Source organism: Lactuca sativa, chromosome 1, assembly GCF_002870075.4.
Source record: "Lactuca sativa cultivar Salinas chromosome 1, Lsat_Salinas_v11, whole genome shotgun sequence".
NCBI classification, from domain to species: Eukaryota; Viridiplantae; Streptophyta; class Magnoliopsida; order Asterales; family Asteraceae; genus Lactuca; species Lactuca sativa.
This window is the reverse complement of record NC_056623.2, coordinates 4572711-4644799: the sequence shown is the minus strand read 5'-3', so window position 1 is coordinate 4644799 and position 72089 is coordinate 4572711. Positions and strand designations below refer to the sequence as shown.

Sequence of the window (72089 nt, the reverse complement as noted above, 5' to 3'; positions counted from 1 at the left end):
ATATCTCGCCTTATTTCCTGTTCTTGTTTGATTGTGGGCTTAGGGTAGTAGTTATCCGTCCGACTGTCGTTGATTTCTTAGTTATATAATCTGTATATCAGTGTGGGATACGAATGTTACTGCTTTCACTTAATACTAAAGTCACTAACATGCCAAGAACCGTCCTCACTAAGATAACTATAATAGGTATAGTTACGGTTGCTACAACTACCTACCCGCTAAAGTCATTTCTATCTACCCTATAATACTCACTATTACTAGACGATATACTAGTAAGAGAATACGCTATGATCAATACTAAAAGATTACTACACTATAAAAGTAGAGAAAACACTAAACAAACAATAATACACTAACCCACTACGAGATACTCTATTCGCTATCCACTACGCCCGGAGTTTTCCAGCATGGAGACGACTCTACATGTATAGATCTATACGGGGCAGACGCTATTACATCCTGACTGTTAACTCAGTCTGCGCCGTGTAGGCCCAGGGATGCCACTACTTCACTATACTGTGCATGACCGGGAAGGTCATGGGATCCTCTGTTATCCTCACTATTAGTAATATACAAGGAATACACTCCAACTACTCTAAAATACTACACTAAATGCTAAACTGCATCCCGAAGTAAGTAAGTATCTATCACTAAAGGAAGCTTGCACCTCTATCATTGATCACAGGCTTAACTTATTCCATCGCTATTGTAATTTGGAGATTTGCCAATATATTTTTACAATAAACTGTTTCAAAGAAATAAAGAATGCATACTTTTCACAGATTGTCACTTACAATGTATTTTCTGGAAAATATGGGATTTTCTAAGTTTCTACTACTTATGAACATAAATGATACATTTTTAACACTAATGCTTTGTATACAAAAACTCTCACTAAACTCTTATGAACTCACCAGCTTTATGCTGATATTCGTTTTCAAAATAACTTGTATCTTCAGGTCATAGATAGACAGGTACAGACGCGACATTTTTGGAGAAGGTGGAGCACACAAGACCCATCTCTTATTTTGATTTACTTTTGGGTGATTGTTAAACATTACAAAACACGCTTGTAATTAAATTCACTATGTAATGCTATGGTTGTATGTTTCTTGTTTCTACTATTATGCAATTGTGATGATACTGTTCACTACGTCATCCACCCCGAAACGTATTCCGCCGTTATCGGTTTTGGGGTGTGACAATTTTAAAACGTTTTTAAAATACAAGGCTCAAATATTAATTATCCAAATTAAGCAATTAATTAACTAATCTTTAAACCAAATATGATTTTAATATTAATATTTTAGTTAATCAAATAATTAAATGTAATTAAATCATAAGGATAATTCACAAATTCAAGGTATAGGATATCTCATTACCAAGATAAATATTCAGTTTTATACAATTAGAAAATTATCTAAAGTAATTATACTAATCAATTTGAATTAAGCAAAACAATATTTGTTGATCAGAGGGTTCACCACAGTGTGGCATTGGATTACCACGTCATGGCAAAACAGGGAAAAGATGCAGATCCGAAGATCCTTACGTCGTGGCAGAAAAGTATCACGACGTAGTACCACAACATAATGTCGATTCTGCCAATTCTCCAAGTCAGGTTTTGTTCAAGTTTAAACAATGCACTAATAATTGTTAGACAACCAAACACTTTGATATCACTGATGGTTTTTACATATAATAAAGCGGAATGATTCTTATACTCTTAAGGGTACATGCAACCTATTAGATTTAAGTCATAACACTATTGAAGTAACATTCTATTAAACAACAAGAACTCTATAAACCCTAACTATTTTCGAAAATCATAAACAAGTTAGGGAATACACACCTTTTTTATTATTCTTGTAGATAATCAATGAATTCCTTCTTTAATTGCTCTTGGAAGCAAGAACCAGAAATCTTGTGTCTCTGATGGTTCCTACCCAAACCCTAGCAACTAAGAAAACTTGAAGAGAGAGGAGAAGGGAGGCAAATTTTCAACTATGCTCATAGAAAAAGGAGTGGTCGAAAATTAGAGGTTTTAAGACCCTATTTATAGTTGCACTAGGAAACCCTAGAAACCCTAATTTAAATATAATACAATTATTTCAAATTAGGTTATTATCTAATCTCCTAATTATCTTCAATGAATACTCTAGAAACCCTAGAATTACCCTCCAAACCGTTCACCTCTTGAGGAAGGTTCTGAAACCCTTTTGTTCAACTATTGAACAATTACAACGTAATCCCTGCACTTTTAATTAATCCAATTAATCCTAAAATTAATTCTAATTAATTTTTTGATTAATTCTTAATTAAATAATACTATTTTTGATCAATATATTGTTCTCATAACATATTAATAAATCATTTATTTCTAATTATTAATCATCTAATAAATTATTAAATCAGTCTCTCTCTCTCTCTAAAAGTCATCATATTCTATTACTAGGTTTGAGGGCAACTCAAAAGGACTTTGCTAATAGTTTGAGTATATATCAATTTAGTTATTGGATTAGACACCTAATCCAACAGTTTAGTCCACCTTATAATTTATAAGTTACTATGACATAAATAACTTAAGATCAACCTTTATATATTGTTTTTATGCAACGTTCCCCCAACGAATTGTTGCAGCCTACTGTGCAGGAGCTTGCTGCTTTGTGGTGGATTAAGAATGTCTAGTGGATAGATGTTGCAGATTAAACTAATGTTTGATTTATGATTTTCTTTTTCTATGTTTTTAAACAATTTCCTTATGCTAATGTTTGAGTTATGGTTATCTTTGTCTATGTTTTAAAACAATTTCCAATGAAGATGTAGCAAAAACAAGTTTATACTTCCAAACAATATTTTGTAGAATATTATGATTTAGTACAAACATCGCTATGGGGGTTTTAGATCAACAATATCATATTGTTGGATAATTTTTTGACTAGTAGTAACTTGAGTTTTACTCTTAGACTTAACGTTACTTTTGGCACTTAACTTGGACCTACTTGAAGATTCAGTTTTTGTTGACTCTGCGAGAAACAGAGCATCACAATTTCTGCTTGTATGACCGATCCTTTGGCAACAACTACATTTTTTCAGAATTGGACCTTCACCTTAGGATGGGATACGGTTATGGTTTTTAGGTCATTCGGTTTGTCGTTTGTCCATCAATGGTGGCAATACAACCATGACTTCATCTGGTTCTTCATATTCAGCTGGAACTGGCACATGAAACACGGCCTCAATATATGTTGATCAATATGTTTCCATTGTGAAGTATGATGACACCCATGAACTATAGTGTTGATATCTCAATTCCTTGAATACCGCCATAACATGATTACAAGGTATACCCGACAATTACCATTTCCTACATATGCAACAGTGACTTTCCAAGTTTATTATACCGTTTTTCATTTGCTAGGTCACCTCATATATGTATTGATCGATTTGGTATACCCAAAATCTTAGAATTTGTTGATCCTCGTATCGATGACCTTCTCAGCATACTTAATAACATCTTTTTTGCTTTCAACTATAAAAACATTTACGTATATGTTGTCATGAACAGTAAATTACACTACAATTATCATGGAAGTATTACAATATAAACACTTAGATAGAAGTTTGACTTGTAAAAAAAGACGTGAGTGTCCCTAAAACTATGCCCGCCTGGGCGCGAAGCTTATCCAGGGGATGTTTTTTATTTACATTCATGTCATTCGACATGATGCAGCATTTTGAAAGAAAATTACCTCCAGCATTACGTCGCTGACACCACCATTGTTGCATAGTTGCTTGAAAGAAATCAATCAACATTGTTATTGGTAGTTGTCGTGTGTGTCTTAATATTGCATTGGTGGACTCAGAACTGTTTGATGTCATAATATCGTACCAAACCACAGGGAAACACGACCTTTCCCATCTCTCACTATCGAATCTGTTTAGCCATGTACAACAATCATTGGTTAGTGCACGACGTAGCCTACCCAAGATTTCTTTGAAATCAGAATATTAGTAAGCTTTTGTTCCCAAAACAAAATCTCTATTTTTTCTTTATTTCCGATATTTGCTCTCATATTCATCAACAAATGGCGACAGTAGAGTCCATGATATGCATTCGGGAACACGACTTGAATGGTCATTTTAATTGAATTGGCTTTATCTAATATGATAGCCAAAGACGGCATGTCCCTAATACATTCTTTGAGACTTGATAAAAACCATATCCATAGCTCTCTAATTTCAGTTTTCCCAACATCAAATGCAATATGAAGGATTTAGTTATTACCATTTGTGCCTACTGCTAGGAATATGGTGCCCAAGTATTTCCCTATAAGGTGTGCTCCGTCAATGATAATAATAGGATGCAAACATGTTTAAAATGCTTGAACCTAAAAAGTAATTAGTAATCTAATTAAAGAGAACACATATGTATGGACATTAAATATAAAGAAGTCAAAATATAAAAAATATTACCGTGCAACCAATAGCCGTGAAAAAAAGCATTCAAATTTGTTGTGGTCACTTGTGTTTATATGTGTAACCTTCCCTGGATTCTTCTTCACCAAGTTGTAATAAGATAAAGGTAGTCTTTGAAAGCTTTCTTCAGAGGTCCTTCTCAATAGATTTAGAGCATACATTTTAGCATTCCATTCTTGCTAGTATGAAATATGTATAGAAAGACGACCATCTATAGTTCATTGTATATGTTTCCCCCCACAACATATTACCTGTACTATCAGCTAATATGCCCTCCAAGAAGTGACCCGATACCTTTTTGTTGGCTTGTTGGGTGATGGGGACGTAGCGGTGTGTTTGAAAAAGTGTGTTTCTCCAATAGTTTAACCACTTGAAATGTATCGGTAGTATTTTGTTTTGTTTCCCATATCCGCCAGTCACAATTATCCATAAAGCAAATAGCTTCAAACCTTTATTTTGTAAATTATTTCACTTCATATTGGAACCCTTCACCAACATTTCTGAATCCTAAATTAATCATAAGCGCTTCTTTGATTTTGAAGAGTTGGTATAACTTCACATATGACATATAGTTGTGTATTGTGGCCCCTTTATGTTTTTGTTGAGCTAATTCAGATAATGGTAAATGTTCAAGCATACCCTAATGTGTGGTTTGTGTTTCTTTATAATCGGAAAAATAAAAAGGAAACTTTTCCTCTTGTGATTTTCGGGGTTGTAAGGGATTTGTTTCCTCCTCTCCACCTTCAAGATCATCCCCATCAAATTCAGTGTAACTCTAAAAAATTTCAACTAGCTCTCCATGTGGAATTATATTACCATCATCAAGCAACATCTTTAGATTTGCCTCGCCATTCAAAGATTCATAAACATCAACAGTAGGGTTAACGTGAACAACAACCTTACCTTTAGACCTATAATCACCCCCATCTATAGGGTTATTGTAAGAAGGAACATGGTTGATTTTCATAGGTAATAAATTACGAATTTGGTTACTTCCAGCACCAGAAGACTCATTTCCACCAAAACGATTTCCCTTGGGAAATCAATTAGTATCACTTTCCATAACATTATTAACAACAAACAATTGTACTATGTTAGGAGGAATAATACTAACAAAACTAATAAATATCTAACATCACTATCGTTAAGAATCTACATAACTATATTTGATCAATGTCATTGAAAAGATAGACGAATTTGATTAGTGTGTAACCTAGACTTAGAAGAACCAACATAACTAACCTAACGAAGTTGATATCATTGCTTGTATCTACACTAAAGCATGTGTAGCCTAGAGCAATATACTGCATGTATTCGTCGATACGTTATCATTTTCCTCCACTAGAAACTGGCACTCGAAAAAATCTTGTATACATACTCATTTCGGAACGTATATGGAAAGTATCAAACACACAAATATATTAAACACGCAAAGATATTGCATACATGGAACAAAAACATACAAATACCCTATCCTAGCTCTCTAAAACATCACTCCGAAATGTACGACCATTCGGAATTGTAGTCCAGAATACACTTTATCAGTCTGAAACGTACGAGGTGTCAGATTCTGGACCAAAATACCCACCAATCAACACAAACTCCGTAACAACATCATAAATACTTTGGAATATCGTATTCCGAATCCCAAGTCCGGAACGAAATTGCATGCTCCGGAATACGATATTCCGAAGAATATGGTCATTTCTAAAAAAATTAAATTAAAGTGGTTATTTTTATTAATAAGCACGTTTATAAGGGTCAGATTACTCAATTTCCCTTGAATTATTATAATTTGATGCATGCGTACTCGAACTTGACCCGATACCGGTATAGATATTAGAGAAAGGGCAAATTATTTGATGCCTATTTCACTTGCAAACAAATTCTAGGGTTTCGTAGTTCCAATCATAAATTGAGCAAGTTAGTAGGATTAATGGCATGCTTAAAGAGCTTTCAACACTTCAAATCATCGTTAGGATTCTCTACTCTAGTTTGGCAAATGCAAAACGTTTCTAGATCTCTTCGTGACAACCTTCCTTTCCTATTCGAATTCATTTTGCCAATTTGAAGTTCATTGTATGTTTTTCAATAGCTAGTGTCTCTTAAATTTTAATTCTAACGTTTTTAAAGATAAATTATTTTCTTTATGTGATTGATTATGTTTCTTGTGAAGAAATGTGACATCCCCAATTTCACGGCCAGAAAAGACCGATTTGTTTATGCTTTGTTTTATAAATCAGAGTAATCGTTTAAAGAAAACGGTTGCGGAATTTGTTCCCAAAATAAAATATGATAACCATTTTATCAAAACATTTCTCGAAAAGAATGTATTTTTATTAAATAATAAAACCTCGGGATGTCATGTTCGTTACAGACCAAAAGCATAAACAACATAATATAGACCTTACAATAGTTATTCAACTACTGATCTATAATCCAAAATCTCTCGTCAAGTCCGCCGACTTATACTCTTGTGTCATTACCTGTAATGAAAAGAAAACTGAGTGGGTCAGGCTTGGGAGCCTGGTGAGCATATAGGGTTTTCAACCCACAATAATACATTTATTATATTCAATTATCAAACAATCAACTCAAATACCCATCCCCATCATCTTCTTAAGGTTTCCCCCTAAGAACCAACTATCCTTCATTCACTTATTCCTAAGGAATCGGCACGAAATCCATTGCTGCCAAAGTTTATCTATCAAGTACTAAATCCATAGTTATAAGACGCTAACTCCATAGTCGTCGGGGTTTACTCAAGCGATGCTAACTCCATAGTCATCAAGGTTCACTTAACAAGCGCTAACTCCATAGTCGCCAAGGTTTACTTAACAAGCGCTAACTCCATAGTCGCCAAGGTTTACTTAACAAGCGCTAACTCCATAGTCGCCAAGGTTCATCAAATAGGCACGAAGTCACATCGTCGCCAAGGTCTATACAATAGGTGCTAACTCCATAGTCACCAAGGTTCATCAAATAATAGGCGCTAACTCCATAGTCACCAAGGTTTATCTAACAGCAGGCGCTAACTCCATAGTCACCAAGGTTTATCTAACAGCAGGCGCTAACTCCATAGTCACCAAGGTTTATCTAACAGCAGGCGCTAACTCCATAGTCACCAACTATCCCATCTACCCTTTGTTCTACCCAACAATTTTGTAGATATAAATACTTACACAGTTTAAATCATTTAACACCTGTATAAAACTCCAATTTCCATGTCCATCTCAAATAGACAAATAACATATAAACACATAGCACGTATTTCATAACAAATACTTCATATTGATGTGTTAGAAGAAAGCAACTACACACCCACACATATAAACAACAATATACTTAATACACTCAAACCATACTTGTATTATTATCGTGTTTATGAAAGGTAGTATACACTCACTTGATCAGAAGATGATCGGACAGCACTACGACTTGCAGAAGTAGTAATCCACCGCAGATCTGGAAGATCTCCACAAAAATCGAACTTCTCGCGGGCAGAGCTTCGGCTCGGGAACCGCACTTCTCGGGATCTTCGGGATCTCGGGACTTGCCTCGGGGCTAGAGAATAATACCGGGGCTTCGGGGTATTTCTGGCACGCAAACCGATGCAAAATGGGAGAAAGAAGAGGAGAAATTGGCAAAACTATCGGTTGCCTTCGGATTCCTTTTATAGAGGCTGAGCCTCGCACGTACGCGGGGCGTACGCCAGTACGCGGGGCGTACTGGTCCGAAAAACGTCACTGCGTGCGTCATCCGAAGCCGCTTGCTTCGAATGTCGACACTTCGGAGTACGCGGGGCGTACTCGAGTACGCGGCGCGTACCTCGGATCAGACCGGTGACTCCTTCGGATAATGCTTCCGAATTTCCTTTTAAATTTAAATACAAAATGATTAATAAACTTCGGAAATTCATATCTTCTTCATACGAACTCCGTTTTCGACGTTCTTTATATCCACGCGAAGGTGAGACTACGCTCTACAACTTTCGTTTAGACTCCGTCGGCTAATTTTGACTTTTATTTTTATTATTTATTTTTAATAGGCCGCGACATAAACTTTCGTTATAAATTCATAACTTCTTCGTTTGACGTCCGTTCTCGCCTAACTTTTTATCGCTTCGATACCAACAACGAGATCTTCGATTCTCGTTTAGATTGCTAAGGCTAAATATCGCTCTAACGTAAATTCACTTTTTACGTCGCGCTGTGTCGTGCCGGTTCTGTCGCGAAACTTTGACAGGTCATAACTTCTTCGTTATAACTCGGATTTTGGCGTTCTTTATATGTACGGAAACCTTGTGACATATACTACAACTTGGTTAAGATTAATCCTTCTAGATAATCTTCCATCAAAAAGTCATTTTTGACGCTTATTGTTTCTAAATTGACTAGCCCTGATCTACGGGCGTTACAATTATCTCCCCCTTAGGATGATTACGTCCCGGAATCATCAACGAAATAGGATTCGCATACTGACTCCATAAGTTATCTTTCCATTCTAAGTAATAACCTTGATGCTCAATCCTGCATCTGCTCTTCGTACTATCTTGGACTTTCAATCATAACCTTCGAGTTACAAAATAAGTCCTTATTGCGAACTCTTTCTTCTTCTTAGGATAAATATATTCCTTTATCCAATGTAACAAACCGATGGGTCGTGCTCTATCGACCTCTCATCGCACGATGCGACGCTTAGACTCGGTCTTTAATAAAGTTAAATTCCAGAATGGAATATACCTTCCTTCATATTCTAATGTGATATAATCACATTTCAGCATGTAGCATTTCTACCTACAAACTTCTTTTAACAACGAGAGCGACACTATCAATCGCATTAACTTCAACCTTCTGACTTAAGTCAGATGTTACATCTAACTCGGTCCTCTAGACCACGTACATACTCCTCGCCGTCGAACTCAAATTTAAACATGACCACTAGGGTCGGAACAAGAACCATCTTACTAGTCATCACCGAAAAATGGTAATGACATACCAGAATAAAATGGAATCAATCACTAGTTTCTTGGTAACCTTGCGACTTTCCCTGATCCAAGTGCGAGTCCTGTGCTTCCGGTAGTATATGCATCTACTACCTTTCACACCTACTCATACTCGTCCCAAGTGTTGTCCCGCAGTCGACCAAGTCACCAAACAAGAAAATCACAAAACAATTTAACATGTACGAATGTGTCCAAATAATCCTAAGCAATTTCCCTAGACTCTACTAGGACTTCTTCATTGCTCAATCTTCAATCATCAACTCTACTTCAACTCGATTGGTGATGAAAATATCAGACGATGAGACAACTTCAAGAATTTCATCAATCGTTCCATCATCCTGCCAATCGAAGGTGTACTTCAGACGTACCATACTCCTCTAAACGTACTGTTATTTCATAAGACATACTCTAAAGGCAAGATACCACTCTTACGATATCTTTTGATAGGTGTCATCCACTATCATAAGCCTTATTCATTTCCTCCATTTACTCAATTCTCTACAAGTCTTCACCATGACTTCTTGTACATCCAACCAGACATTTGGTGTACAAAGCGAGAATTTTAAGATAAGAAAGCTTTAATTACGATAAACGTATAAATCTCCTTATCACTCCGAAACGTTTACATGCTAGTTCTAATATCGTAGCCATACGCTTAGAATCCTAAACACATAAGGTTTCCAGATCCGGTCGGCAACAGACCATAGATCCGAACAAATAATAGCATCAATATAGCTATCACACAAAACATTAAGCACGTAAAAGCTTTTTAGGCAATTTTCCTAAAATAAACTAGTGCTCGTGTCTAAATCACAACAGACACACATCTCAAAACTTCACTTAGCATTCTAAGTTTAAGTCTAGAAATCCTACAAATTCCTAGTTCGCTTAAACTAATGCTCTGATACCAACTGTGACATCCCCAATTTCACGGCCAGAAAAGACCGATTTGTTTATGCTTTGTTTTATAAATCAGAGTAATCGTTTAAAGAAAACGGTTGCGGAATTTGTTCCCAAAATAAAATATGATAACCATTTTATCAAAACATTTCTCGAAAAGAATGTATTTTTATTAAATAATAAAACATCGGGATGTCATGTTCGTTACAGACCAAAAGCATAAACAACATAATATAGACCTTACAATAGTTATTCAACTACTGATCTATAATCCAAAATCTCTCGTCAAGTCCGCCGACTTATACTCTTGTGTCATTACCTGTAATGAAAAGAAAACTGAGTGGGTCAGGCTTGGGAGCCTGGTGAGCATATAGGGTTTTCAACCCACAATAATACATTTATTATATTCAATTATCAAACAATCAACTCAAATACCCATCCCCATCATCTTCTTAAGGTTTCCCCCTAAGAACCAACTATCCTTCATTCACTTATTCCTAAGGAATCGGCACGAAATCCATTGCTGCCAAAGTTTATCTATCAAGTACTAAATCCATAGTTATAAGACGCTAACTCCATAGTCGTCGGGGTTTACTCAAGCGATGCTAACTCCATAGTCATCAAGGTTCACTTAACAAGCGCTAACTCCATAGTCGCCAAGGTTTACTTAACAAGCGCTAACTCCATAGTCGCCAAGGTTTACTTAACAAGCGCTAACTCCATAGTCGCCAAGGTTCATCAAATAGGCACGAAGTCACATCGTCGCCAAGGTCTATACAATAGGTGCTAACTCCATAGTCACCAAGGTTCATCAAATAATAGGCGCTAACTCCATAGTCACCAAGGTTTATCTAACAGCAGGCGCTAACTCCATAGTCACCAAGGTTTATCTAACAGCAGGCGCTAACTCCATAGTCACCAAGGTTTATCTAACAGCAGGCGCTAACTCCATAGTCACCAACTATCCCATCTACCCTTTGTTCTACCCAACAATTTTGTAGATATAAATACTTACACAGTTTAAATCATTTAACACCTGTATAAAACTCCAATTTCCATGTCCATCTCAAATAGACAAATAACATATAAACACATAGCACGTATTTCATAACAAATACTTCATATTGATGTGTTAGAAGAAAGCAACTACACACCCACACATATAAACAACAATATACTTAATACACTCAAACCATACTTGTATTATTATCGTGTTTATGAAAGGTAGTATACACTCACTTGATCAGAAGATGATCGGACAGCACTACGACTTGCAGAAGTAGTAATCCACCGCAGATCTGGAAGATCTCCACAAAAATCGAACTTCTCGCGGGCAGAGCTTCGGCTCGGGAACCGCACTTCTCGGGATCTTCGGGATCTCGGGACTTGCCTCGGGGCTAGAGAATAATACCGGGGCTTCGGGGTATTTCTGGCACGCAAACCGATGCAAAATGGGAGAAAGAAGAGGAGAAATTGGCAAAACTATCGGTTGCCTTCGGATTCCTTTTATAGAGGCTGAGCCTCGCACGTACGCGGGGCGTACGCCAGTACGCGGGGCGTACTGGTCCGAAAAACGTCACTGCGTGCGTCATCCGAAGCCGCTTGCTTCGAATGTCGACACTTCGGAGTACGCGGGGCGTACTCGAGTACGCGGCGCGTACCTCGGATCAGACCGGTGACTCCTTCGGATAATGCTTCCGAATTTCCTTTTAAATTTAAATACAAAATGATTAATAAACTTCGGAAATTCATATCTTCTTCATACGAACTCCGTTTTCGACGTTCTTTATATCCACGCGAAGGTGAGACTACGCTCTACAACTTTCGTTTAGACTCCGTCGGCTAATTTTGACTTTTATTTTTATTATTTATTTTTAATAGGCCGCGACATAAACTTTCGTTATAAATTCATAACTTCTTCGTTTGACGTCCGTTCTCGCCTAACTTTTTATCGCTTCGATACCAACAACGAGATCTTCGATTCTCGTTTAGATTGCTAAGGCTAAATATCGCTCTAACGTAAATTCACTTTTTACGTCGCGCTGTGTCGTGCCGGTTCTGTCGCGAAACTTTGACAGGTCATAACTTCTTCGTTATAACTCGGATTTTGGCGTTCTTTATATGTACGGAAACCTTGTGACATATACTACAACTTGGTTAAGATTAATCCTTCTAGATAATCTTCCATCAAAAAGTCATTTTTGACGCTTATTGTTTCTAAATTGACTAGCCCTGATCTACGGGCGTTACAATTATCTCCCCCTTAGGATGATTACGTCCCGGAATCATCAACGAAATAGGATTCGCATACTGACTCCATAAGTTATCTTTCCATTCTAAGTAATAACCTTGATGCTCAATCCTGCATCTGCTCTTCGTACTATCTTGGACTTTCAATCATAACCTTCGAGTTACAAAATAAGTCCTTATTGCGAACTCTTTCTTCTTCTTAGGATAAATATATTCCTTTATCCAATGTAACAAACCGATGGGTCGTGCTCTATCGACCTCTCATCGCACGATGCGACGCTTAGACTCGGTCTTTAATAAAGTTAAATTCCAGAATGGAATATACCTTCCTTCATATTCTAATGTGATATAATCACATTTCAGCATGTAGCATTTCTACCTACAAACTTCTTTTAACAACGAGAGCGACACTATCAATCGCATTAACTTCAACCTTCTGACTTAAGTCAGATGTTACATCTAACTCGGTCCTCTAGACCACGTACATACTCCTCGCCGTCGAACTCAAATTTAAACATGACCACTAGGGTCGGAACAAGAACCATCTTACTAGTCATCACCGAAAAATGGTAATGACATACCAGAATAAAATGGAATCAATCACTAGTTTCTTGGTAACCTTGCGACTTTCCCTGATCCAAGTGCGAGTCCTGTGCTTCCGGTAGTATATGCATCTACTACCTTTCACACCTACTCATACTCGTCCCAAGTGTTGTCCCGCAGTCGACCAAGTCACCAAACAAGAAAATCACAAAACAATTTAACATGTACGAATGTGTCCAAATAATCCTAAGCAATTTCCCTAGACTCTACTAGGACTTCTTCATTGCTCAATCTTCAATCATCAACTCTACTTCAACTCGATTGGTGATGAAAATATCAGACGATGAGACAACTTCAAGAATTTCATCAATCGTTCCATCATCCTGCCAATCGAAGGTGTACTTCAGACGTACCATACTCCTCTAAACGTACTGTTATTTCATAAGACATACTCTAAAGGCAAGATACCACTCTTACGATATCTTTTGATAGGTGTCATCCACTATCATAAGCCTTATTCATTTCCTCCATTTACTCAATTCTCTACAAGTCTTCACCATGACTTCTTGTACATCCAACCAGACATTTGGTGTACAAAGCGAGAATTTTAAGATAAGAAAGCTTTAATTACGATAAACGTATAAATCTCCTTATCACTCCGAAACGTTTACATGCTAGTTCTAATATCGTAGCCATACGCTTAGAATCCTAAACACATAAGGTTTCCAGATCCGGTCGGCAACAGACCATAGATCCGAACAAATAATAGCATCAATATAGCTATCACACAAAACATTAAGCACGTAAAAGCTTTTTAGGCAATTTTCCTAAAATAAACTAGTGCTCGTGTCTAAATCACAACAGACACACATCTCAAAACTTCACTTAGCATTCTAAGTTTAAGTCTAGAAATCCTACAAATTCCTAGTTCGCTTAAACTAATGCTCTGATACCAACTGTGACATCCCCAATTTCACGGCCAGAAAAGACCGATTTGTTTATGCTTTGTTTTATAAATCAGAGTAATCGTTTAAAGAAAACGGTTGCGGAATTTGTTCCCAAAATAAAATATGATAACCATTTTATCAAAACATTTCTCGAAAAGAATGTATTTTTATTAAATAATAAAACATCGGGATGTCATGTTCGTTACAGACCAAAAGCATAAACAACATAATATAGACCTTACAATAGTTATTCAACTACTGATCTATAATCCAAAATCTCTCGTCAAGTCCGCCGACTTATACTCTTGTGTCATTACCTGTAATGAAAAGAAAACTGAGTGGGTCAGGCTTGGGAGCCTGGTGAGCATATAGGGTTTTCAACCCACAATAATACATTTATTATATTCAATTATCAAACAATCAACTCAAATACCCATCCCCATCATCTTCTTAAGGTTTCCCCCTAAGAACCAACTATCCTTCATTCACTTATTCCTAAGGAATCGGCACGAAATCCATTGCTGCCAAAGTTTATCTATCAAGTACTAAATCCATAGTTATAAGACGCTAACTCCATAGTCGTCGGGGTTTACTCAAGCGATGCTAACTCCATAGTCATCAAGGTTCACTTAACAAGCGCTAACTCCATAGTCGCCAAGGTTTACTTAACAAGCGCTAACTCCATAGTCGCCAAGGTTTACTTAACAAGCGCTAACTCCATAGTCGCCAAGGTTCATCAAATAGGCACGAAGTCACATCGTCGCCAAGGTCTATACAATAGGTGCTAACTCCATAGTCACCAAGGTTCATCAAATAATAGGCGCTAACTCCATAGTCACCAAGGTTTATCTAACAGCAGGCGCTAACTCCATAGTCACCAAGGTTTATCTAACAGCAGGCGCTAACTCCATAGTCACCAAGGTTTATCTAACAGCAGGCGCTAACTCCATAGTCACCAAGGTTTATCTAACAGCAGGCGCTAACTCCATAGTCACCAACTATCCCATCTACCCTTTGTTCTACCCAACAATTTTGTAGATATAAATACTTACACAGTTTAAATCATTTAACACCTGTATAAAACTCCAATTTCCATGTCCATCTCAAATAGACAAATAACATATAAACACATAGCACGTATTTCATAACAAATACTTCATATTGATGTGTTAGAAGAAAGCAACTACACACCCACACATATAAACAACAATATACTTAATACACTCAAACCATACTTGTATTATTATCGTGTTTATGAAAGGTAGTATACACTCACTTGATCAGAAGATGATCGGACAGCACTACGACTTGCAGAAGTAGTAATCCACCGCAGATCTGGAAGATCTCCACAAAAATCGAACTTCTCGCGGGCAGAGCTTCGGCTCGGGAACCGCACTTCTCGGGATCTTCGGGATCTCGGGACTTGCCTCGGGGCTAGAGAATAATACCGGGGCTTCGAGGTATTTCTGGCACGCAAACCGATGCAAAATGGGAGAAAGAAGAGGAGAAATTGGCAAAACTATCGGCTGCCTTCGGATTCCTTTTATAGAGGCTGAGCCTCGCACGTACGCGGGGCGTACGCCAGTACGCGGGGCGTACTGGTCCGAAAAACGTCACTGCGTGCGTCATCCGAAGCCGCTTGCTTCGAATGTCGACACTTCGGAGTACGCGGGGCGTACTCGAGTACGCGGCGCGTACCTCGGATCAGACCGGTGACTCCTTCGGATAATGCTTCCGAATTTCCTTTTAAATTTAAATACAAAATGATTAATAAACTTCGGAAATTCATATCTTCTTCATACGAACTCCGTTTTCGACGTTCTTTATATCCACGCGAAGGTGAGACTACGCTCTACAACTTTCGTTTAGACTCCGTCGGCTAATTTTGACTTTTATTTTTATTATTTATTTTTAATAGGCCGCGACATAAACTTTCGTTATAAATTCATAACTTCTTCGTTTGACGTCCGTTCTCGCCTAACTTTTTATCGCTTCGATACCAACAACGAGATCTTCGATTCTCGTTTAGATTGCTAAGGCTAAATATCGCTCTAACGTAAATTCACTTTTTACGTCGCGCTGTGTCGTGCCGGTTCTGTCGCGAAACTTTGACAGGTCATAACTTCTTCGTTATAACTCGGATTTTGGCGTTCTTTATATGTACGGAAACCTTGTGACATATACTACAACTTGGTTAAGATTAATCCTTCTAGATAATCTTCCATCAAAAAGTCATTTTTGACGCTTATTGTTTCTAAATTGACTAGCCCTGATCTACGGGCGTTACAAGAAATTTATTAGCCTTGTTAATGATGTCATTAATCCTCTTCTTGCCACTTGTAAAAATCATCAACTACATAACCCCCATCAAGTATTGTTTGTCCCTAATTTCTAATTAAATCTCACTTTGGTAAGTAAGACGCTCAATCTGACTGGATGAGTTTTCTTTATTCTCATTCTATGATGACACTTATTAAAGACTTAAAAACATTGTTGAGCTCGAACAATCTCTCATCGGGATGAGCTTTTTAACCAGTCAGTAGTATTTGGTCTGGTTTTCGGTTCCTGTTCACTCCTTAATTAGTTTTCAATTATTCTGGTTCCGATTCGGTTCAATTAATAGCCAATTAAGTAACCTTCCTCCATAAAAGGTGATAAACCACATAGACGATTTTTGTGATTTAGTCATCTACCGTAAAGAGGACAAAGCAAGCTCTTGTGATATTTGTCACTTTCATTTTCAGAGATAAAATAGATTTTGGACGTCTTAGACAAATTGCTGGAAACAAGGTTTTTGGTATTGATACATATATCAACAACTTTAAACCAAATGGCCTATGAATCTCATCCACTCATATTTTATATTTCTAGCCAATTTTGATATATAAAAAAAAAGTCAAATTGAAGTAATTAATGTTCAATGATGAATTGTGATTGATCAAGATATGTCGTTATGCATGAACAATCAAGAAGGAAACTGCCATTAATTATTCATGAAAAGAGAAAAAAAACAAAACTTGAGTGGTTTACATCAATTTTCCAAGATATGAAAACTTTAATGAGAAGAACATAGCAATTAATACTTGACACAATTTTGTTATATAAGATGATGGCTCACTTTGTACTTGAATACAGATTAATCTATTAACCCAACTTATTTACAAGATCTTGGAGCAGCTAATATCAACTTTAATCAAATTATCATCACTATTTATCAAGTAAAAACATGTCCATTAAGTGAAAAGAAGATATACCACAAGATAATATGTAATGATAAGAATAAATCACTTGTAAATCAACGTTTATGAGTCTATGTTATAAACTTATAATAACATAATGACTCGGTTAGTAAAAATAAAAAAATAACTTCTAAGTTTGGATATCTGAGTTATATATTTGATTATAGACCTAAAATACATGTCATTCGATACTAATTTTGAAAACATTTTTAATTATAAATAATAACTAGATATATGTTGCTTTTATAGTTTTATGTATATTTATGGTTGTGCAGAATGATAAAATGACATATATGATATGTTCGACAACATGCATTTGAGAGTTTTGGTATTTGGTTTTTATAAAAATAAATAAATAAATAAATAAAAATTAAAAAATTAAAAAAATAATAATAATAAAAAATTAAAAAAAATAAAAAAAAAAAAAGAAAAAAAAAGACTGGAATAAAAGAAAATGTTTTGTTCATGGGTACAAGCTTAAAAGGTTTATTTTAAACAAAATCTCTTAGTGCTTCAAGTAACTTTTTGGAATTTTTATATTTTAGGGATAATGACTTGAAATGGTAACGAACTTTCGACTTTGTTCACATTTAGTCACTAAACTTTTTTTCGTTATCTATTTGCCATTGAACAGTTTCAGTGGCAAATAGATAACGAAAAAAAGTTTAGTGACTAAATGTGAACAAAATCGAAAGTTCGTTTTCCTCTAAAAAGTTCAATAGCTAAATGTGAACAAACTTCCTATTGTATTATGTTTTAGCAAAGTATTTATTTTTGTTTAATTGTAGCAACATTTGTTGATGAAGAAATCTATAAAATAAAAAAACAAAATGTAACATCCAGATTTCTAGGTGTCATTATTTAAGTATTTTTCTTTTGAGTTAAGAAGAGAGACTCGACGAGTTGACACCTCAACTCGTCGAGTAAGGTCGCGACTGATGACTCGGATTAATAAATGGACTCGACGAGTCGGTGAGGCGACTTGACGAGTCCGCGTTGTTGGCAGAAACCCTAAATCTTTGGGCCCGAGCCATATTTAAAGGCACTTATGGCCTTCAATTGCGACTATCTTTCCCATAAGTGAGAACCCTAGCGAACTTGAGTGTGTAGAGTGAGAGGAAGAGCTATCTTGAGCTTTTTGGTGTGATTTTGCAAGAAATGAGAAGAGTTCCAGCAAGAGGGACCAAAGAAGGTTATTGTTCTGAGTTATTCAAGCAAGGAGCTTCATTCTGAGGTACAAAAATGAACTCCTTTCCTTCCCTATTGTGTAGATTCCATTTTGGGGTTAGGGCTTGAATCACTTCATCTTTGGGGTTTTGAATGCCTTAAACCCCTCTTGCAAGTTTGTGTTATAGATCTGGACCTTTCTAGGTCCAGAGAGCCGAGAATATGAAGCTTTAGTAGAGTAAACCTTGGGGTTTGAAGTTAGGAATCTGGACCCTTCTAGGTCCAGAGAGTCGAGAATATGAAACTTTAGTAGAGTAAACCTTGGGGTTTGAAGTTAGGAAGCATTTATGGGATCTTTATGGTATATATAGTTACTTTCATCTTACACATAGATATAAAGTATTTTATATAAATTACGTGCTATGTGTGCATATTATTTGAATATTTGCTGTCTATGCTGGATGAACGATTTTATACATGTTTTAAAAGATTTAAACGGTATATTTATTTTATATCTACAAATATGTTGCTGATAAAACATGGGTAGATGAAATAGTTGGTGTGTAATGAAATAAAATGATAAGATAGGTGATGATAGAAAGGTGATGATAATTAGGTAAATAGATAGTGATGAATAGGTGATATAGGATGAAAGGAGATACCATAACCTTAACCGGCAATGTGGCATTGTAGTCATCTACTAGAGTATAGATGGCGACCACGGACCATTCTAGACAACCCAGTGGAAACACCAGCAGGCCCATAACCTGTAGGTGATGAACTACGTGTTCATGCGATGTTGTAACTACGTATTCATGTGATGTTGTAACTACGTATTCATACGATGATACTCTAACCCCTTACTATGAATTACGAGTTCAGACGATGTTGTAACTACGTATTCATGGGATGTCACAAATTCTGCATGCCAAACCAATGGTCATAATTCACATCAGTGAGAATGGTTCATTTTTTTTGTAAAACCAAAATCAGATTGAAAATTTTGATTTTTTTATTTTGGAAAATGTCAAACCATTGGTTTTTTATTTCGGTTTCGGTTTTTTGTTTTTTTTAAATATATTTTCAGGGTTTTGTTGTTTTTTTTTTATTTCATAGATTTCTTCATCAACAAATGTTGCTACAATTTAACAAAAATAAATAATTTGCTAAAACATAATACAAGAGGAAGTTTGTTTATATTTAGTCATTGAACTTTTTAGAGGGAAACGAACTTTCGATTTTGTTCATATTTAGTTACGAGACTTTTTTTCGTTATCTATTTGTCACTAAACTATTGAAACTGTTCATATTTTACTCTTATGACCGGTAACAACCGGTCATAAGGGTAAAATGTGAACAGTTTCAATAGGTCAATGACAAATAGATAACGAAAAAAAGTTTAATGACTAAATGTGAAAAAAATCGAAAGTTTGTTACCCTTTCAAGTCATTATCCCTATATTTTATGTCATTTACATCTTTCAAAAGCATTCTATTTATATTGGTTGATTATTTTTATACAAATAAAAATACAACTTTCAGCTTCTAACTATTTGTCAAACATACTATAAATTGAATCATATTGAATATATGGAAAACGTTAAAAATGACCAAATAACTATTCTTTTTGTCCATTTTTTACTCAACTTAATTTTGTCCAATTTACTTTTCAAAATCGATTAATCTTAGCCAATCAACTTATTTTGTCTATTTCTAAAGTCGTTTTATTTTAGTCATATAAGTAGGTTAAGGTCTATAGTTGGGTGAAGGGACTAAAAAGACGATTTGAAAAGTTCATTCCCTAAAAAAATGGACACAAATAAGTTAGACGGTTGAGTGACAAAAAATACATGATTTTGAAAAGTTCGTTATCTAAAACCGAACAAAAATAAGTCCAATGACTATAAACAAACAAATAAAATAATTCGCTAGTCATTTTAACGTTTTCCTTTGAATTTAAAACTTCACTTTGATATAAATTATCGTAACAGTAAATTCAATAGTTTACTTAAATAAATGTTATATTTAACCTTGTAAGATTGATTCATGAAGTATCCACCCTGGCCAGGAAGGAGGATAATAATTGATGAAATTAGAATTTTCCACTCTGGCAAAGATAGAGAAAGGATATGGAGAATGCACTACATTTTGGTGGGTCTCATCCGTTATGTTGCACAAGATAAGGAGAGAAAAGTCAGCAAAAAACGCAAAAAACAGTAAATTACAAAACCACCCTTCGACTAATCATCGACTAGTACATTGTGACATTCGTAAAATTATTTTACTTTTAGTGTTTATAATAAAAGAGTTCATGAAGATCGAGAACCAACATTGCAATAGAATGAATGTTGTCGGTGGACACATCTATGCTTGTATGATTGGGCCAGCTATCCCAAATGAAATATAAAAGTTTTTTTTATAGTTGTTAACCGATGTTAACCAAGTTAGATCTAATTGAGTCAGACTAACTTTTTATTAGACACAATAACTATTAGAGGTATATCAAAAGCTATATGACGGAATCAAAGGCTTTCAATTTTAATTGTGGTATCAAACAGTCTAACCGAATCAAACTCAGTCTCTTATCATACTAGCTAGATTAGTTGATTATCTTCTTATAGCTCAATATTTAAGACTCATTGTATTAGTGTAATTTATATTTTTGAATGTTTTTAGTTATGTGTTGTTGATAGTTCTAAAGTGCAATAATTTACGACATGAACCAATACATGCACACTCTCGACAAATTTAGTCTGTATAGTATTTTTATATAATTTAATTTATATTTATATGTGAATCTATAGTGGCACCAAAATTAATTTTGGATCCACTGCCAAATGTTACCACGATAAATGCATAAATTGAACTTTTGGTTTGATGACACTTTTATGATATTCTCTAAGATTTAAAGTCAAAACAAAAAGAAGGGTTGCTATCACATAAATGTTATCAATGTACTGGGGAAGAAAATTGAAAATCAGGTTGAACAAAAAAAATCGATCCATAATTAATAACAATTACTCTTTTAAATAAATGTTTGTCCCTAAAATTTGATAAATTGTCACATGTAGTTAAGATCAGCTGAATCATAAATATAGATAGACCGAAATTCTTTCGTATAAAAAAAATAATGTTTCTAAAACAAGAACCTTTTTCTAACCTTAGTCAAATAGCCATTTGAATGTAAGGATTTGAGGACCAAATGGTAAACAAATTTGCATGAAAAAATGAAACCTACAAAGTTTTAAATAGTTTAAGGGCTATTTTTGTAGTTCTTTATAACTAAAGAGCAAAATTCCAAGAAAGAAGGGAAAGAGAACACGAACCTGTGGCTGCAAATTGGCTATTACTACGTCTCTTCTCCTAAACCCCATTGAAACTAACACACCTCCTACATCTCCCTTTCTTGGTGTCTTCGTGTGTTTCTAAATCAATTGAAAACCGAAGGAACCAAGATTCTGATTAGGATTAGCAGTTATTAATTTCTCCAAATCCCCTCATTTATATTACGAAAAAGATGCTCCCCTTTTCGTTCATGGCCTACAATGATTCTTGATCACATGAGTGAAGATCAAATGAGCGATAAGGAATAAAGAGAAGATAAGATTAATTAGTGAACTCTATTATTCTTCAACAAATACCCTATAGGCCCTAGAACAGTAGAAATTCCATGGTTATGTCTACTTGAAAACCCGAATCAAGAAAACAAGATCCGAACTTTATAGTTAACTGTTCACGATCGAAATTAGGATCTGGGTTTCTCAAGATTTGGTGTTTTGAAGGATTTGAGATGTCGGGTGGGTGTAGTATAGTGTGGTTTAGGAGAGATCTGAGGGTAGAAGACAACCCTGCTTTGACTGCAGGTGTTAGGGCAGGAAACGTGATAGCAGTGTACATATGGGCACCTGAAGAAGAAGGTCATTATTACCCTGGAAGGGTGTCGAGATGGTGGCTAAAACAGAGTTTAGCTTTATTGGATTCGTCTTTGAAAAACCTTGGTACTTCTCTTGTTACCAAGAGATCTACTGATAGCGTTTCTTCTCTTCTTGAGATTATCAAATCGACTGGTGCTACTCAGCTGTTTTTCAATCATTTATATGGTTAGTTTATTTTATTTTTTTTGTTTTTTTGGTTACTTTTTATGGTAGTTTTTGGTGAGAATTTTGGTGTTGTTCTGTCTTAACTTATCTGGAATTGGTAGATCTTTTTCCCAAAATAGAAAGGATTTTGAGATTTCGGGTATATTATTTTATGTCCTAAGTGGAATTGTTGGATTTTTTTACCCAAAAGAGTATGAATTTTGAGATCTTGTTTACATTATTGTGTCTCTGAACCTGTCTGGGATTATTAGGGTTTTCCAAAAAAAAGTATGAATTTTGAGATCTTGTATACATTATTATGTGTCCTAACTTCTCTGGGATTGTTAGGTTTTTCCCTCAAATAAAGTATGAATAGTGAGATGTTGGATGCATCATCCTTATGATTCAAGAAGACTTAGGTAGTGTTTGCAACCGAAATCAGAGATCTTTTACTTACCTAATAATTAATTTTTTTTGCCACTAGTATCAAATTGAATTTGATTATATAGCCATTAAATAAAATGTCGAAAACTGAAATTAACATAATTTTGTTTCTATGTGTTTTAGATCCGTTGTCTCTGGTTAGGGATCACAGAATGAAGGAGATTTTAACAAGTAATGGGATATCAGTGCGTTCATTTAACGCGGATTTATTATATGAACCATGGGAAGTTCTTGATGATGAAGGTCGTCCATTCAATACATTTACACAATTTTGGGACAGGTGTCTTAGCATGCCTTATGATCCTGAATCTCCACAACTCCCACCAAAAAAGATAATCTCAGGTCACTTTTCTCATATGCCTAATCATGTATCAACCTCTACTTAAACGACTTAACAACAACAAAATGACTTAACACAGAAAGTCATAGAAATGATACTTGCCCAACGAGCCATGATTATTTACAAATTTGCCTTTGTTTATATTTCTTTCCATTCCCCAAAAGATGCCATCATTTTTTCAAATATTGAATGCTAGTAAATGACGATTTTACCCTTCTAATAACGATTTATTCGAGAACTATTATAAATTTCCTTGCTTGTTTTTATTAGGTGATTTATCAAAGTGTTGTTCAGAAACATTAATATTTGAGGACGAATCCGAGAAAGGAAGCAATGCACTTCTAGCCCGGGCATGGTCACCGGGCTGGAGCAATGCGGATAAAGCCCTGGCGGCTTTTATCAACGGGCCACTTCTTGAATACTCCAAAAACCGTAGAAAAGCCGATAGTGCCACCACATCATTCCTATCTCCCCACCTCCATTTTGGCGAACTTTCTGTACGAAAAGTCTTCCATTTACTACGAATCAAACAAGTCCTTTGGGCCAACGAAGGTAACACCACAGGTGAAGAAAGCGTAAATCTATTCCTTAAATCTATTGGGCTTCGGGAATATTCAAGGTACATGAGTTTTAATCACCCGTATAGTCATGAAAGGCCTCTTTTGGGGCATTTGAAGTTTTTTCCATGGGTGATAGACGAGGGGTATTTTAAGGCGTGGAGACAGGGTCGAACAGGTTACCCGTTAGTTGATGCGGGTATGAGAGAGTTATGGGCCACTGGTTGGCTCCATGATAGGATACGGGTCGTGGTTGCGAGCTTTTTTGTCAAGGTTTTACAGTTACCATGGAGATGGGGGATGAAGTATTTTTGGGATACACTTTTGGATGCGGATCTTGAAAGTGATGCTTTGGGTTGGCAGTATATTACAGGTACTTTACCCGATGGCCGTGAATTTGATCGTATCGATAATCCACAGGTATTATATTATAGCAATTTACTTCCATTTATTTGTATATATAGAATACTACTTTCATTTTTTTGTGTTACTTCCAGTTATGTTATATTAGAGACAATTGATTCGTGACAAATAATGAAATTATATTAAGCCCTGAAAAATAAGATAATGTTCAATCGATTGGCTATTTATTTTTTTTGGCAGTTTGAGGGCTATAAATTTGACCCGAATGGGGAATACGTAAGAAGATGGCTACCGGAACTTGCTAGACTACCGACGGAATGGATTCACCACCCATGGGATGCACCGGAATACGTGCTTCAAGCCGCCGGAATCGAGCTCGGATCCAACTACCCTCTCCCGATTGTGAAAATGGATGAGGCAAAAGCCCGATTACAAGAAGCGCTTACTCAAATGTGGCAGCACGAAGCGTCTTCTCGAGCGATTCTGGAGAACGGGATAGAAGAAGGGCTTGGAGACTCGTCGGAAACTGCTCCGATTGCTTTCCCTCAAGATATGGAGATGGAGATGGACGAGAATACGCTGAGAACAAACCCTACGACCACCACGATCCGTCATTACGAAGACCAAATGGTTCCGAGTATGACGACGTCGTTGTTTAGGGGAGGGGAAGAGGAATCGTCTTCAGAAATTGGAAATTTTAGGGAAGATAGCAGGGCGGAAGTTCCGATTAATCAAGGTGGAGATGGAGATGGAGAGGGTCAAACGGTGAGAACTGGTAATATGCAGCCACCGATTGATATCACGAGGGCGTTGAGAATTACGGATGATTTGCCGGCGGATTCTTCCAACAGTTCGAGTTCAAGTTCGAGGGAAAGAGATGGAGGTGTTGTGCCTGTGTGGTCGCCTTCCACTTCTAGTTTTTCGGAGACTTTTGTTGGTGAAGATAGCTCATATTTGCAGAGGCGTACGCAATCTCATCAATTAATCAACAACTGGAGGCGGCTTTCGCAAACCGGGTAAGTGTTATGATCTGTAACAACCTGATTTTTGTTCAAAATCATATATACCCAAAAGCCATTTGTTTTCAAGATTTTTTTTTAACTCAATGCAGGTGATCTGTGTTTGTGAATGCGAGAAGGTGGAAGCTTGAAGATGGTAGGTGCTATATGGGATGATCGTGGGTCATCATTTTCCGATCTGACCTGATCCAATGGTGGACCATCTGTGGGCAGAAATTCAGATTTTTTGAAACCGAAATATAAAGCTTCTTTGCTTCTTTTAGTTCTGTGTTGTGGTTATGCTGTATAGTAACTGGTAGTGATGTAGTATATAACTTGCATGCATCTACGTGTATATATGTTATATATACGTATATGTGATATGTATATTTATAAGTATGTGTTTATGTTCATTATCATCTTTGTAGCCAGGGTTGTATTTTAGCACGTTGACCAATCTTGTATTGCTGTGTGCTAAAAATGTAGGAATTGTGGCATTTCTTTTTTTTTTTGCTTTTCGATTTGGCAATTTGGCGCCAACACCGGTGGTCGTTTGTCCATGCTGACTGGACCAGACTTTTAGGTCCGGATCATGACTTGGGTCTTTATAACTCTACTTGTTTCAGATTAGGCTTTTGTGATATATTTTTTTAGTTTTTAGTATAAATATAAACAGGTAGGTTTGTATCAACACCCATCAGTTTTTTGGCCTTTTTTTCAAAGTAGTTAATGTTTTGATAACATAAAGAAAAAACCATTCAACTTTTTAAATTGATGTCATTTATAAATTATACTGAATCTGGTATAAGGTTTTGTTATTGCCACTTGTTCTAATTTCAAATTTTTTAAATGAACAACTAACAGAAAGTTCAGTGAGTTGGTGGCAAAAACTGAATACTCAATTAAATTTTAATTTTCAATTTAAAAATCAAATTTCAACATAAAGAACTTGAACCCTACAATCAAAACCAAACTAACCTCACTAAAGTTCTAAATAAAACATATCTTGGGGAAAAAAAAAAAAAGACTGATTGGTTCCCCATATTTTCTTTTCGTGATGTCCTATTTATCCTTAAATCAAATATATAAAACCCCAATTCCACCTTCATTTATCCTCACAATATAGAAGAAGATGATGAAAATGTGAAGATTTTACTAATACTAATACTAACTTGTGTCTTTGCAAAGAGAACCATTTGATAAAAGTCTAAGAATGTTTGAAATAACTACACATTAGAACCAGCTTTCAAGAAGCATATACCAGAATTGAGCAAAATCCATCAACTGCTGATAATTAGTTGAAGCAGAAACATCCCTCTAATTTAACCTGTAAAGGTTAAATATAAGAAATGCTATAATTAGTGACTCTAATTGTGTTCAAAGAAATGCCACCTCTAATTTAACCAATAAAGTTTGTGTTCAAATGAGATTTTTGTATTGGGTTGATATCTTTTTTAAGTATAGTCTCACCAAGAAAAGAAATTGAGCATGCAATGCTATAACTGGGCAAAATTCTCAAAGTACAATGCCTTGATAAGAAAAAGCTCAAAAGTGTAATGCTGCGATTGGTTAGAAACTTTCCAAGTATAATGCGTCAAAAATGAAATGTTGTAATTGGGTAAAATTTTCAAAGTGCAATACTAACAATAATTTCCACAAAATGTCTAGAAGTTACCTTTACGTTGTTGAGGAAGTGAAAAAAACAGTTCTATAACATGTTGACATGTCCTGACATGCTTGCAGTGCAAGATGGGCATAAAGAACCAATTCCATCTTGTGTTCCAGAATGAGAATGAAGCTGCTGGAGATGGAATTCATTTCTACACCATGCACATACACTTGTAATCTGCTGATGATGATTCCTTCCACTTCCAGATGTATTTGTATTTGGCATCATATTCATGGTGTTCTTTCCAAGCCAAAATGAGGAGGAATCAAACTGTTGCTCCATTGGCATCTCCACATTCACATTCACATTGTATGGAATTGGATACGCCCCCCTTGAATCCCTCCCTTCAAGTGCATGTGCATGTGTGTGTGGATTGTGTTGTGATCTAGCTGTTGTTAAGAAACTGAATTCCAAAGGCTCAGGTCTGCTATTACTATTACTATTACTATTACTAGTAGTAGTACTAGATCTCATTCTCAACCCACTCGCATCAAAACCTTCATTGTATTTGTATCTTTCATCAATTCTAAACTCTCCATCTCCTGCCTGTCATTCAAATTAAACATCAACTTCTTGTTACAAAACTATGTCTACTTTTTAAGGTGAAAGGCAACATATAGCAATGTACTTTTATATATTTATTCTAGCTATACTACTAAATTAGTAACCTAACTTTTTGTTTTGTTAATTCAATTTAGCCCACTTGTTCAACCCATTTAGCCTGTTTCAATTGTAGCCAAGTTTTTTAATTTTACACATTTGACCCATTATAGTAACCTAACATATTGCAATGTACTTTCATTTGTACCTTTTCAGACATTATATTGAAGGAGTGAAAAGAGCTAGGGTATGGTATCTGGGCATGTGAGGAAGAGTTGGATAAACCACTTCTCATTTGTTGATTTTGATTTTGATTTCCATCACCACTTTTCCACATACCACCACCAGGTACAACTTCTGCATGACTCTGGCTTCCAAAACCACTACTAAATTTGTTTCCTGAATTTTTCAGATCCTCCCATGCCCTACCAGGGTAAACCGTGTTACCCTGATTCTGAAAGCTACTACTTTTATCATTACAACCAAGGTTAAATAAGCCTCTTCCCCCTTTCAGATCATCCACCATGCTATTGTTAACCATACTCAAATTAGTATGGACACCAAAAGTTTCATCCATCTTGGATGGAGCTACAAGATCTTTCTTCTGTTCCACTCTAAGGGAATCTGGATACAGCTCATGAGGGTTCCCAAAAGCAAGACTCAACTCATTGCTGCTGATATCTCTGTCTTCATCAAATTTCAGCCCACCTAACGATGTAGAATACATCTTATTCTCAAAAATATCATCTGATGTGTCAGCAATGGAGAAATGATCAAGTAATCCCCTTTCAGAACTCTCTTCCTGCTTACATTCCTCCATGGCTCTTTCATACAAACAATCTTGAAAACCAAATTCTTGATCGTTTTCAGATGGAATAAGAGAGCAGAATTCAAGATTGCTGCCCAAAGATGTAACTGATTCATTACCTTTTGCTTCGTTATTCCTAAAAGTTTGGAAGTCATCTAATTTATGTTCCTCTTGTTTATTTGAAGGAATTTGGGGTTCCTCCATAGTAGGAAAAGAAACATCATTTCCAAGATTTTTATTTTCACACTCTTCCTCCTGCCATGGTGACAGGGATGGACCAAAGTTGCCAAAATCATTGGTCCTGAAATCAAATTGCCCATCAAGTCCAGAACTTGATAATCCAGATGAGAGTTTATTTACGTTATTGAATGTGTCAGGAGCAAGATTATGAACAGATGGAGAGTCTTGTTTTTGGGGAGATATTAGGGTTTCACTAGTGACAACTTTAACTGGATCACGGTTTGTTTTGGTAGAAAGCTTCTTGACTACAGTTGCACCATCTTTATCCAGCCCAAAACGACCAAGGAAAAAAACAGATGATGACTCACCAACAGATTTCTCCTTTTCAGTCGCCACCTCATCAGACTTGATATCAATATCTATATCCATTTTTGCACCAAAACTGTTTTCTTCAATTGTTTTTACTGCAGGATTGGGCAATTCAATACTAGCAGTTGTACCAACATGATCTTTACTACCCATCTGTTCAGGGATGGAATCTGATTGGTCGGGAATGGAATCAACAAATGTAACCCCAGTTTCAGAAACTGGATCTTGATTGATTGCTTGATCAGAAACTGAATTTTGATTGATTGAAACTGAATCTTGATTGATTGGCTGATCAGAAACTGAATCTTGATTGCCCACTTGTTCATTTGGAAATGAAGAAAGCATAAAGCTTTCCAAATTTATACCCTGATCAAGATTGGAATCCAGCTTATTGTCAACAGAATTAACATGGGATTCACCTAAAGTTTCAGTGTTTCTGGTGTTTTCATTAATGGACAGGGGAGTTTCAGTTTCATCACCTAATAGTTCAGATTGAGAAACAGAAACATCAGGATCTTGATCTGTTTGAGAGACTTCATCATTCGTAGTACTTTTTTCACCGGACTTATATTCTTCAATAAAGACACCTCTATCTACATTACTATTTCCATCCTGTTTGCTAGGAGACACAAGGTCATGAGAAGCAGCTTCAAGATTGTCACAAGAATGTGCATCATGAGTCTCAATTACAGCATTGTCTCCAGAAGAAACTGATGCTAGAGACTTATTGTTAGGAGCATCAGTCATCAAATTAGGATCACAATCCAATTCTGTAGCTAGAGGAAGTGATGGTTCAACTTTCTCTATTTCATTTTCCACATTGCATTCAATATGCTCATTAACTGGTGTAACAAGTTCAGATCTTTTGGTGTCATGAGCTTCCACCTGGTGGGCCAATAGATCATTTTCACTCTCAAAAGTCAATGAGCATTTTAGGCACTTGAAAGAGTCTTCTACTTGTACCTCCATTTCATCAATGGTGACTTGCTCCTCACATTTTGTAGGTACAGGTGGCGCTTCTGCTGGTGGTGTTGGTGGTGATGAAGATGATGATGGATTGTCAACAAGGTCATCTGTTTTGATGTCTTGTTGTATAACAAGATCCACAGCCTGTCATAAACAACATAAACCAATCAGGGAAAAGGGGGGAATTGAAAAGGGAAATTAGAACACTTGTAAATAACAACTTACATTCACAGAAGCTCCTTCCAAAGCAAAGTTATCAGAAGTGTTGATGTTCACATGATTTTGTTTCTCCGAGTTTTCTTGTTTAACAACAGAGTTCAAGTATGCGGATATTTCTCTGCATGACTCAAACTGCCGACCACTAGGACTGAAATCAAGGTAAGTAAATTATGTGAGAACAATGAAGACATTACATTCACACAGTTGATCTAAATGTAACAAGCTAATAATTGAGTTTTGTGTTCATATGATAGATGGTGGTAATAAGACATCTAGTAAATGTTATTTTAAGTGTGTTAAGATAATTTTAAGTACATTTGTCTTGTCAAGAACTCAAAAATCTAAAGAACGAGAAAACTGTGCATAGATCCTATACCCTTTTCCCCCAAATGTCCCACCAACTCTCACTCCACAAAATAGGCTCTGTGAACGATCTCCCTAAAATGAAACCAATTTGATTACTGCAACATGTCTCCATTCTATATGTCTTAACCTAAATTTCATAACAGGTTTTCAAAGCTTAATGGCATGACTCAACTGGATTAGGACTGTTGTTCTCAATCTATCAAGTTAAGAGAATTTGATGAACATGTTAGCAATGTTGCCACTGGAGTCTCAATTGTGAGTAATTAAACCAAATCATTCCATGGTTGCAACCCCCCACCCCCTGTTTCTCAGCTTTTATCACCTAATCAACTAGAAGAAGTGAAATGTAATGCATGCAGTAAGTTCTATCTCCCATTATTGGTTCATCAACCAAATGATTTCTTTCTGAAATTACAATATAGTTGTTTGAAATGATACATCTACATTCGCATTTACTTAATGGAACAGTTGACAGCATTGATTAATTTTCAGTATACACAAGATCATCAACAAATGTATCATATATAGCCTAAAAGCAAGGGAGAAACCAAAACCTTAAGTAGCGTCGACAGAATAACCAAACACGACCTTCTTTCTTTTTGATGCAGAGACTCAGCTTCCAGCCCTTTGGCAAAACATCACCGAATTCCCTTGCATCCACAACCCTCCTCTTCCTCCTCCTACTCCCCCACTGTCCATTCATACCTCTCAGAAACCCTAACAAGTCATCCTCCGTAGACATTCCCATCGTCCTCCTCCTAATCTCAGGCCCGTAAGGATCATCTAGTCCGGCAAGTGTAGCCATATTTACTGGTACACCACTATCATTTACGATTTCTCTATCCATCTCATTATCATATACAACGACTTTCTTAACCGTATTATGCCGAATTCTCTTGGCGGTTGGGGGACGAAGAAATACCACATTCTCATGCTTTCGCGGTCTCCCTCGTTTTCTCTTTATCCCTAGGTTTTCAGTACTCAAAAATTCAGGCACAACGGAATTGCTGTTGTTTTCGGCTTCCATCTGATCTACATCCTGGAAATTCGGGTCTGACTTGCAGAGTTGTTTCAACATACGGATGATTTGAGAGTTTTCCGCTTGCTCTGGGTCATTAATGTTGTTAGAAGGGTGCGCATGTGACGCCCGGAGGTGAGGTGTGCGTCGGTGAAGGGTGGTGGTCTTGGTGGTTGTGGAGGAGGACTCCGCCGAGGCAAGACGGAGCCGAGAGTAGGTCTGTTTACGGCTACCGGCGGATTCATTGAAAACGGCGCGGTTAATTTTGGGGATAACGACCTCGTCGCAGCGGTTGGGATCGAATGAGGAGTCCGACGATATGGAGAGAGTGTAGAGTTCTGACTGGGAGAGGAGGCGGAGATCAACAACTGGGACCGAGTCCAAACGGATAGCAGGACGCTCGGTGTCGTCAGCCTCGGCGGTGGCAACCGTGGCGGCCATATCGGAAAATGTGTTGTGTCGATGGGGGCCGAGTATATGTAACGTAGATGAACGACATTTTTACTGCTTTAACCTTGTCCCTGTTATATCGAGAAAAACAATTGTATTGTTTTTTGACAAAACTTCAAAAATGGTCCCTGTGGTTTTTAAAAATATCAAGTTTAGTCCCTAAGTTCAAAAAACCTCACAGATGGTCCCTGTGGTTTCAAAACTTTTAACAAATGGTCCTTTTCGCTAACACCGTTAACATTTAACCGTTAAGTCAGGGGCATTTTTATCATTTCACTACAGAGGGACCATTTATGAGGTTTTTAATTACTTTTCTTTAAAATAAATAAATAAATAATATTAAAAAGGGTCCCACCTCTCTCTCTCTCTCTCTCTCTCTCTCTCTCTCTCTCTCTCTCTCTCTCTCTCTCTCTCTCTCTCTCTCTCTCTCTCTCTCTCTCTCTCCGTTTTCAGACACCCCAATACTTCCTATTCTTGTCCCTATTTCTGCTTCATTAGACTGCCAAGACCTCTTCCCTCTCATCTTCCTATTCGAGTCCGGAAGCTCGCTAAAGCCCGATTAAGCAAGCGCGCCATCGAGCATCGGTCGTGGGCGAAGTTTGGCGATGCCGTTCATGAAGAAGTCGGTTCTCGGCTCACCATGGTTTCGAACGAAGAGATCTTGCTTGAACGACCTAGGGCTCCTGGTTTGTCTCTCAACCTCTTAAAACTTTCTGGTATCTCATTGATGAATTATGAAATTGGTGTGTTCTTATATTTCCATCGACAATTCCACTGTCAAATTCGTTTCAGTTTCATGAAATCGTATACATTCCTCTTCCTCCGATTGCGATAAATTCATCAGTCGAATATAATTATCGGATTTGGTGTTAAACCTTAAAAAAAATCGATCTGTATTTGCATTTCGCTTTTAAAAATGGACTAATTCTGTGTTTTTCGTGTTGAAATTTTGATAGGTTCGAAAGGAGAAGAAAAGGCTACCGGAGACGGCTTAGGATAGCTGAGCAAAGGCAGCGTTGTACTCATGGTATGCAGAACTTGTGGCAAAAAAGGCGATCACTGGACATCACAGAACTTGTTGCCATGGTAGTAAAGATTTTTTGGGGATTTTGATTTGGATTTAGATTTAGATTTTGAATTGGATTTGGATTTTGCAACTGTAATTCTTGAATTGAGTTTTTCTTTCCCATTTGAGGAAGAGTGTGAGGTTTGATTTTGATTTGGTTGGATTTTGTTGATGATATTTGTGAGGTGGATGGAAACAGGGTGTTTTGTTTGTTCACTAGTAGATATGACCATACCGGGGAAAGCTTTCCGATGTCGATATTGATAGTTTAATAAATCGGTTGGAAAGTGGGGAATATAAGTCGTGCATTGAAGGTGTTCGATGAATTGCTTGAGAGAACATCTTTGCCCACATTCAGAATCTTGAGACACTGCATCAGATTTTCCAGTGCATCAGATTTTCCAGTGAACGGATCCCTTCAAAGTTTAGTGAGAGAGTGTGTGTGATTGGGTTCTTGATGGTCGTCGGTAACTAGAGAGAGAGAGAGAGAGAGAGAGAGAGAGAGAGAGACCCTTTTAAATATTATTTATTTATTTTAAAAAAAAGTAATTAAAAACCTCATAAATGGTCCCTCTGTAGTAAAATGACAAAAATGCCCCTGACTTAACGGTTAAATGTTAACGTTGTTAGCGAAAATGATCATTTGTTAAAAGTTTTGAAACCACAGGGACCATCTGTGAGGTTTTTTGAACTTAGGGACTAAACTTGATATTTTTGGAAACCACAGGGACCATTTTTGAAGTTTTGTCTTGTTTTTTTTTTTTTTTTTCTAATACTATAAATAAAACCTTTAATTTTGTAATTTTTTAACAGCTTACTTCTCTTATATTTTTTTTTTAGATTTTACCCTTTTAATTTGACTTTGTGACTCCATATATTTTATTAAGTTTTTACTAAGAGTGTTCATCAACACATATACTCTACACATCTAAACGTATTATGTAGTGGAACCCCGTTTATTTTCGATACCGTACGGGACTAATTTTTAAAAAAATTCGGGAGCAGGAGCGGGGGCGGGGGTAAGATTAAACCCCGTTTATTTTCAGGATCGGGACCGGGAGTGGGTATTTCCGTCCCGTACTCCCGCGGGGGGCCGTTTGCATATATAATAAAAATATAGATTTAGAGGGTGTTTGGCTTGACTTTTAAAATGACTTTTGCTTTATCTTTTGGAAAATGTCTAAAAAGATGTTTGGTAAGATAAAAATGACTTTTTTTATAGAGTATTTTGAGACTTTTTGAAAAGTCACGTATGCCTAACTTTTTCTAACTTTTCGGCAGCTAAAAATTAGAAATTACCAATATACCCTTACCTACCCTAATTAACGTCATTCACATTCATTCACGTATCACAGTTTCTTCTTGTTCTCTCCGCTCACGCACTCCTCTCGCATCTCGACCGCATCTTGACCTGCAACAAACACCGCGACGCCGGCGACCTGCAACACCGGCGACACCGCGCGAACTGCAACCCCGCGAGCGATCAGGTTTGTTTCTTTTCAATTTGATTTCCGATCTCAAATGTGATTTCCGATCTCAGATTTGCAATCTCTTCCTGTCTATTTCCGATTTCCATTTGATTTCCGATCTATGATGTTACATTTGATTTCCGATTTCCGATTTCCATTTGATTTCCGATTTCTGAAATTGATATTATGTAATTGATTTGCTGTGAAAATGATGTGCTGTGAAATAATTGATATGCTGTGAAATTGATTTGTGTTTTCTGTGGAAGTCATCCTGGTCATCGAGAAGTCTTTAGCGTTGCTGCTACTGAATTGGGAGATGAAATGTTTGATTGGTTTGCTTTTATTATCTTTATTGTGATTCTTTTTGTTGCTGACTTTTTAATTTTGGATGCATGTCTGTTCTTGGTGGCGCATCATCTTTTGATTAAAAGACTCAGAATTTGATTTTTAGTTATCAAACTGGTGTTTGAATATATGACTGTTCTTGGTGGTGCACCATCTGTTTGATGAAAAGATTCTTAGAATTCGGTTTCTTGATATGAAATCGGTGTTCAATTCTTGCACCATCTTTTTAAGTCTTCCCTTTTCTGATCGAACCTTCTGATTATTTAGTTTCTTTATGTAATTAGATGTGATTTGAATGCGATATGCGACTGTCATGAAATTTTCCTTGAAAAATGAATTAACAGTTAATGGATTATATTTGTGAACTTGTTGAAAAATGAATTAACAGTTAATGAAATTGATGAAATATGAAGCTGATGAAATATGTAAACATGCCTTTTTTTGTCATTTTACATATAAAAGTTAAACCAAACACTTTAACTTTTGACTTTTCTCTTCAAAAGCTAATCCAAACACATTTTAAAAAATAATTTTTCCAAAAAGTCCTTTTACAAAAAGGACTTTTGCCCCACAAAAGCTAAGCCAAACACCCTCTTAATATATAACTATATATATACATATAATATGATGTTTAGGTTTGTTTCTTTCATTTTCCTTTAGTCTTCGGAGGCTCTTTGTATTCAGTTCTTGATGCTTCTGGCTTGCCACTTCGTTTCTTCGTCTTCATCACACCCTCCTAGCGATCTTCGACTATCGTGCCTATCTCTAGCAGTTGAACGACCCTGTTAACCATCGTGCTTCTCGCGTCTCGCCGTCACCCTCTGCCGCTTGCTTTAGTCCGTTGGTCGTCGTCCTCCTACCGACGACCTAATTTCGGATCCAATACTTCATATCCGGTAATCTAGACTTCTGATTTCTAGTTGTTATATGTTTTTTTAATATAGATTTAGGCTTCTGATTTGTGGTTAGATATATTGATAATGTGATATTGTGGTTTTTGTTGATAGTAAGGTTGATTTATTGTAATCTATTCTAGGTTATGTACTAATCTTAGAAAATAACAATATTTTTTGGGGGTTTTGAGTGTGTTTTGTTGTTGATGATTTTTACTCCTCCATCCCACAAACAGTGGTTGTAGATGAGTACATTGAACTTTTAATCATTGTAAAAGAAGCATGTTCTTGATATTTTTATATGTATGATATTTGAATCAATTGTTTTTTGTTATACTAATGATGCTACACATTATTACAGGGAGTAAATGGTGAAAATGGTTATTTACAGTTTTACAATTGTCAAATGCAGGCATTTCTTGATCGTTTCTGCAGTAACTAACTTGTTTGTGAATCTCATTGGCATTTCGTTCTTCAGGAGCTATGCTCGTGTTAGTCTTGGTAAGTTTTCCTTTTGCTTTTAGGATATTTGTGATGATAAGTTATAGAAATATGAAATCACGATATAATTGATTTTACCCTTCTGATTTTCAGTTTATAGAAATATGAAAGCATGCACTGTTGACTCTAATTTCTTGGAGCTGGAATTTGAGATGTAGTTTGGTCTCGTGATCAGTGTTTCATCAGGTGATAACGACTATGTTCGTCTTTGACAAGGTAAGATTATACTTATGGTCTTGATATTCGTGTCCAGTGAGTTCCTATTTATGTTTACGGAGGTAGTTGATTTTTGTTATGTGGCAAATGTGAATACCCCGTCGATCAGTAGCATTGTCAATGGCGTTTTGGCGTCTGTTCTCCACCGCCACCAAAAACAAGCAACTGCCGCTGAAAAACTCCGCCGTCGCTAGCCCTAACCCTAGTCTATGTTCTATCTCCACCTTCATCACACGGTCTTACTCGACTTCATTTCTTATCACCAAAACCCCCAAATCTCAGAAGAAAAAACGCAAAAAGGAAGAATCCGCGAGAACCAAACACGTCCAGCACGAATCCGAACGTATTCCTCACTTCGAGAAGATCCTCAATCGAGACAATCACTTCCGCTTTGTCACCAAAACCAAGGATTACCTCTTGAAACAACCACAACAAGTCCTCCGCCTAGATGATGCCGGAAAACTCTACCGTGAGCTAGGGTTTCCTCGCGGCCGTAAAGTTCTAAAATTCCTCCAGCGCCACCCTCTCATTTTCCAAACCTACCGCCACTCCAATGACAAAATCTGGTTCGGATTCACAGATTTCATGGAGACATTTCTGGAAGAAGAGAAGATGATTATGGATGAAATGGAACATGATCGGATCAATACTGTTAGAAAGCTGCTAATGATGTCTGCAAATAAACGAATTCCTCTAAGCAAGATCTATCACTGTAGATCATTATTTGGGATCCCAGAAGATTTCAGAGATCGTGTGAGAAAATATCCAGAGTATTTCAACACCATTGTTGAAGAAGATGGAAAGAGAATTCTCGAGCTTGTGAACTGGGATCCAAAACTCGCCATCAGCTCATTGGAACAACAGTTCATGGTTGATGAAGATCGAACCAAGAAAGCTTTTCAATTCAAGATAAAACACGGAAAATCATTGAATTTAGACGAACATGATGAACGGAAATTGAATCTGTTAAATACTCTTCCTCTCGTTTCACCTTATTCAGATGGGGCGAGCTTGGATCTTTGGACTTTGGAGGCTGAGAAGTATCGGGTAGGTGTTCTTCATGAGTTCTTGAGCTTGACATTGGAGAAAAGAGCATCAATTCACCACATTGTTGAGTTTAAAGAGGAATTAAGTCTTACTAAGCATACTTATGCAATGCTGTTGAAGCAGCCAAGGAGCTTTTATTTGGCAGGAACTGAGATGAATTGGGTTGTGTTCTTGAAGGATGCTTATGGGGAAGATGGGGTCCTAATTCATAAAGATCCACAGGTTTTGTTTAATGAGAAGTTCTGTGAGTTTGCAGACAAACAAGAACTGGAAATTGAGTAGCTTGCGAATGAGCCCTTGAATACAACTTAACATTGCTATTAAATTCAAAACAATTATGATCCATTTATATGGTTTATGAACAGGCAAAATAGATTTGTGCATTCACTATATTATAGACTTAGCAACGTAACATGTAACTATTTACTGTAGTGATTAAACTGTTATATTTTTTTGACTGTTGAAAAAAAAACACTTCTTTCTAGTTACTTGGTTTTGATATTAAAGCACAATACATAAGAACATTAAAATAATATAGAAAAAAGCATATGTAGTTTTACGATTTTTTTGTTTTACATAATCAGATGTACGTTAATCTTTGTTTTTGGTAGTATGAAAACATTTTTTGTGCGGAAAATTTGAACACGTTCGAAAATCATGAACATTATTAGTCTACGAAAATCATGAACTTGTATGGAAATTTTGAAGAAGTTAGAAAATCATGAACAAAACATGTTCAAAAAACAAGAACTTGTTTGAAATGATGGGCGTGTTAGAAAAGATGTACCTTTTATTAATAATAATCTATGTTTTGTATTTTATTATTATTCTGTTTTTTAATCCAAGTTGTCTGTGCCTGAGAGATTATCAAAACGAGAAATGACGCCTATGAATAAAACATGTATGTTTATGACAGTAGGTCTTTAGGTGAACGAATTCTTGCTCATAACATGAGTTAAAAGTCCTACACGTTCTTGATCTGCTTGCTGAATCAAGGCGCTAGAATTGCATTTTGGCAAGAGATTGTCTCATCTAAACCTACCACCATCCGCAAAGATATGACTATGCATTCATAGGACCTAAAAGACGCTTAAAAAACAATAATGTTTTTTTCTGTATCTTGTTTGATAATCTTTCACATAAATGATTATCAAAAAAGCATAGAAAATCATTACCAGGCTTCTTGGTCGACGACATAAATTATATAGGGAATGTATTATGTAATGAAAACCTTCTAGAAATAAAAAAATGAGATTATATAAAGTCATGATTATATAATGGTTTTATTTCCTTTAATCCATGTTATTTGTTAGCAACTTCCTCAAAATTTTCCTTAACAATCTACGGTTTTTAATTATGAAATCATTGTTTAATCTAACAAGTCATAACGAATGTGCACAACTTACAACAATTTCCTTTGCAATTTAAGAATAGATAGCTACTTTTGGGCTGATGACATCTCACATAAAAGATTAATCTACAAAGGAGTCTGCATCGATTGAAGAGGTAGATATAAATTCGTAAATCTTTGGTACCGTTTTTTTCTTCTTTGCCATTTGCTTAGGTCAAGTCAGTAGTTACCCATTGTTTCTTGGCATTTATCATATTTCAACTGTTGGCCAAATTATAGGTAAGAACGAATATGAGTCTGCATAACTCTGTCATTAAACCTGAGTTTCCACTACTTGTGACTTCAACATTTCATACGACATGTTGTAAACATTGGCCTTCAATTGCTTCCAAGATCTACGACTCCTATTGTTTTGATAATTTCTCAGTTGAGAAATTTGAAAACGGATATGTGTACATCCCAATACATCTCACATCTTAGAAAGCTTTGATAACCACTCACTCAGTTGAGAAAATATAGAATGTGTATTGATATCACATAAACTACACCCTTAAACATACTAAAAAGAGGTGTCTTCAATAAATTTTATAATGATTAAAAATTTTGAACTATCTCTCACTAAAAGTACTTTGAAAATCATAATTGTGTTCGATTTTTTTTAAAAATGTAATTTCCAACGTAACATTAACATTATATGATAAATTAGATTATTGGAAATCTTAGTTTGAAAAATCAAATATGAATTCGAAAAATATGGAAACACATTTTTTTGAAGATGCTTTGTGTCAGAAGTTCAGATTTTAGAAATCATATTCGATTTCAAAAATCATTATTTTCGAACTCTATTTAAAAGTTTATAGTCAGCTTCAAATATGTTGATTTTCGAACCAATGGTAATTCAGTCATTTTCTCAAATTATGTTGAAGAGACAATCAATGTGTTTATTGACGATTTCACTCTGTATGAGAATTGTTTTCAAGAGTGTTTGGAAATTTTGACAAAATTTTAGAGGTGTATTAAAATAAATATCGTTTAAATTATGAAAAATGTCATTTTATGATGGAACAAAGTCGATCACACTATTCAAAAAGTTTTTAAGAAAGACGAGTCAAAAATAGATGTCATTAAATATGTCTTATCCTAATAGTATCTGCGAGCTATGGTCTTTTTCTTGACCATACAAATTCATATAACAACTTTATCAAAGATTTCTCAAAGATCACTCGATCGATGTATGAACTACTACAAAAAAATGTCGAAAGTTACTTAATGAAGCATGCAAGAAGGCCTTTGACGTCTTGAAGGAACTGTTGGTCACCGCACCAATAATTCGACCATCAAATTGGGACTTACAGTTTGAAATAATATGTGATGCTAACAATCATGCGATGGGAAAGGTGTTGGGGCAAATAAAGGATCGGGTCCCACATATCATTTACTATGCACTAAAGACCATAGACCATGCCCAACATAATTATCCTACCGTAGAAGAACTTTTAGTCCTTGTGTTTGCCATGGAAAAGTTTAGGCAATATTTGTTAAGTGCTAAAATCGTCATATTTTTTGACATGTAGCTTTGAAGTAACTAATAACGAAGAAGGATGCAAAGCCGAGATTGATTTGATGGTACTCTTGCTTCGAGAATTTAACCTTGAAATTAGAGACAAAAGTGGCAAGCAGAACTTAGTGGCAAACCATTTGAGCAAAAATATAAATAATGACGAACTGATGCCCTTGAACATCTCCTTTCAATGAAAACCACTGTAACACCCATAAAATTCAAGCCAATTTAAAATTTTAGAACATTTAAAACCATTAAGTTATTACAGTGTTTTCAAAATAGTTTAATCATCATAGTATCCCCAAAATCAAATCATAAAATCATGAACTATGAGGAGTTGTACGATCACGCATTTACCTTGCCACAATCCCCTGATACACCTGAAACAATAAACTAAAATTGTAAGCCGGAAAGCTTAGTGAGTTCCCCCAAAATATCCATACCCACAACAATAAACATATAATCATAAATAGCATACTATGAGTCCAGTCAACCATCGGGTTGGAATACCCCAGGCCTTCAACCAACATGTTGGAATGCCAACATACTATGAGTCCAATCATCATTGGGATGTAATACCCCAGGCCCACAACCAACAGGTTGGAATGGCCACATACTATGAGTCCAATCATCCACAGGATGGAATACTCACGGCCCACAACCAACAAGTTGGAATGCCCAGGTCTATTGGCCTCCGTACAAAGCAGATAAGCCTCAACCGCCAAACAAACATGTGCATATATATATATATATATATATATATATATATATATATATATATATATATATATATACAGGGCCGGTTCTCAGGATTCAAATGCCCGGGACGGCCAGGAAAAAAATGGCCTGTAGGCCTTAATGTGTAATTAATTTAATTACATAAACTAATTTTTTTTAAACGGTTATAAACTAACAAAAATCAACTACCTTCGTAAACATAAATAGGAACTCACTGGACACGAATATCAAGACACGAATATCAAGACCATAAGTATAATCTTACCTTGTCAAAGACGAACATAGTCGTTATCACCTGATGATACACTGATCACGAGACCAAACTACATCTCAAATTCCAGCTCCATGAAATTAGAGTCAACAGTGGACCAGTTTCAGCTGGTGTTGAAGTTCTCCACAGAAATTATATTTAGAATCGACAATGGAGAGGAGAAGAAGCTTTTGTTTGGGCTTGGTGGCAATAGTGGATCCCACCGTTCCAAAAAGAATTCGTGTGGGCTATGTAAAAATTGGATTACAATTTACAGGCCAAATCTGAATAGTTATACGGAGTTGATTAAATCATTAAACTCTCAAGTGCATTGATACCGAATTTTTATCCGTGTTCACATATTAGCAACTTCTTTTTTTTTGTACATAATAAAGCAACTAACTTGTTTTAACTGTTTAAATTATACCAATATTACTGACTAATACATGTTTTAACCGGTAACTCAAATGGAAAATGATTTAGGAGGGTAACTACCTCTTATCCGTGTTCACATATTAGAAACTTCTTATTTTTTGTACATAAGAAAGCAACTAACTTTTTTTAACTGTGTAACATCCTAAAAATCATGACCAAAAATTTCGTTTTTAATTTAATACTAAAACCATTATTGTCAAACCATTAATTTAATACTTCGGCATTAGGCCTCGCCCGGCATCAGGCCCCGCCTGACATCGAGCCCCGATCGGTATACAGATCTGTCTCTCTTAGGCCCCGCCCCCTAAACACATGCAATCATATAACATGCTAACACATAAAGAAACATACTCTACTGTATCCATGTCCTAAGAAACATACTCTGCTAATAATGAGATATCCGTACTCAGCTAGTTCCAGCCAAGACTTCAGCAGTGCAAGGTGAGTCTCCTCACTATGTGAATGGGTCTAAGGCCACAATGTCAGCCCATGTAGTCTATGAGTAGGAAGACCCGGGGGTTAGCCTTAGACATTGTATGCTTGTATGTTATTCCAGACCAAGGTCTGATGTCGGCCGGGTGCCCGAGGAATGTTTGCATGTTAGATTCTACTTGTTGTCTGTGTGATACTTGTATGTGTCTGGTAGAGAGGTGAGTGTGGGCGAGGTCCCGTATCTCATCACTAGCTGAGTACGGACGATGTTCCGTATCTCATTATTAGCAGAGTATGTTTCTTAGGACAGAGATACAGTAGAGTATGTTTCTTTATGTGTTAGCGTGCTATATGATTATATGTGTTTAGCGGGCGGGGCCCGGAGACAGCCCCTGCCTAAGAGAGACAGATATGTATACCGAGCGGGACTCGATGCTAGGCGGAGCCTGATGCTGGGCGGGGCCCGATGCCGGAGTATTAAATAAATGTTTGACAATTATGGTTTTAGTATTAAATTAAAAACGAAATTTTTGGTCATTATTTTTGGGATGTTACACAGTTAAAACAAGTTAGTTGCTTTCTTATGTACAAAAAATAAGAATTTGGCAATATGTGAACACGGATAAGAGGTAGTTACCCTCCTAAGTCATTTTCCATTTGAGTTACCTGTTTTAGCCGGTAATATTGGTGTAATTTAAACAGTTAAAACAAGTTAGTTGCTTTATTATGTACAAAAAAAAAAAAAAAGTTGCCAATATGTGAACATGGATAAAAGGTAGTTACCCTCCTAAGTCATTTTCCCGAATTTTTTTGGAAAAGAAACTTCGTGTCTATGTGTTTGTTTCGGGTCATTTTGTACATGAGAATATGCATCATGTACTGAAATCGCTGCAGACGAACTTTCATGGCCACAAGGGCCGAGTAGTATCGGGATTTGAACATATGTCAATAAGTTATCCATCATATCTTCTCCATGCCTTACCAAGTCACCACAACCCAAGTAGATGAATTTGAAAATAGTAACTTGTCACGGTCTATTAGGCCCCATTTGGTGAGTAGAGCATGTCGCCACGCAAAAAAATCTGACGAAAATAACCCTTAGTACGAGTCTCATTTTGCATCTCCACATATCTCGTTATCTACCATCGTCTCCTATAATCTTCATAATCAACTAACTGCACACAAAAATTCATTCTTGATTATTGATTCTATATTAAGTGTCATTCGAACTCTCAAGCAGTCGATGATCTCATTGTCATCGTCAGTATTCAGCATCGTAAGGTACCATTCTTTTTTTAGCTTAAGTATCGACATCTCTTCAATTAATTGAACAATTTCTTGATTTCTTTCTCTCCTATCCTTACATGCATCTCTTAAGTGTATTAATTTCAACTGGACTGAAGTTCTCTATATAATAAAAACCACTTTCTGATCAATTTTTTATTCTTTCTCGATGGCAATCGTTACCTACATCTGTTGTTGTATAATTGTGTGTTTTAATATCATTTGTTACTTGATTCTTTCTTGATTACTTTATAATTACCCACAATGAAAATCTTTTTTTGTTTCATTTGGTGGTTTAATCTATAATTCTTGTGATGTTAGAACACATGTTGGATTCCAATTCTTGGTTGTTTACAAGTTATCTTCTAAAAAAAAAAAAAAAGCTTATAATCACTCTCCATCATTTATCCTTCTTAATTATTTAGCCATATAATTCAATATGTTATCAACTCTTTCTGTCCAAACAACTTTCTTTCATCATCATCGTCATCTTAAAGACATAACACTGGGGAGTGCATAACATGGAACAAATAACTAATGCAATTAAACCTCAAACTTTTAACTAAATTGCCCCCAAGAAGGGAATGAATAACAAATGCAATTAGACCTCAACTTTTGGACTAAATCGCCCCCAAGCATGGAATGAAGAACAGATGCAAGTATACCTTAAATTTTTGACTAAATTGCCCCAAAGCTTTTGTTTCTGCCTACTTAATGATAAAGATGCAACCTGTTCTTGGGAGGCTTAAAAACCATACATGAAGAGTTGAAGACCTTAAAGTTGTCTTCTTCATAAATCATGCGAGTTTGTTTGAAGTTTACAAAAAAACCTGAATTTGTTACTGATATTGTAACACCCGTAAATTCAGGCTTGGCAAATAAGTTATCATACGTCATAATAATAACTTTTAAAATAGGAGATTATTTAGGATGAATAATCTTAACCAAGTTATAGTATGTGTGACAAGGATTCCGGAGACATAATGAATGCTTAAATCCAACTTATAACGAATGAGTTACGATTCGTTGAAGTTTCGCGTTCGACCCGATACAACTACAAATATCGTAAATAGTGAATCAGATATAGATTAATTTTTAGCCTTAGCAATCTAAACGAAATTCGTAGTAGTCATTAAACCGAGAGTGTGCATATGGAGAACGTATAAATCTGAGTTCATTAGAGGAAATTATGATTTTTCTAAGATTCAGTGTAGCATTATACAGCTCAGAAATCGAATTTTAGATCGGTTGACTTTTAGCCGAAATAATTTAAACGAGAGTTGAAGATCTCATTGATAGGAGTTCAACAATATAAAGACAGTCGAAAACGGATGTCATGTAACATCCCGATGTTAAGGTACTTCAAATTTCAACCCTTCAATTTATTTATATTGCAATTGGTCCCAAAGTTCAAGAATTATATGCAAAAAGGGTCTTAATGGGATTTTGGTAAATTATGGCTTCGAAGTACGTCATGCGTACGTGGTGTACACTGAGCGTACTAGGGCGTACATTATTGAAACGACCCAAAAATCACGACTAATTTTTTTTTTAAAACATTATTAAAATCATATTTATAAAAACCGTATCATAAGTCATAACATAATTCCATAGTATACTTTTTCAAACGTAAACTTATTATCAGAGTAAAACATTGATGTGTGTAAACTCACTTAGTTTTAAACCTACTTTTAATTATCAAATAACACACAAAAGGCAGTGAACCTATCAATTGTGGTATAGCTAAATAAGCAGGGTATCGAACACAGGGAACGACAAATTAAACTAAAAACTAATTTAATCTAAGTTAATTAAGAAGTAGGGGTTTTCTCTAGTTTTACAAGACTAGAAACTTACTAACTATTACTAATTTAAGACTAGAAAATAACGACTTAACTAGATTCAATAATTGGAAAGGAACTTCTGTTTAGTTCAACTTGGTTAACTCTATGGTTGATTTCAAGGTAATGGTGCAATGGATTAATTCTTTCGTTGGTTACCGATTCAAGTGATTAGATTCGTGTTCACTACCCTAATCCTTAGAAAATAAACTAACTTAAACAGTGGCCAATTGTCTAATTTAATTATATTCACTAGATTAATTATTCGGGTTAAGTTAGACTTGCAATAGTTAACTAATTTATTCTTTTAATTAACTCCTTGTTTGATGGTCATCTTACAAGCTTGCACATGAATTTACTCAATTTTCTTATTAATTCTAGTTTCATATTCATTAATCCTAGACATATAGCATAGTGATCACATAGCATATGAGGTCAATAATCAATAGATGTTCATGCTAATCAATTATCTTCCTATTAACAGAAAATTAATTATTATTCACACACAAGGTTCTTTAGCAAGCTAAAATAACAAAAATTCACCAACTTGGAATTAATCCTACCAATCAATCAAACCATATTGTCAACTTTGTATCCCCAAACAGAAGTCTAAAGGTTTTAGCTCATAATTGAAGTAAGTAACAGCAAACAAACAAAGTCAAGTTGCTTAATCATAATGATAAAACAAAAGAATAAATGGAATGATGAAATTTTGCCTCAATTACTCTCCGGAATTGAATTCTAGCTCCTTTCGTCGTCTTCTAGGGTTTCTCTGGCTTCTCAATCGTAGCAAAGTACTTCTTAATCGTCCCAGAACTCCCTCCTATCGATCTGTGGAATTATCTTTAAATATACGAATCGACTCGTCGAGTCCCTCTCACATTCCCCGTATTGTGATAACTCTCTGGGATCCCGAGTCATTATCTTCTCGATCCTTCGATTGGACTTGCCGAGTAGTCGATCTGACTCGCCAAGTAGGTGCCATTTTTAATGTTTTTCTTCTTGATTTCATTCTCGATCTTCTAACTGTTTCTCCCACTTCCTTTCGCTTCCGAGCTTCATCTTTGGACTAAAAAACATAATTTAACACTTTTAAGTACCTTTTGTCCATAATATGTAATAATTTAGCTAATAAATGAGTAAAAATGTATACTTAATATGAACTAATTATGCACATATCAAACATCCCAGACTAACTGACTATGATGTGTGCACTGAAACCTCTCCGAGCTCCTCTTGTGAAACTGAGTACCTGAAACCAAAAACTGAAACCGTAAGCACGAAGCTTAGTGAGCTCCCCCAAACTACCACATACCATACAAACATATAAAGCACATACTGGGCCTTGCCCACTACATCGGACCGAAGTCCGGACTAACTGGGGCCTTGCCCCCTACATTGGACCGAAGTCCGGAAACTGACTGGGACCTTGTCCCCTGCATCAGACCGAAGTCCGGACTAACTGGGGCCTTGCCCCCTGCATCAGACCGAAGTCTGGAAACTGACTGGGACCTTGTCCCCTGCATCGGACCGAAGTCCGGACTAACTGCATCGGACCAAAGTCCGGAACTAACTCAACATAGCATAGCATAAACATATCAACTAGCATGAACACACATATATTGCATACTGCATCGGGCCGTAGCTCAGAACACATAACACATAAATCCTGTCTGAGCCACGAAGGCATCAAACATACTAACTATTGCATCGGACCAAAGTCTGGAAACTACTACTAACTAAACGGGCCGACATTGTGGCCTTAGACCCATTCCTACTGGAAGGAAACTCACCTCAGAATGCTGACTGCTGAAAACTCGAGTGAAAGATCCCCGGTTGTTCTCAGGCTATCATGACAAGTCAAACACTAAATCAAAAGGGGAATCTTTTGATGGGTAAAATGACTATTTTACCCCTACTATGGTGTGGGTCATAACCAAGGCCCAAAACCTTTAATTCTTCTAAGTCCATCAATGGCCCATTAAAGGCCCACTAATGGCCCAATTATACTAAATTGGGCCTACTTCACATATGGCCCTTCCTGAGCCCAACTGCCCTTGCCCCAAAATCTGACTTCAGCTGGCCCACTAAGGCCCAAGGACCTATAGTCCAAACCACAGCCCACACCGAGGCCCAAATGCTCAAAACCCAACTCTACTGAGTACGCTGGGTGTACTGGCCTTCTAGCGAGTACGCGGGGCGTACCTTCACTTACGCTCGGCGTAACCATCCTGTTAAGGCACTTTTCCATTTAGTGCTTAATACCCCACTCCAGAGGCTACTAACTCAGATCCAGGTCCTTACTGATGTCTTAGTCCATAAAGTCACTAACTTTGAGACTTGCAATCCACCAAATACACTCAAACTCAAAAAGGTGACCATACACTTCTTAAACCAAGGCTAGATCTCATGCATGAGCTCATTGGGACCATAAAGATCGGAACTTTACTGCTTATAGGACTCATATGACTCTAAGGGAGGCAACCCTGGTCTTAGAAACGAACTTAAGTCATAAAGTCAATCTTGGGACCAAAAAGGTCCATAAACTTGTACTAAGGAGATCTAAGAGGTTAATCATCAAGCTCAAGACTTTTTACCTTACAGAGGCCGAAATGAAGCACTTATCCCAGATCTACAAGCTCTAGCTTCAAAGGTTCCTCCTTGCCAACCTTCTTCTCTTTGGTTCTAAGCTTTAATCCACCAAAATGGGTTCTCCAAGGTCAAGATCTCATAAAATGAAGGTAGGGACGTTCTAGGGTTTCTTCTGAGGTTGGGGAGGCTGATATGGGGGCTAAGGTTGAAACCATAATGTCCTTTATATATTGCTTAACCCAAAATTAGGGTTTTGAGACTTTGAGCGTACGCCTTGAACACCCACGACCAACTTGCCCCATTACGTTGGGCGTAACCCAGCTTACGTTGGGCGTACCCACGCGTACCCCAACATGCATGCATGGTCTTCCATGCAAACTTTTCTCTATAAGGGCCATTCTTTCCAAATCTTCAAAGTGTCATAACTCCTTCATTCTAGATCCGATTCTGATGAACTTTATATCCACGGAAAGGTGACGAGAAACCCTACGTTTCTAACAACACAACCCGGCCCGAAAACTTCTCAAATAATAACTCCAAATTTAATAAGGACTAAAACGCCCCTGGCCTTGGCCTCTGAAATTCCATAAACGAATATTTTAGAACAGGGCGTTACAATTATTGTATGTTGGGCGTACTTCCTAAACGTGGAAACCTAAATTTTTAGGGTTTTGGTGGTATTTAAGCATCCTTATGGCCTCATTTCCCCCACCTTCTCAGCATCCACCCTCTCATTCTTGTTGTAACCCTAGAACCGCCTTATGAAGCCATTTCAAGCCTTAAAGTGTGTGTTTTTGTGCTTAGAAAAAGCAGGAAGGAAGCCAAGATCATCTTTGGAGAGTGAAGCACTTTAGATTTGGGATTTACTCTTCATTTGTAACCCTTCAAAGGTATAAAGCTTGCATCTTGATCTTTTAATCTTGCAGATCTAGAAATAGGTGTTTTAGTGATACTTTTTGGTCCCAAATGTCTTATCTTGAGTATGGCATGTTCTTGACAAATTGTGTTGTCCTTTCAGACCCTAAGAGGGGTCCTAAGTCATAAAAATGAAGTCTTAATGGTTAGTTTTGCTCCATGCATCTTGTAGAAGGCCTTAATGAATTAAGACCTTAAGTTAAGCACTTAATGGGCATGTAAAGTCATAAAGTTGGTAACTTTTATGAATTTAGAGTGTATTTGAGTCGTAGATCTGAAATATCGACATAAGTGCTTTAAGTCGTTAAGCACTCGTTGAGTTTTGAAGGATGCAATGGTACGCCTTGCATACTCATAGTACACCCTACGTACGAGGTCACCACCCCGATGGTGGTCAACTATGAGGGTTGGAGTATGCTCAACGTACCTCCGGAGTACGCCCTACATACTCGCAGTGGGTCAGCCCGGATGAGTTGACTCGGCCGGGTTGACTCAGTTGACTTAGTGGATTTGACCAGTTGACTTTGACAAAGTTTGACCATTGAGGGTGTAACATCCTAAAAATAAGACCCAAAAATTTCTTTTTAAATTAATAAAACCAGTATTCCAGAAACATCATCATAAGAATCTAGATAAAACAAATGTGTCAATCATCACATCATATCAGAGTAAGTTAAGAAAATGCGGAACAAGGAGGTGTGTGCTCTGCAATCATCCCGAGCTCTGATCTACCGGATCATACCACATAACATATAATATTATCCTACCCTCTAGGATATCTAACTAACAGGTCATAACACATATCACATATTATCATTCTACCCTCTAGCATACCGATCTAACAGATCATACGAGAATAACATAACCAATAACAATTCGAAGGGCCGGCCTTGGTGCCTTAGACCCTTGAGTATAGTGAGGAAAACTCACCTGACTAGTAGTGCCGAAATGCTGAACTTCTAACCGCTGCCTCACGGGAAATCCCTAGCTGACACACATAATAAATACTAGGTTATTACCCGACATTAGTCCCTTGACTAAGTGTCCATATAATTCTAAAGTCCATTCCTTTTTGTTGGGCCAAGGCCCAACACCAAGTCCTTATCTTGAAGGTCCATACACTAAAGTCCTTTATTAGCCCAATTTACCAAATTGGGCCCAACCTCCTTATTGGGCCTATCTCCATGATCCACTAACATAACCTGGCCCAAAATATGCTATTGCAAAGTCCAACAAGGCCCAAATCTATTTAGCCTACAAACCCTAAGCCCATATGACAAGAGCCCAATCAAAGAGCGTACGCGGGGCGTACCTCCCTGGTTACGCTGGGCGTAATGTCGTTCTACGCTGATTGTCATCGGGATAGTTGACCTCGTACGCTGGGCGTACAAAACTTACGCCAGGCGTACGCGGGGTTTTACTAAAATCCTAATAAGTGCTTAATGGCTTAAGCACTTAAGCCCATATCCCAGATCCATAGAACAAATACGCCTTGGGACCATAAAGTTCAGGACTTTATCACTTTGGACGTATAGAAAGTCCTTAACTCATGGTCTTAACCCAGTAAGACCTTCTTACTTCATGCATGGGACAAGTCTAGCCTTTGGGAACTGATTTTTAGCACTTAGGACCTCTCCTAAGGTCTGAAAGGACAACTTATTTCGTCTAAGACATCACATGCATCTTCTTGGGACTCTTGGGACAATAAGACCCCATAAGGTTAAATCTAGATCTATAAACAAGCAAGCACAAAGTTTCAATCTTTTTACATTCTGGAGCTTTAATGGCACAACACAACTTCACATCTATAGCCTTGCTCTCCTCTTCTAGCTCCTTGGAGCAATGTTTTCACTTCCACGGTTCAAAATGCACACTAACTCACACTTCTTCACACACTCAAGGGTTTGGGACGTTTTCTGAGGGATGGAGGCTGAGAATGAGCAAAGGAATGAGCCATAAGGGTGTTTATATAGTCCTCAACACCGGATATTAGAGTTTTCATTGGACATAAGTACGCCTAGTATGCTTAACGTACCCTTATGTACGCTCAGCGTACTACTTCTAGTCCCAAAGTTGCAACTTTAGTCCTTATACTTCTCGCGACCCAAGACCACCAACTCCAGGGACCAACAATGACAACTAATAAAGGAAGAAAGGCTTTCAAGATATACCTGCAAGGTTCGGGGCGTTACACTAAAATACCACACACAACACAACATAAATAAACAATTGTGGGTTATCAGCAACCCTGGGAACTACCAGCAGTCCCAGTGGGCTAACAGCACGCCCGATGGGTTATCAGCAACCCTTGAGACTATTAGCAGTCTCAGTCACATATAAACAACATAACATAATTATAACAGCTAGACCCAACTAGTCATCACAGATACAACTATTCTACCACACAGGCTCATACAAAAATGCAAGAGTCACAAAGATAGCTAGCATCCTACATATATAATTTAGTGAGCCGACATTGGTGCCTTCGACTCATGAGCACCGGAAGAAGACTCACCTCACACTGTTGAATCATACTGATAACTCCCTCGCTGTTGGTCCGACAAATCCCCGAGTTATCAGTATCAAATAACATCCAATTAACAATTGGATTCCAATCCATAACTATCAGACCAAAATTAGGGTAAATGACCAATTTACCCCTTACCTAGTTTGGACCAAAACTTAGGCTAAAACCTATAATCCAAAAGGCCCAAACATGGCCCAATTTTCCAATTTGGGCCCAAACCCTTATATGGGCCTTACCCCAAGGCCCACCAATTTTTCCTAGTCTAAACACTTGCATTCAGATGGCCCAACAAGACCCCAAGCATCTAAGCCCAATAGAATGGCCTAAACTTAAAGCCCAAGATGTGAAGCCCAACAGATTGAGCACGTGGGGTGTACTCAGTTGTACGCTGAGAGTACATGCTTTGGGGCATGTACATTGTACGTACTGGCTTGTACACCCAACATACTCCTCCTGTTCATCCATCCTTCATATTTAGCCCTTAATTCCTTGAGACATTACTCAAGAACGTAGATCTGATATCCTCGAGTTGGATTATCACGCAAAGTTGCTAACTTTATGTTCATGCATGTCTAAATGAAGCTCTTATGCTTAAAAAGGACTTAATGGGTGACTTAATGCATGCATGAGACCCAATACCCCATAAAGTTGGCACCTTTATGCTCAAGGAACTCCTAATAAACTCATCCATCAACATAAAAAGGGACCAAAAGCATAACAAATCAAGTTGTAAAGAGATCTAAGCATTAATGTAACATCCAGAATCTCAGGTATTTATTTATTTATTTATTATTGAGACTTTATGTGTGGCTCGACGAGTTGTGAGCCTAACTCATCGAGTAGAGTCCGATTAGACCACATGGGTTTAATGATCGACTCGATGAGTCAGAGAGCTGACTCGCCGAGTAGGTGTTGTGAGGTGAAACCCTAAATCCTCGGGTTTAGGGCCTATTTAAGGAAACTTATGTCCTCATTTTTTCCTCACCAGTTACCCTATTCCCCTGAGTGAAACCCTAATCAGCCTTTAAGCTAAGAGAGAGAGTGTGTTAGAGCTTATATTGAGTGTTTTGGTGAAGCATTGGAAGAAGAAGAAGGGAGATTCAAGCAAGGAACGAGGAAAAGGCTGTGAGATCCAATAATCATTTACTTGGAGCTTCTGTTGGAAGGTAAAAGTCGTCACCTTGCTCATCATCTTGTCTAGATCTTGCCAATGAGAAACTTTTGGGGATTTTTCCATATTTCCTTGAGATTCGGTATGACTTGTGCTTGCCAAGCATTGAGACATCAGATCTGGACCTTGTGAGGTCCGTAGAGTCCAAAGGTCCCAGCTTTATCCAACCATAAAGGGCTATGGTGCTTAAACACCTTGGTTAGAGCTTTTATTTGGCATTATGGAGTAAACACTCCATGAATGAACGTAAAGATCGAAGCTTTACGTGTCATTTGACCCTTGGGAGGCTAGATCTAGAGTTTGGAGTGATAGATCTGCCTTAAAACGTCTGAATGAGATTTTCATTTAAGGGACTCGGCGAGTCAAAGAGCTGACTCGACGAGTCGACTAGGGTTTTCCCCGATGAGTCTAGACATGGGTAGCTCAGCGAGTTGACGGGTCAACTTGACGAGTTGAGTTGGGTTTCCGCGAGGTTCTGAAGGAACAAGGGGGACTCGCGAGTCACATAGATGCACTCGGCGAGTCAGGTCAACATGGACAGTTGACTTTAGGGTTAGGTCAAGGCAGGGAGAGTGGGGACCGTGGAGGGGTAAAATGGTCTTTTACCCATTCCATGAGTTTAGAGAGAGATTAACCTAGTTTATTTCGATTCATGACTTAAGTGTTGATTAGAAATTATTGTCTTATGTGTTAGGCGGAGGCTAGTTTGAGATTCGTGTACGAGATTATTACTTACTTGATTATGAGGTGAGTCTTCTCACTATACTTACCATGAGTAGTATTTATGTGTGACCGGAGGGTCTTATGTGTTATATTGAGTATTTGATATCCTCCATTATGTATTTGTGATTTATGTTGAGTATTATTATTATGAGCTTATTAAGTTAGGACCGGAGGGTCCACCCAAGTTGTGGGACGGAGGGTCCCCACTGAGACACATTGACTGGAGGGTCGTATTGAGTTAGCCTCTAGTGGCTAATGTGATGTGTATAGTATTTTGGGGAACTCACTAAGCTTCGTGCTTACCGTGTTATGTGTTATGTGTTTCAGGTACCTCTCAGGATCACGAGAGGGCACCGGCTTGATTGTAGACACACTTGAGTTGGGGATATGTTTTTTTGAGGATCATGGATTTGTGTTATAAACAGTTTTGGGACATGTGTTTTGATAAATTAATGTTTGAGGGTCTTTTACTTATAGCTGCAGTTGAAACTTTCAAATACCATTTCCATCTCGGAGATCCAGTCGATAATTTCTACTGGCTTTGGGCTTCCATAAAGACTTGGTGGTTTGGCACCCAAGAAGTTCTTATACATATGCCCATCCCTGTCAATCCTTCTGTCGGAGTCGTTCCTCCTGACCACTTGGGGTCCAACTTGACTCGCAGTATGGCTGTAATTTCCGTTCTCTGATAGTTCTTCATTCAGTCCGGGCTGCACAATAGGCACAATAGGTTCATCCCTATTAAGCAACATTTGCTTAATCTCCTCCCTCTATTTGACCATCATAGCCCGAATCATTGCTTGGACTCCTGCCATCGTGATTGGATCGGGTGCAGCTGCTACCTCTGGTGCACGCTCAATCACTTGTGGCTGTTGCTTTCCAATAGCATTTCCTAATCCGATGTGAGTTCTCACCATTTCAATCTATACACCAAATCAGACGTTCGGTGTACAGTGACGAGAATTTAGATAGGGGAATCAGACGTATAAATCTCCTTGTCACTCCGAAAAGTTACATGCCAGTTCTAATACCGTAACTAAACGTTTAGAAATCTAAACACATAAAATTTCTAGATCCGGTCGGCAACAGACCATAGATCCAATCAAATAATGGCATCATAAAGCATCACAAATCATTTATCACATAAAGCAAGTTTGGCATCTCCCCTAAATAAGATAGTGTTTGTATCTATTCAGGTGTACTATCTAAAATATATTAGACACACTCCTCATGATCATCGCTTAACATTCTAAGTTTAAGTCTAGAAATTTCCTAAAATTCCTAGTTCGCATAAACTAATGCTTTGATACCAACTGTGACATCCCCAAATCCATGGTCATTTTTAAAAATTTATTTATGCTTATTTGAAAATCAGGGTATCCTTTTTAAAGAATAATATAGCGGAATTTGTTCCCAGAAAAACATGATAAATATATTATCAAAGCATTTTCGAAGAAATGTATTTTGTTTATATTAAAACTTTGGGATGTTATCGTCAATACAGAAACATAAGCATAAACAAACCTTACATTCATTTACACTAGTGATTTACATTTCCTTTAATCTCTTAGTGTAATGTAGTTTCGTATCGACACCTGTGATACAAATAAACTGAGTGGGTCAGGTTGGGAAACCTGGTGAGTACATAGGGTTTTCAACCCATAATAATATAATTATTATGTTTAATCGTTAAACAATTAACCCAACTTCCCATCCCCATTATCTTCTTTATTCTTAAGGGTATACCCTATAAATTATCTATTCATCATTCGTTCATTTCTAAGGGTCGTCCTAAGGAATAGGCACGAAGTCCATCGTTGCTAGGGTTCATCCAACAAGCACTAAGTTCATAACGGTCGATGTTATCTGTTAGGCACTAAGTCCATAGCTGCTAATATCAATTTGTTGGGCACTAAATCCATAGCTACCAACGTTCATTTGTATGTCACTAAGTCCATAGCTGTCAATGTTCATTTGTAAGGCACTAAGTCCATAGTTGCCGGGGTTTATCTGTTTGGCACTAAGTCCGTAGATGTCATAGTTTATCTATCAGACACTAAGTCCATAGCTATCAATGTTCATCTATTTCATCTTTCATTTCTCATCATTCATATACCCATCTTTACCTAATATTTTTATAGGTATAAAATACATATACAATTTAAATCAAATAAAACATGTATATTTTGTTCATCCAACATAGATATCAAGAACACAGATAATATACACACATAGCATGTAATTTATATTAAATACTTCATATCTATGTGTAAGATGAAAGTAACTATGCACTCACTTGTTAAAGTGATGATTCCAAACTCGATCAACGCTTCGCTTCTAACAATTCTATTTTCCATCGACGAAACCTAGTATCATTACCACTAGATTTTAGTATAATATTTATTGCGACTATTTACGAGCGACATTGTTTTATAAATGTTAAACAATACTTTTCAACTACTATGTACAGACAGGGGCCATACATGAAACACTTGAGGTAGGACCATTTTGGCATTATAGCACTTCTGAATCCAACAACCATATGTGGCCCCTTAAACCAGATTCCTCGTACCGCGAGTAGTTAAAACATATTATAATAACACTTTGTATATTATATATATATATATATATATATAGTTTATAAGTTCATAATAACGATATTGAACTTAAACATAATCTATACTTAAAGTAGGGTGCACATAACTCACTTACCGGAAGGTTTGGCTAGGAACCGACCGGGCTCTGCAGGAGTAGAACTTTCGAGACGAAAGCACTTCTTCTCAGAGACTTCTGGCACTCTGGGACTCGTCTCTTAGCACTTGGGAAGTACTAGAGGTTGGGGGAGGTTTAGAGAGAGAGAGAGAGAGAGAGAGAGAGAAGGGTTAAGGTGTGAGGAAAATGAATGAGCCTCGTATTGTATTTATAGGTTGAAAAATGGCTCAACTCGTGGAGTTCTGAGCCTCCAATTCGTTGAGTTAGGTTCTAGGTGTCAGCATCTAGTGGCAAGGCATGGGGAGGAAGCAATGACTCAGATCGCGCCACGTCACCCACTTCACATCAGCCCATCCCGACTTCTAAATTCTGTAACTTTCGCATTCGAGCTCCGTTTTTTACGTTCTTTATATCCAAACGTAGGTATTGACAAGATCTAAAATTCTCCTTTTGACTCAGTTGGCTAACTCTCGATCGATTTTAAATTTAATGGTATGAGAAAATTATATTGTTTAACGACCGTGTAAAATTCATAACTTCTACATACGGATTCCGTTTTCGACTGTATTTTTATCGTTGAGCTCCTATTAATGAGATATTCAATTCTCATTTAAGTTGTGTCGGCTAAAAATAAATCGATCTAAAATTCGAATTATGGATTGTGCACTGTTATGCTAAATCTTAGAAAAATCATAACTTCATCATGCGAAGTCAGATTTGGACGTTCTTTTTATGTACGTTCTCGGTTTAACATATAATATGACTTTTGTTTAGATTCCTAAGGCTAAAAAATAATTTATCAAAAATTCACTTTTTACGTTACGTGGTGTCGTGTCAGTTTAGCCGTTCTTTATATGTACGGATTTCAGCGTTCTTTATATGTACGGAACCCTTGTGACATATACTATAACTTAGTTAAGATTATTTATTCTAAATAATATTTTATCAAAAAGTCATTTTTGACGTTTATTGTCTCTAAATTGACCAGCTCGAATCTGCGGGCATTACAATTTGTATTTATTTTTCTTAAATGTTAAAGGTTTACATAATTGTCCTGATTTTGTTACTTATAAATCTACATATATTTATAAAACACAATTATTGTGGCTTGTTTGATGCTATAAGGAGGCAAAGTAAAGGTGCATGGGTTGGATTTTATCACTGGGAAGGGAAGAGGACAAAAAGTGGTTTGACCTCCATTACAGGTCTCTATTATTAGTGAGTAAACTTCTCTTTTTTATTTACCTTAAACGATTGTATAATAAGCATATTTAATTGTAATTTATGTGGAGTGCCTGAATATTTGATTGTAGCAACAGTTAAGTTGTACTCCTAAAAGGCAAAGGGGTAAACAAATGGGAATCTTTTAAGGATTGAAATGTGAAGTGTATTACTAAAATAGGTATGTAGTATAGTGCATTGCTATTTCCAGTAGTTAGCCCTTTTCTTTTTTATGACAACTGTTTTACTCTACATAATTTTTAGTGTATTGCTATTAGGGGTAAAATGTATATTGTTATTGTGGGTATAAAAGTGCATTTTTATATAAGTAAAAAGATTAATAACTACAATAATATTGAATGTCAACTTAATTATTTTCAATTTAAAAAGACTAAAGGCAACAAGTAGTAATGTAGTCCTTTTTTTCTTATCAAGGCCATGTAATATTCATCCTATGTTAGTTGTAGATTGCATTTGTGAGCTGACATCCAAAAGTAAATTACATTCAAGTATTTTGTTTATGGTTGATGTTGGTTCTTTGTTACCGTACATCATGGAAAATATTTTTAAGCTTAGGAGATAGACGATGCTGACCATGGTGGGGAATTTTATCTTGAAGACGTCTTGGTAAAGTTGTTGGAAGTTCTATCATGATATCTTTCACATGAATTTATTTTATTTAAAGTTTCACAAAGATTTATTTCATTTAAAGTTTTTGTATATATATGATTGGATTTGATTGTAAATTCCTTTGTATACATGTGTCGTTTTGGATTTGCTTCATCTTTTTATTGACCAATCAGGTTTCGCTTTGTATACACGTGTCGTTTTGGATTTGCTTCATCTTTTTATTGACCAATCAGGTTTCGCTTTCTGTATTTGATGTTTATGTGTCGAACTCTGTTTATTCCTCGGTATACTCTACTAGCGCTAGAAACCCACTGCCTCATACCACCTCCTTCCTCCGCTCAAAAAATCTCCATTAACGACCGTCTCTTCTTCTTCTTACCTCCACCAACTCCTACCCTAGAAAGTGGGTTTTAGATTCGTCGGCCCCCACAAGCCCTAGAAGCACCACATCGGTCGCCGCCACCACCACCATCTCTAGATCCGCTTCGACCACCACTTTATCAGGCTTATGAGCAGCAAATCCAGATCGATTTCCCAGCATCATTGATTAGCGGTTTCTGTAGCGAGCAAATAGCTGTGGGGCTTTGTCACCGGTGCAAAAGAACCTAATAAAGTTGTTACCTATCAGCAGTTATCACGATTTCAACTGTGTTTACCATCATCCGTTCTCCCTTACTTTCTGAAATTTTTATTCAAACTCATGGATGTAGCAATTAGGGGTTTACACATACACACCTCCACCAAATCGTCGAATTTTCCATCTCTTGCACAGTCCCTGTCATATGTTGGTCGCCAACAACCACCACACGCAGATACAGAAAACTGACAAATTTGAGAAGAGGCTAAGGTTGTTTGTTAAACCGTAGAGGTAATTTTTCTGATTTTCAATGGTTGATTGTGTGATGACTATTTTGAAGTTTCATGAGAATAAGATGCACATTTACATACTTACCTCGAGATGAGTCTTGGCTTTAATGGTTCACTTAAGGCCTTTCCTTTCTTACCCCATCAGAAATTGCTCACTTTTCTTCTTATGCTCATCATACTTGATCTTCTCTAATTTTACAGAAATTGCTCACATTTCTTCATAAATGTGGAAACCACGTGAAACATGAAATTATTGAAGATTTTCTGCAAGCTGTTGCTTCTGGGGATAACCTTGTGGTAAGATTAAGAAACATGATTTGTTGTTGTAGTGAACTTTTGTGCGAATTAAAAAAAATCAATTAACAAACTAAGTCAATGCAGCAAGACTTAATAGGTGTAGACACCACAAAAGTTGTAAATGAGATGGAGTCAATAGATTAATCAGACGACGATTCTGATTTTGAGGATGAAGATAGTGATTTTGAAGATGATGAGAGTGACATCTATGGAAAGGTGAAAACTGATAACTTCATTGATTTTATTTCTCTTCTTTTATTTTCTTGAGCATGCTTATATGTTTGCGGGATTGGGTTTCAGTTTTGGATGATGGTGATGAAAATTCTGATGTGTCCCTTGGTGATCGGGCAAAATTGGAAACCATGTGTTTGTCCCATCCAATAGATTTTGCAACAGCTGGCAGATGTAAGCATTATTTACTATAAAGTGTTGTTGTGACTCCATATAATATTTCAACTTTTTTTTTCTTCAGTTTGTATCAGAGGTTCCTATAAACCACATGGATTGGCCTGGCCTTTTGAGACTTGCGTTTGTTAGAGAGAATTCAAAAGAAGAATTGCAGAAGGATGAGAGCTCTAGAAATGGGACTTCATATTATAAGTTAGAAATGATCAAAATGCAATTGATTTCAGCACATGGTAATCAGGTATTTGGTGATTTTAAAATACTACCCTTAATGTATTTTTCTTTTCTTCCTATTAAGTCCTCTATGTGTAAAGTAAACTGACTGAATACATAATAACACCTGCCAAAATAAAGTGTTAGTAGACTAAATGACCATTTTACCATTAAATGATATGGTAAATTTTATAGGCTTATGTTGACCTTTTTTGCTTCTTTTGTCATTTCAACCATGTATTTTTCTCATTTGGACATTTTGACAACTTTTTCATTTTTTATACAGGGACCATATATGTTAATTTTGTTAAAACCGCAACTTATACAATATTTTTAAACATGGACCATTTCCAGGAAGGCTAAAGAGTTATTAATGGTGAAGAAGATTTTGAATGGTGGTGGAAGCCTTTCAGCTAAGCTAATTAAAGTAGCAACAAATGTTTTCTCTAGAGCTGTGCTTTTCTCAGCTTATGGTTGGTTTATATTTACTTTTAGTTCTTTTTAAATGAAGTGTATGTATGAGGAGGATAGTTACGTCCTTTTGTTTTCAAGGGATGACTAAGGGTTGTTCGTCTCTAACTTTTATGACACTTAATGACCCTACAAAGCAAATAACAATTGAACAAGAAGAAAGTATTTGTGTTGTATTTGTGTTGGAAAGGCTGCACCACATGTTGAGTTGAAGATTAGCACAGAGGTTTGAGGCCATGTTGAACATATTCTAACAACACCAACTAAAATCTTCATAGTGATAATTTACTTTGTATGTTACCTCTTAAATGATGGGTGATATGAGGCATTGGTTTACTTTGGCATATCTAATCCCAAAAAAATCTCACGTTTGACCCCGCAACGCGGGGTCACTCACCTAGTTAAAGATAAAATATAGTTAGAAGATAAAGGGGTAATTTGTACAAAGGATTAAACTATATTGACCACTCAATATATATTGAGTGGTCAGTAAAAATAAACACAAAAGCTTTACACTTCAATGGTAATAACTGGTCAATATAAATAAGTTAATAGTAATAAGCTCCAAAAAAAGCTACCATTAAAGATGTTTTTAACCATTTTTAATTAAATTGTATTTTAAAAATAATAAATGTATGAAGTTGATCCATTAACCACTTAACTTAAGTATTTCAAAACAATTTGACTACAATTTCAATTTATTATAAATAAAAGAACTAATTGTTTGTAAAAATTAATTTTAAAAAACTATTCGAACCTATTGTTTGACGCGGGTAAAAGGCTAGTATATATATATATATATATATATATATATATATATATATATATATATATATATATATATATATATATATATATTATACTATATTATAAAGAATATTAGTCATATCCTAAATTTTAAGATGTATAAGTTACAAAACTTTTTGTAAATCACTTGTGCATAAGTAATTCATTAATACTTGCCAAAAGTTTGAAGACTTGATTTAAGAAATTTTATTAAAAATTGAATTTGGAGAAAAATAAAAATTTTAAAATATTAAATTCATGTATATAAATCAATTTACATTTCTTAAATTAGACACAAACATTAATTAATTCGTATCAATAATATAAATACACAATATAAATATTAGATATAAACATAAATATTTTATTTAAAACTGAAAATTTATTTATTATATAATAACTAATAATAAAATTTCATAATTATTTCTCCATAAGAAACTATTCGCCAAAAAAATTATTTAATGCCGCCGCTTTGCACGGGCACACGTCTAGTATATACATAAAGTATATTAGTCATATCTTGAATTTTAAGAGATATAAGTTAGAAAGCTTTGTGTACAATTCAATTATGCATAAATGGATCATTAATACTTGCCAAAAATTTGAATATTTGAATTAAAGAAAGTAATTAAGAAATGTAATTTCGAAAAAATGAAACTTTTAAAATATTAAATTCATATATATAAATTTATTTACATTTCTTAAATTAGACACAAATATTAATTAATTTACATTAATAGTATAAACAAAGAATATAAATACAAGGTATAAAATAAATATTTTATTAAGAAAGGTTAAATAATTATTACATAATAATTAATAATAAAATCTAATAATTATTTTACCATATGAAACTATTCAACAAAAAAACTATTATCACCGCCACTTTATGCGGGTCGACATCTAGTATATATATATATATATATATATATATATATATATATATATATATATATATATATATATATATATATATATATATATATATATATATATATATATATATATATATATATATATATATACTAGAAAATTGATATATGAAAATAACATGTTATAAAGTTGAAAATGACTCAAAACCATATACTCACAAATATAAAATTTAGAAAAAATTACATAAATTGTCCATGTAGTTTACGGCCGTCACAAACTCATTCTCTAAAAAACCAAATTAGTGAGCTGACTACTCTTCTATTAATTACTGGCCAGTGAATAAATACACATTCAGGTACATTGACAATGCTGTATTTACCACGTAGCAGAGTTCGCCTTCTCGAAAGTACCGATTCTGCCTTCTATTGCGAAAAAAGGTCCAATGATATATTGCAAGTTGCAACGATGGTAGAGCTATTTAGAGTTTAGATGGCAAATCTTGTTTGACTCTGGAGTCTGGATACTTTATCAGCTATATTATAGTCGAGACGATGGGGATATATGACTTTGACCAAAGTTGAATAATTTAAACTATATAAGTTAATGCTATAAAGTTCAGTTTTCGGTGATGCAAATCGATTTTGTCTTTTCATCCTATAAAACCCATACAAGGCACCTTAAACACAAAGTGTCCAGACAAGAAACATTTCAAACATACAATCATGGGATCCATTGTTAAACCTCATGCAGTGTGCATACCCTTTCCAGCACAAGGCCACATCAATCCCATGCTAAAATTAGCCAAGATCCTCCATTCCAAAGGCTTCCATATCACCTTCGTCAACACCGAATTCAACCACCAACGCTTCCTCAGGTCACAGGGCTCAGCCACCCTCAGCCACCACAATTCCTTCAAATTTGAGACCATTCCTGATGGCCTTCCGCCACCGGAAAACCTAGATGCCACCCAAGACATTCCCTCTTTATGCAAGTCCACCTCTGAAACGTCTCTTGAACCTTTCAAGAAGCTTCTCTTTAAACTCAATGATACCACCACAACACCTCCAGTGAGTTGTATAGTTTCTGATTGTTCAATGAGCTTCACACTTGATGCAGCTGATGAATTGGGAATACCAGATGTTTTGTTTTGGACAACTAGTGCTTGTGGTTTTTTGGCCTATGTACACTATAGCACTCTCAGAGAAAAAGGATTCATTCCACTAAAAGGTTATGCATCGTATGAATTTACCTCCTTAATACCACTTTCACAAATTCTTTCTATATTGCTAGTACATTTAGGAAGTTTACTTTTGGTTTTTAAAATTTCTTTTATAAACATGCAGATTCTGCCGACTTAACAAATGGGTACTTGGATACAGTCGTTGATTGCATACCTAGCATGAAAGGCATACGATTGAAAGACATGCCAACTTTCCTTAGAACTACAGATCCAGACGATATCATGGTCAACTATGTTATTCGAGAAACCACAAGAGCCAAACGAGCTTCGGCAATCATACTCAACACTTTCGAGGACCTAGAGCACGACGTGTTAAAGGAACTCTCTTCGATCTATCCTCGTGTGTACTCAATCGGGCCTTTACATACCCTCGAAAACAATTTAAAGAACAAGGATTTGGAGTTATTGGGTTCAAGTCTCTGGAAAGAAGAGGCCGAATGTCTGGAATGGCTGGACTCCAAAGAATCTAATTCGGTTGTTTACGTGAATTTTGGAAGCATAGCCGTGATGACACCCCAGCAACTAGTTGAGTTTTCATGGGGACTTGCCAACAGTAATCAGACTTTTTTGTGGGTTATCCGACCAGACCTTGTCTCCGGAGACTCCCCCATGCTGCCACCGGAGTTCCTAGCTGCGACGAGTGGCAGGGGGTTGTTGGCAAGTTGGTGTCCTCAGGAAAAAGTTCTAAATCACCCATCAATTGGAGGATTTCTGACACATAGTGGATGGAACTCCACCTTGGAGAGTATATCGAGTGGAGTTCCGATGATTTGTTGGCCGTTCTTTGCTGAACAACAGACAAATTGTTGGTATAGCTGTAATCAATGGGGCATTGGGATGGAGATAGATAGTGCTGTCGACAGAAGACAGGTTGAAAAGCTTGTGAATATTTTAATGGATGAAGAAAAAGGTAAAGATATGAAGAAAATGGCTGAAGTTTGGAAGGAAAAGGCTGAATCCATGTCATCTTGGTTGAACATAGACAACTTGATCAAGGAAGTGCTACTTCGATGTTAGGGTTCGGGTGCTTGGAACATGGAATTAATTTATGCGTTTCAAAGTTGTACAACGCAAGCATTGACGGCTTCATATTCAGGACAATTGTATTCTGTTAATTGTTTACTTCATGTATTCTATCATCCATTACTTGATCTCCCATAATAATAATTACTTTTTTGCTATGGTTACAATATTATTGATATATACGGTTTAAATATTAAAAATGAAATGCGAATATTTTCTTGTAATTAATGTATTTTATATTTTTCAATCAGAAGTATTAATTACAATTAATGCATTTGATTTTAGTTAGGATAATATTTCGTATAATTAATATTTTTCTTATATGTGAGGATATTAGAAAATCTCATATTTAATTTACCAAATAAGTAATCTCTAGATATTTTAGTTTATTATGAAAAAATGAAATTTAAAAGGAGGAAAATGCCTTATTATTTAATCACTACAAATATGGAATACATATAGTTACCTGGAGTTTTTTACATAGTAGTTTTCAAAAGTATTTACCACGAAAGGGTAGTTTAAAACTTTTATATATATATATATATATATATATATATATATATATATATATATATATATATATATATATATATATATATATATATATATATTAAAATTATTTTACCTTAGCTACAGTAAAGTGGCTAAGAATTTGTAAAAAATAGTCTTTCCTTTATATATACATGTTTATTTTTGGATTTCTTTTTCCGTCTTTGTTTTTTGGGCACTTTCTGTCATTTGCTCGATTTTTGTTGCTACGTGTTAGACGCCTGTTGTCTTCACCGTTTTCCCACCCAATCACTTTCGGATTGCTGGTATTTTTTCCGATCTCATGGTTCCACCGGTTATTCTTCATTACCGATTGTTTTTATCTATCTTCCACCTGAACTTCTATCTTTCACTCACCGATTCTATCCACCGCCATTGACCTCATTGTCTTCATCCTTCCAGTCTCTTCTCTTATTCATCATCTCTTCCACCGACTTTCACCACCAGCATCGCCCCTGTTGACGCATAAGCATATACCCCCACCGCATGTCGGCATGTGTTCAACCGATTTCCCTCGTTGTGACAGTCACCTTTGGTCACCTTCGCCGCTTTAGTTGCCGGAATCATTATCCCCTTACCCACCTTCATGTTAAGCATGTATCGTCTTTTCCACTTTTGGGTCTTCATTTGATTTTGATTTTCGTTTGTTGGACCCCTAAGGTAATCAATATAGGTCTTCATTTTGATTTTGCTTTTCATTTGATTTTTGTTTATTCATCATGAACTTCATCGGCTTTTCCTGGAACCCCACACACACAGACATATTGCCTTTGGTCAGCTCGACTGTTATTGTTGAATTCAGTTGTTCATCTTCAAGATTCCCAATTCTCTCCTCATCTTCGATGGTCAAAAAGGTTAGTTAATTGAAATTTCTCTGTAATGAAGTTGTATGCTCGCTGATTTGATGTCGAAGTGTCAGTTAGGGCTATAAAGCAAAATCGAATTTCTAATTTCTACTTACATTTTTTATAAATCCGAACCGAAAGTGATCTTTTTTGCAAATTCGGTTTCTAATTATCTTTTTTTTTTCATACAGTTGGTTGCCATTGTTGCTGTTGAGATCACCCAAGGACAAAATATCCCTTTCCACCCACATAGCCAGGACAAAGATGATGCTCACATGTCTGTCAATGAGGTTATCTACCATGGGATTCTAAATGGAAGGTATCTGTCTAGCTTATTACCTTTGTGGTGTTATATAAAAAGTCTAGATATCTCAAATGAAAGTTGAACACTGTTATGCTTCCAATTACATTGTCGACATCGGCAGGAATCAGTCGATTCATCCTTTATTTTGCATCCCCTTTTGGTGTCTGGTTTGCCCTAATCTTCATTTGTTTTGACTTTGTATGCTCGCTGATTTGATGTCGAAGTGTCAGTTAGGGCTATAAAGCAAAATCGAATTTCTAATTTCTACTTACATTTTTTATAAATCCGAACCGGAAGTGATCTTTTTTGCAAATTTGGTTTCTAATTATCTCTTTTTTTCATACAGTTGGTTGCCATTATTGCTGTTGAGATCACCCGAGGACCAAATATCCCTTTCCACCCACATAGCTAGGACAAAGATGATGCTCACATGTCTGTCAATGAGGTTATCTACCATGGGATTCTAAATGGAGGGTATCTGTCTAGCTTATTACCTTTGTGGTGTTATATAAAAAAGTCTAGATATCTCAAATGAAAGTTGAACACTGTTATGCTTCCAATTACATTGTCGACATCGGCAGGAATCAGTCGATTCATCCTTTATTTTGCATCCCCTTTTGGTGTCTGGTTTGCCCTAATCTTCATTTGTTTTGACTTTCGAGTGGAAAAGAATGAGTGAGGTGCAGAGGTTGGACGCCACCGATAAGGAAGCATGAAGAAGCTTTATGAGTTTGCATATGCAAATAATTTGTTAATTCTTTTGAAAGATTTATGTCATAACTTAATTTATAGGGAGAATTTCATATATGCCCTTCCTAAACATAAAAATATCATATTTACCCTTTATAAAATTTCTAAATATCATATTTACCCTTCATAAAATTTCAAAATATCATATATGTCCTTTTTAAATATTAAAATATCATATATACCCTTCTTAAATATCAAAATATCGTATATGTACATTTTAAACATCAAAATATCAATGGTAATATCTAAAATAACCTCTATCTACAACATAATTATAATCAACAACAACAAAAACTAGACAATCAAAATATATATTCCATATAGAGGGTTGAAGATGAATATTTTTGTTTGTCAAGAGGGCGACATTCCAACAATTTAGAAGTTCACATTCCATTATCACAGACATAAAGATAATATGGTTAATATTTTTAATTATTATAATAATTCTAAGGTATAAAGAATGATTATAAAATATTAAAAACATTATAAAAAAGGATTTGGACAAATATGATATTTTGAAGGTTTATGAAGGGTAAATATGATATTGAGAAATTAAGCTGGGCAAATATGATATTTTGAAGTTTAAGAGGGGCATATATGAAATTCTCCCTAATTTATATTATCTTACTGGCAGGGCTACATGAACCTTGAAAAAGTTCATTACTTTAGGATTACACTCAACAAGCACTCGATAGAGGCGCATATTTATTTTATAATGGTTTAATGATATATAATATATTGGCTTAAAAAACTTAGCTTCTTTCTATGATCTTGATTTCTGACAAAAGGGACACTTCTTACATACAAGGAAATAAAAAAATTGGTCTTAAAATTTTAGTTGTTGCCTTCAAATTACAAGGAAAAATTTTATTCAAACCTCATTTTATGTGTTATCAGTATTACTTTTAATCATTTATATAGATTTTCAATACATATTTATTTATGTGTCCATTTGTGTAGGTAACAAGCCCGTGCAGTGAAAGTCATATTCTGGTGAAATTGAGATTTACACCATTTAGGGTTGCATTTTCAGTTAAATTGATGTTCGTGTGACTCTTCCAAATTCAGTATAAAAATGTTACCATGTTATCATGCCACACATATTTACTTCCCTCCAACTATTTTTTAATATACTCTTCCATTAAAGATATTTTGATAAAATGCATAATAATACCTTATTTGTAAGTAAAATATCAAATCTGGATGATTTTACCCCTAATGTTGTATTTTGTTTTGAATTTATGCTTCCATCAAAGGAATCAAGAATGCATAACAAATGTGGAGGGGTAAGATGGATAAAAGAGAATGAAGTATGTGAAAATTCCACTGAGTATTTGTTCTTTGACTCTTTTCATCCCAATGAAGTGGTAAGTCGACATACTTGCTTCTACATGTCGTATTCCAATAACGCTTTAAGTATGGTTAGCCTTTCTCATCATATATTATGATTTTTCTATTGTAATTGGCTTTTTTTTAAATGATTTTTTTTATATGTGCAGTTTGGGAGTTTATGTTCTGCTACCTGTTGATGATCAAGGGGGAAACTTAAATCTAAGTAAAATGTGTGCATATAATGTTCTAATAATTTTGGCTAAGTCATTTCTCCAATGATAATGACCTTATTAATATGTTAATAAGTTTGTTAATGAAGATGGAAGCCATGATGAAGAGAAGAGAGGAACATATATTCTCTAATTAGAACCTTTGGATCAAAATTTTAAGAACTTCATATAACCGAATAGGGTAATTAGATTTTAATTATGTGGCAACTCCACTGTTTCAGGTTAGATTCAACTTGACACTTATTGGATGTATGTATGGGACAGGTGGGATTACGCCATTTGGAGCCAATAAAGGCTGTCATTTCCCTGATGGGTATGATTTTTAATAAGAAAATGCAAAAAAAATTATGTTTCTTTTCTTAAAACAATTAAGTAAATATGATTGAAAGTTTTGTTTTACAGGCTATATGTTGAATATAAAGGTACAGCTCCATAGTTACAATCGCAAAGTAAGTAGAAGGAGTTAGAGGTAGAAGTGAATAATTTGATATCAAGGGGAAGTAAGGTATGTTCATATATTATATTCTTTTTTAACTATGATTTATACAAAAAGTTATTTATTTTTGAAAAAATGTATTTATAATTTTCATTTTTTGAGAGTATGGTTTATGTTGCTCTCTATCCGTATGAAGAAGCTTCCATGTTGTGTAGCGGTGCTCTTACTAAATACATTTCAAAATGTGTGCTTCTTTCCTAACTTTTTACACCTTTTTTATCATTTTGTATAGCACTACACTTTCAAATATTCATTAATCAGGACATTATAGTCTAACAATTACATCTATTTACAGAAGAAAATCATTAATGAAGAGTTAATCAAAATAATAGATTTGTCAAAAGCGGTTCTCCGATAACCGGTAACCGGTTCTCCGGGTTAAAAATTACAGGTTTGACAAAAGCGGACATCATAGCATTTTTAAAATAAGTTGTTAATCAGATATGTTCAGATCCATTACAGGTACTTATTGTATTAAGTTGTTGAATTTGACACTTCATCTAACTATGATGCTATAATTAGGTAAAACGCTCTATGCCTTGGATTTATAAAAACTTAATTATATACAACTAGGAAATAACCCGTCAAATATAAAAGTGCAGGGAAAAATTATCCAGATTAAAAGTAGTTTTACATTCGACATCCTGTTTGGAGAATGGAAGTAAGCATTTTTTTAATGTCTCATGTTATTCATCATTTCATTGTCATATGATAGTCTATCATTTTGGGTAAAGGCTTCTTTCCGAGGGCACAACTAAATTTTGGACTGATACAAATGAGACTAGAAGGTGCTTAGTTAAAGACACTGAAAGTAGAATGTTATAATAAACAAATTAGTAAAAATAGATTGCTATTTAATTAAAAGAAATTAGAAAAATGCCCTTCTAACTGATTTTATGTGAAATTCAACTAATTCTAGCTGAAATATAATCAGGCGTCAAATATGGCTAACATATCAAAATACATGATTTCCTTTTGTAGATATTAGGACATGATGGTGGAACCGGGGCCAGTCCAATAAGTTCAATCAAGCATGTTGGTGGTCCTTCGGAACTTGGACTCACAGAAACACAATCTAGATTCTTGATCTATGTGTTGATAGAAAAATGTCCCCAGATTTGTGTGTCGAAGTAGCTATAGCCTATAGTAGCTTATTTTTGTCAAATGAAAGAATTCTATTATTTCTTGTACTCGATTCCGTATTACAAACGAATGTTGTCCAATCCCCGCAACGCGGGGCACCTTTTCTAGTTTCCAAAATAATTGTAGTTTTATTTAAAAAAAAACCTTATTAACCTATGAACTCCAACATCCCAATGCGTTATTTGCTCATCGTTCATCTTCCATGTGCCGCCGGTCATTGAAAACATTGATTACCATCATCTTTTTCAATTTTTTCTACAGTAAAGTTTTATTCACATTGACCTTTTGTTTATGTTTTAGTCAAATTTTTATATGTTGATTTTGACCGGATAAAAAGACTAATCAACTCCTTCACCAATATACTTGTTGTTTGTATATTAATTTTAGGACTCTGAAATTTATGGTTTTTGATTCCCTTTCATCAATACGTAGCATCAATTGAATCAATAAGATTGTTGACTTCAAAGTTTATTTTTAATCATGATGGTGTGAATTTCTTTCAAAATTTTATTTTTTATATTTTATGGGTTTTGTAGTAAATGTAGATATGTATAAATTAATGTGTTACATAGATAGTAATATGGATCACATAGATAGTAATATGAACCAAAGGGGGAGTAGTGTGGATCAAGTGGAGTTCAGACGTGTGTTTTGGGTTTTTGCTCCTTATATCAACGGATTTGCGCTTTGTCGGCATGTTGTTAGCATTTATGCGACACATTTATATGGTAAGTATAAGGGAAAGATGATGATTGCAATGGGAGTTGATGGTAACAATCAAATTTTTCCTCTTGCATTTTCTATTGTTGAGAATGAATCATATAGTAGTTGGTATTGGTTTCTTAATCATGTCAAAGAAACATGTGGTGAAAGAACGTGACGACATTTGTTTAATATCTAATCATCATAGTGGAATCCTAAAGGTAGTTAATGAGCAAGGATCACCATGATTGGAGCCCCATAGTTTTCACAGGTATTTATTATTTAATTTCATTAACCACTTTTATGGTACATTTAATTTAATTCTCACATTTGAAAGGATTTGTACAGGTATTGTTTGCGACATTTTGTCAATAACTTTCATGACAAGTTTCACAATTCACATTTAAAAGTTTTAGCTTACCGTGTTGGAAGTCAAAATCAAGTTCGTAAGTTCAACTCTATCATGGATGAAATTGGAAAACTAAATGCACAAACTCGTCAATGGCTCGAGGGACATTCACTTTGTAGATGGACACTTGCACATGATAGTGGAAAACGCTATGGGTTGCTCACTACAAATATGTCAGAGATTTTTAATAGTGTATTTAAAGGTGCTCGTTTTTACCAATCACTCCATGCGTCCAACTTATATTTTATAGATTAGTTCACTATTTTGATGTGAGGTGTTCTTTGGGACCTACTGCTTAAGCTAACGGATATGTTTTTACTCATCATTTTGTTGTAAAACAAGCAGCATCAATGTCAAAAGCTAGTGCACACACCCTCAAATCTTTTAACCGACAAAAAGGAATAATTGAGGTGGTAACTCAAAAAGAAAAAAATGTGCAAGTAGTTGATTTTGAGAAAAACACTTGCACATGTGCTAAGTGGGAGATATATAAGTATCTGTGTTCTCATGTTTTGAGTGCATGTGCCTATCTTTCTTTAAATACTAGTCAATATATTCAACAATATTACTTAATTTTTGAATATTCTGCTACTTAGGCATCTGACTTTTCCCTAATCCCTCATGAAGCATATTGGCCTGAGACGTCTATTCAAGGAATGCTTCCAAATTCAGAGTTAAAACAAAAGGAAAAAGGTTGCCCTCGCTCCACCAGGCTACGAAATGGAATAGACATTAAAGAAGGAAAGAAAGGTAATCTTTGTGGATTGTGTAGACTAAGTGGTCATAATCAAATAACATGTCCTTCTAAACATAGGAAACGACCTATAGATATGTGAAGGTGTTTGATCGAGTAGTATTTATTCTAGATTTTTTTGTTATATACGTTAAAAATTACTTATTTTATATTAGTAATGATTGATTATACAAGATTTACCTGAGTTATATTTATATTTATACCATTTGATGTTCATGTTACATTTGTTGGTATTTTGTTATGTTTCTATTCAAAATGGTTATAAAATAAAAAACGAGACATTCATAAAAAAATAAACTATGTACAATAAAACAATTAAAAATTACTTCTTACTCTTTATAATTTGAAAAAACATCATAAATCGTTCCTATGGTTTTCCCAAATCTGAAGTTTAGTCCCCGTGGTTTAAAAACATCATAGATGGTCCCTGTGCTTTCAAAACTTTTGACGATTGGTCCTTATTGCTGACTCTGTTAAGTTTTGAATGTTAACTAAAGGGCATTTTTGTCATTTCACTACCATAGG

At 35.9% G+C, this 72089-nt stretch overlaps 4 protein-coding genes and 1 long non-coding RNA gene across 8 annotated transcripts; 3 read left to right on the top strand and 2 right to left on the bottom strand.

The window, feature by feature from the left end:
* Positions 1 to 14270: 14270 nt before the first annotated feature.
* On the bottom strand, positions 14271 to 21990 carry LOC122194748 (uncharacterized). Of its 2 annotated transcripts, XR_008230133.1 has the most exons (3): positions 21856 to 21988; positions 21690 to 21763; positions 14271 to 14441 (listed from the first exon to the last, which is right to left on the bottom strand). It is a non-coding gene; the product is annotated as an uncharacterized LOC122194748 (long non-coding RNA). The 2 variants fall into 2 exon arrangements; XR_008230132.1 differs by lacking the exon at positions 21690 to 21763 and having other exon boundaries at positions 21856 to 21990.
* Positions 21914 to 25741, top strand: LOC111909309 (cryptochrome-1). Of its 2 annotated transcripts, XM_023905112.3 has the most exons (6): positions 22503 to 22629; positions 22957 to 23027; positions 23176 to 23394; positions 23663 to 24369; positions 24553 to 25328; positions 25424 to 25741. In XM_023905112.3, exons 2-6 carry the CDS (start codon positions 23009 to 23011, stop codon positions 25425 to 25427), a joined length of 1725 nt encoding a protein of 574 aa, XP_023760880.1. In that variant the 5' UTR covers positions 22503 to 22629; positions 22957 to 23008; the 3' UTR covers positions 25428 to 25741. The 2 variants fall into 2 exon arrangements, with proteins under 2 accessions (XP_023760879.1, XP_023760880.1); XM_023905111.3 differs by lacking the exon at positions 22957 to 23027 and having other exon boundaries at positions 21914 to 22629.
* A 600-nt stretch (positions 25742 to 26341) lies between these two features.
* LOC111909280 (uncharacterized) lies at positions 26342 to 32024 on the bottom strand. The gene is made up of 5 exons (XM_023905068.3): positions 31042 to 32024; positions 30128 to 30269; positions 27788 to 30046; positions 26986 to 27525; positions 26342 to 26637 (listed from the first exon to the last, which is right to left on the bottom strand). Exons 1-4 carry the CDS (start codon positions 31944 to 31946, stop codon positions 27019 to 27021), a joined length of 3813 nt encoding a protein of 1270 aa, XP_023760836.2. The 5' UTR covers positions 31947 to 32024; the 3' UTR covers positions 26342 to 26637; positions 26986 to 27018.
* A 2512-nt stretch (positions 32025 to 34536) lies between these two features.
* Positions 34537 to 37976, top strand: LOC111909310 (protein WHAT'S THIS FACTOR 1 homolog, chloroplastic). Of its 2 annotated transcripts, none has more exons than XM_023905116.3 (4): positions 34537 to 35731; positions 36141 to 36229; positions 36323 to 36445; positions 36558 to 37976. In XM_023905116.3, exon 4 carries the CDS (start codon positions 36566 to 36568, stop codon positions 37772 to 37774), a length of 1209 nt encoding a protein of 402 aa, XP_023760884.1. In that variant the 5' UTR covers positions 34537 to 35731; positions 36141 to 36229; positions 36323 to 36445; positions 36558 to 36565; the 3' UTR covers positions 37775 to 37976. The 2 variants fall into 2 exon arrangements, with proteins under 2 accessions (XP_023760884.1, XP_023760882.1); XM_023905114.3 differs by having other exon boundaries at positions 34538 to 35731; positions 36555 to 37976.
* A 24489-nt stretch (positions 37977 to 62465) lies between these two features.
* Positions 62466 to 64096, top strand: LOC111909311 (7-deoxyloganetin glucosyltransferase). Its single transcript, XM_023905118.3, has 2 exons — positions 62466 to 63014; positions 63131 to 64096. The coding sequence occupies exons 1-2, from the start codon at positions 62510 to 62512 to the stop codon at positions 64042 to 64044; spliced, it is 1419 nt and encodes a 472-aa protein (XP_023760886.1). The 5' UTR covers positions 62466 to 62509; the 3' UTR covers positions 64045 to 64096.
* The last annotated feature ends 7993 nt before the right edge of the window (positions 64097 to 72089 follow it).

Coding starts and splice junctions, on each gene's coding strand:
- LOC111909309 (XM_023905111.3), top strand. CDS start 22,320: ATGTCGGGTGGGTGTAGTATAGTGTGGTTTAGGAGAGATCTGAGGGTA. Junction 22,630..23,175: donor GTTTTTCAATCATTTATATG/GTTAGTTTATTT, acceptor TATGTGTTTTAG/ATCCGTTGTCTCTGGTTAGG. Junction 24,370..24,552: donor ATCGTATCGATAATCCACAG/GTATTATATTAT, acceptor TTTTTTTGGCAG/TTTGAGGGCTATAAATTTGA.
- LOC111909280 (XM_023905068.3), bottom strand. CDS start 31,946: ATGGCCGCCACGGTTGCCACCGCCGAGGCTGACGACACCGAGCGTCCT. Junction 30,270..31,041: donor TTCTGTCGACGCTACTTAAG/GTTTTGGTTTCT, acceptor CCTTGATTTCAG/TCCTAGTGGTCGGCAGTTTG. Junction 27,526..27,787: donor TCAATATAATGTCTGAAAAG/GTACAAATGAAA, acceptor TTTGAATGACAG/GCAGGAGATGGAGAGTTTAG.
- LOC111909310 (XM_023905116.3), top strand. CDS start 36,566: ATGGCGTTTTGGCGTCTGTTCTCCACCGCCACCAAAAACAAGCAACTG.
- LOC111909311 (XM_023905118.3), top strand. CDS start 62,510: ATGGGATCCATTGTTAAACCTCATGCAGTGTGCATACCCTTTCCAGCA. Junction 63,015..63,130: donor AGGATTCATTCCACTAAAAG/GTTATGCATCGT, acceptor ATAAACATGCAG/ATTCTGCCGACTTAACAAAT.